The 58,525-nt window shown below is 50.7% G+C and overlaps 1 protein-coding gene across 1 annotated transcript; it reads right to left on the bottom strand.

Moving 5' to 3' along the window:
- Positions 1–16,848: 16,848 nt before the first annotated feature.
- LOC148453825 (dystrobrevin beta-like) lies at positions 16,849–47,817 on the bottom strand. The gene is made up of 6 exons (XM_088461642.1): positions 47,707–47,817; positions 23,985–24,135; positions 23,601–23,690; positions 18,118–18,171; positions 17,244–17,279; positions 16,849–17,157 (listed from the first exon to the last, which is right to left on the bottom strand). Exons 2-5 carry the CDS (start codon positions 24,079–24,081, stop codon positions 17,275–17,277), a joined length of 246 nt encoding a protein of 81 aa, XP_088317768.1. The 5' UTR covers positions 24,082–24,135; positions 47,707–47,817; the 3' UTR covers positions 16,849–17,157; positions 17,244–17,274.
- Positions 47,818–58,525: the final 10,708 nt, after the last annotated feature.

The following is a 58,525-nucleotide window of genomic DNA, read 5'->3' as shown; positions in this document are numbered from 1 at the left end:
GCCCAGAAGCTATTCTTAGAGCAGGGCTACATCTATCTCCTGTGTGTAATGCTGGAGCCGAGGAACCAGCTGCCGCCACATTACACAGCCGCCTTACCTCCCGCTGATGCCATGAGAAATGCCTTTACAATTAAATCACTGACGATGTTTGTGGAACTAATGGTTGCAAGGGCATTTTCATGGTTGGAGCAACCACATTTTTATATGTTGCCCTTATAGCGTAGCAATTGTATCTGGTCAGTAGCCCCTCCTCCAGCGCTGCTTGTCAGAAAGCAGCAGCTGCTGCACTTCCACCCAGTTCAGGATAAAAGTGATGAATTCCAACCCTACAGCACAGTGAAGCGCAGAGCTCGTCTTCCTGTAACGCGGGATGTCCTGGGGCGGAGGATAGAGCTGTAAGGTAACAAGGTGTTGTAGTGGTGGTAGGTACAACTGGCTACAGATACTGTCATGTATGATTGGCCTAGAGTGGAGGACACTGCTGTAAGGAAACATGGGGGTCCTGGTGGGATGTAGTTGAAATACCAACGGCCGGGAAGCCGTCTATCGAAATCCCAACTTGGGACTAAAGATAGGCGTCGAAATCCCGAGAACTGTCTAGATCCTGATGCCGGAACCTTGACAGCTTCCCGATTGAGGGTTAGGCATCCCCGGGGGTACTTAGGGTTAGGCTGCAAGGAGGGGGGGTTAGGCACCACCGGGGGGAGAGTTAGTGTTAAGCACCCCCCAGGGAGGTTAGGGTTAGGCATCACCAAGGGAGGGTTGGGGGGGAGAGGGGTAGGGTTATTATACTGTTATGCCCCTGTCGAGATCTCTCATGATTGGGCATCCGGCGTCGGTATTTCACCCGACGGCTATTTAGCTGCTGGGATATCATACCCAACCCGTCCTGGCATAGGTGCTTCAGATACTGTAATACGGGATATCCTGAGGTAGAGGCTACTGCCTTCAGGTAACATGGGATATCTTGGGATAAAGGCGCAGATACTGTAATGTGGGATGTCCTGGGGTGGAGGATACTGGCTTCAGTTAATGTGGGATGTCCTGGGGTGGAGGATACTGGCTTCAGTTAATGTGGGATGTCCTGGGGTGGAGGATACTGGCTTCAGTTAATGTGGGATGTCCTGGGGTAGAGGCTACTGGCTTCCGGTAAAAAGGAATATCGCGGGGTAGAGGTTATTCACTTTAGGTAATGTGGCATAGGCTACTGGCTTCAAGTAACATGGGATGTCGTGGGGCAGAGGCTACAGCTTTTAAGTAATGAGCGTTGTTTCGAGGTAGAGTTTCCTGGCTTCAGGTAACATGTACTGTCCTGGGGTGAAGCCTACTGGTTCCAAGTAATATGTAATAGTCAAGGAAAGGAATACTACAATAGCTCTGTTGGATAAATTGTGCACTGGACTTACATTGCTCAAGTTCATGAGATTGCCGTCTCTCTATTGAGCCCTCGGAACTCTGCACCAGCCGTGCACCCACCCAGCACCGAGCCCCCCGGGAACAGGTGGTTGCTATACAGCCGGATTATCACAGACCCTCAGGCAGCCACTGAACCGTGACATTGAGACGGAATTCCTGCTAGCCGCCTTGATTAGGCTGACGTTCCCGCTGACAGGCGGTAGAGCGCCCATCACACACACACACAGAGAGTTTGCACCCTTGTTGCTGGATGGTGAAGTGCTGCACCCCGCCCAGGACCATCTGGGGTGAGTGTGTGTGTATTACAGATATTGTGCCATAACGGGTACGGCTGGTTACATAGTTAATCATTTTTATCTTGGACGAACTGTCTTACCTACACATTCTGGAGGACATACCAGTTCTCAGCTCACTTGAGACGTCCAGTGTTTTTGGACTACATCCATACTACCACGGGTATCAGGACAGTTAGCATTGCTATACCTGTGTATGGTACACATTTACCACTGCTCTAAAATCCCGGCATAAGGATTAAATCATCTCTAATCATCCGTGCACTGTCCCACTTTATAGAGAGCTATATATCCTGCACTGACATTGTGAGTCAATACGTTTTATTCAAGAACACTGCATACCACGTTTGTGTTATTAATTGTATTATGTCTATTGTTTTTATTAAATTGTTTTCATAGTATCTATTGTTCTTTTTCAAACAAGCGCTTCAACATTATTTGTATTTATATGTAATTCCCTGGGATAGAGGCTACTGGCTCCAGGTAATGGGTGGGGGGTTATTTGGTACATGGTAGGACACAGAGACAACCCCTTGTACAGTTAGGTCAGAACTTGTGTCCATTGCTGGGAAGTGAGTGGCAGAGTACATCGCTATATTACTATATAATTACTAGGGGTGAGCGGGTTCGGATTTCTGAAATCCGAACCCCCCCGAGCCCCCCCGATCCGAGTCCGATCCGAGTCAGGCTCGACTTTTCCCGCCTGACTCGGATCTGAAATCGAGGCAAAACGTCATCATCCCGCCTTCCGAGTCTCGCGGGTTTTGGATCCTATATAAGGTACCCGCGTCGGCGCCATTTTCTCACTCGGCTGTGGACAGTGAAGAGGGAGGGTGGGAGTTAGGGCTGTGTAGTGTAGTGTAGTGCTGCTGTTGTCCACTACTTCAAAGTCCATAGGGGCTGGCTGTGTTGTGCTGTGCTGCTGTTGTTAATAGGGGCTGTGTCCACTACTTCAAAGTCCATAGGGGCTGGCTGGACTGTGTTGTGCAGTCAGTTCTCCATAGGGGCTGTGTCCACTCCAAAGTCCTGTGCAGTGTCCCAGTCCTAAAGGAGAGCTGTAGTGTTGTCCAGGGGGTGCTCTGTCCATCAGGGGCGCTCCCCCCAAGTGCTAAAAAAATAATATATTTTCTGTGTTTGTGAATTGTGTGCGCAGTAGCCGCACGTGCATCAACAAAGTAGTGCCAAGCGTGCGCCTGTGTCATAAGTAAAGGGCCGGCTGGCTTGACCGTTAAAGGGTGCTGTAACCCCCGAAAGTACACTCCAGTCCAAACCAAAAAAAAATTATTTTCTGTGTTTGTGAATTGTGTGCGCAGTAGCCGCACGTGCATCAACAAAGTAGTGCCAAGCGTGCGCCTGTGTCATAAGTAAAGGGCCGGCTGGCTTGACCGTTAAGGGTGCTGTAACCCCCGAAAGTACACTCCAGTCCAAACCAAAAAAAAAATTATTTTCTGTGTTTGTGAATTGTGTGCGCAGTAGCCGCACGTGCATCAACAAAGTAGTGCCAAGCGTGCGCCTGTGTCATAAGTAAAGGGCCGGCTGGCTTGACCGTTAAGGGTGCTGTAACCCCCGAAAGTACACTCCAGTCCAAACCAAAAAAAAAATTATTTTCTGTGTTTGTGAATTGTGTGCGCAGTAGCCGCACGTGCATCAACAAAGTAGTGCCAAGCGTGCGCCTGTGTCATAAGTAAAGGGCCGGCTGGCTTGACCGTTAAGGGTGCTGTAACCCCCGAAAGTACACTCCAGTCCAAACCAAAAAAAAAATTATTTTCTGTGTTTGTGAATTGTGTGCGCAGTAGCCGCACGTGCATCAACAAAGTAGTGCCAAGCGTGCACCTGTGTCATAAGTAAAGGGCCGGCTGGCTTGACCGTTAAGGGTGCTGTAACCCCCGAAAGTACACTCCAGTCCAAACCAAAAAAAAAATTATTTTCTGTGTTTGTGAATTGTGTGCGCAGTAGCCGCACGTGCATCAGCAAAGTAGAGCCAAGCGTGCGCCTGTGTCATAAGTAAAGGGCCGGATGGCTTGACCGTTAAAGGGTGCTGTAACCCCCGAAAGTACACTCCAGTCCAAACAAAAAAAAAATTATTTTCTGTGTTTGTGAATTGTGTGCGCAGTAGCCGCACGTGCATCAACAAAGTAGTGCCAAGCGTGCGCCTGTGTCATAAGTAAAGGGCCGGCTGGCTTGACCGTTAAAGGGTGCTGTAACCCCCGAAAGTACACTCCAGTCCAAACCAAAAAAAAATTATTTTCTGTGTTTGTGAATTGTGTGCGCAGTAGCCGCACGTGCATCAACAAAGTAGTGCCAAGCGTGCGCCTGTGTCATAAGTAAAGGGCCGGCTGGCTTGACCGTTAAGGGTGCTGTAACCCCCGAAAGTACACTCCAGTCCAAACCAAAAAAAAAATTATTTTCTGTGTTTGTGAATTGTGTGCGCAGTAGCCGCACGTGCATCAACAAAGTAGTGCCAAGCGTGCGCCTGTGTCATAAGTAAAGGGCCGGCTGGCTTGACCGTTAAGGGTGCTGTAACCCCCGAAAGTACACTCCAGTCCAAACCAAAAAAAAAATTATTTTCTGTGTTTGTGAATTGTGTGCGCAGTAGCCGCACGTGCATCAACAAAGTAGTGCCAAGCGTGCGCCTGTGTCATAAGTAAAGGGCCGGCTGGCTTGACCGTTAAGGGTGCTGTAACCCCCGAAAGTACACTCCAGTCCAAACCAAAAAAAAAATTATTTTCTGTGTTTGTGAATTGTGTGCGCAGTAGCCGCACGTGCATCAACAAAGTAGTGCCAAGCGTGCACCTGTGTCATAAGTAAAGGGCCGGCTGGCTTGACCGTTAAGGGTGCTGTAACCCCCGAAAGTACACTCCAGTCCAAACCAAAAAAAAAATTATTTTCTGTGTTTGTGAATTGTGTGCGCAGTAGCCGCACGTGCATCAGCAAAGTAGAGCCAAGCGTGCGCCTGTGTCATAAGTAAAGGGCCGGATGGCTTGACCGTTAAAGGGTGCTGTAACCCCCGAAAGTACACTCCAGTCCAAACAAAAAAAAAATTATTTTCTGTGTTTGTGAATTGTGTGCGCAGTAGCCGCACGTGCATCAACAAAGTAGTGCCAAGCGTGCGCCTGTGTCATAAGTAAAGGGCCGGCTGGCTTGACCGTTAAGGGTGCTGTAACCCCCGAAAGTACACTCCAGTCCAAACCAAAAAAAAATTATTTTCTGTGTTTGTGAATTGTGTGCGCAGTAGCCGCACGTGCATGAACAAAGTAGTGCCAAGAGTGCGCCTGTGTCATAAGTAAAGGGCCGGCTGGCTTGACCGTTAAAGGGTGCTGTAACCCACAAAGTACACTCCAGTCCAAACCAAAAAAAAAATTATTTTCTGTGTTTGTGAATTGTGTGCGCAGTAGCCGCACGTGCATCAACAAAGTAGTGCCAAGCGTGCGCCTGTGTCATAAGTAAAGGGCCGGCTGGCTTGACCGTTAAAGGGTGCTGTAACCCCCAAAGTACACTCCAGTCCAAACCAAAAAAAATATTATTTTCTGTGTTTGTGAATTGTGTGCGCAGTAGCCGCACGTGCATCAACAAAGTAGTGCCAAGCGTGCGCCTGTGTCATAAGTAAAGGGCCGGCTGGCTTGACCGTTAAAGGGTGCTGTAACCCCCAAAGTACACTCCAGTCCAAACCAAAAAAAATATTATTTTCTGTGTTTGTGAATTGTGTGCGCAGTAGCCGCACGTGCATCAACAAAGTAGTGCCAAGCGTGCGCCTGTGTCATAAGTAAAGGGCCGGCTGGCTTGACCGTTAAAGGGTGCTGTAACCCCCAAAGTACACTCCAGTCCAAACCAAAAAAAAAATTATTTTCTGTGTTTGTGAATTGTGTGCGCAGTAGCCGCACGTGCATCAACAAAGTAGTGCCAAGCGTGCGCCTGTGTCATAAGTAAAGGGCCGGCTGGCTTGACCGTTAAAGGGTGCTGTAACCCCCAAAGTACACTCCAGTCCAAACCAAAAAAAATATTATTTTCTGTGTTTGTGAATTGTGTGCGCAGTAGCCGCACGTGCATCAACAAAGTAGTGCCAAGCGTGCGCCTGTGTCATAAGTAAAGGGCCGGCTGGCTTGACCGTTAAAGGGTGCTGTAACCCCCGAAAGTACACTCCAGTCCAAACCAAAAAAAAATTATTTTCTGTGTTTGTTGATTGTGTGCGCAGTAGCCGCACGTGCATCAACAAAGTAGTGCCAAGCGTGCGCCTGTGTCATAAGTAAAGGGCCGGCTGGCTTGACCGTTAAAGGGTGCTGTAACCCCCAAAGTACACTCCAGTCCAAACCAAAAAAAATATTATTTTCTGTGTTTGTGAATTGTGTGCGCAGTAGCCGCACGTGCATCAACAAAGTAGTGCCAAGCGTGCGCCTGTGTCATAAGTAAAGGGCCGGCTGGCTTGACCGTTAAAGGGTGCTGTAACCCCCGAAAGTACACTCCAGTCCAAACCAAAAAAAAATTATTTTCTGTGTTTGTGAATTGTGTGCGCAGTAGCCGCACGTGCATCAACAAAGTAGTGCCAAGCGTGCGCCTGTGTCATAAGTAAAGGGCCGGATGGCTTGACCGTTAAAGGGTGCTGTAACCCCCGAAAGTACACTCCAGTCCAAACCAAAAAAAAATTATTTTCTGTGTTTGTGAATTGTGTGCGCAGTAGCCGCACGTGCATCAACAAAGTAGTGCCAAGCGTGCGCCTGTGTCATAAGTAAAGGGCCGGCTGGCTTGACCGTTAAAGGGTGCTGTAACCCCCGAAAGTACACTCCAGTCCAAACCAAAAAAAAATTATTTTCTGTGTTTGTGAATTGTGTGCGCAGTAGCCGCACGTGCATCAACAAAGTAGTGCCAAGCGTGCGCCTGTGTCATAAGTAAAGGGCCGGATGGCTTGACCGTTAAAGGGTGCTGTAACCCCCGAAAGTACACTCCAGTCCAAACCAAAAAAAAATTATTTTCTGTGTTTGTGAATTGTGTGCGCAGTAGCCGCACGTGCATCAACAAAGTAGTGCCAAGCGTGCGCCTGTGTCATAAGTAAAGGGCCGGCTGGCTTGACCGTTAAGGGTGCTGTAACCCCCGAAAGTACACTCCAGTCCAAACCAAAAAAAAATTATTTTCTGTGTTTGTGAATTGTGTGCGCAGTAGCCGCACGTGCATCAACAAAGTAGTGCCAAGAGTGCGCCTGTGTCATAAGTAAAGGGCCGGCTGGCTTGACCGTTAAAGGGTGCTGTAACCCACAAAGTACACTCCAGTCCAAACCAAAAAAAAAATTATTTTCTGTGTTTAGCCGCACGTATATATCAAATCGATATAACATAAATGGAGGACCAAACTTTCTCCGATAAAAATAAAATAGAGAAAGATCAAGAACCACTTCCTCCTAGTGCTGAAGCTGCTGCCACTAGTCATGACATAGACGATAACATGCCATCAACGTCGTCTGCCAAGGCCGATGCCCAATGTCATAGTAGAGGGCACATACAATCCCAAATGGCAAAGTTCAGGAAAATGACCTTGAAAAAGACATTTAAATCAGCTGAAGAGAAACGTAAACTTGCCAATATGCCATTTACGACACGGAGTGGCAAGGAACGGCTAAGGTCGATCCCTAGTATGTTCATGACTAGTGGTTCAGCTTCACATGACGATGGAAGCCCTCCTCCCACTAAAAAAATCAAAAGAGTTAAGCTGGCAAAAGCACAGCGAAGAACTGTGCTTTCTAAGAAGATATCACAAATCCCCAAGGAGAGTCCAAGTGTGGTGGTGGTTGCGATGCCTGACCTTCCCAGCACTGGACGTGAAGAGGTGGCTCTTTCCACCATTTGCACGCCCCCTGCAAGTGCTGAAAGGAGCACCCACAGTCCACTTGCTGATATGCAAATTGAAGATGTCACTGTTGAAGTACAACAGGATGAGGATACTGGTGTAGCTGGCGCTGAGGAAGTTGGCGAGGAGGATTCTGATGGTGATGTGGTTTGTTTAAATCAGGCTCCGGGGGAGACAGTTGTTGTCCGTGGGATGAAAAAGCCCATCACGGTCATGCCTGGGCAGAAGACCAAACATTCCACCTCTTTGGTCTGGCAATATTTCTATCCAAATCCGGACAACAACTGTCTTGCCATATGTACCATATGTAAAGGTGAAATAAGTAGGGGTAGGGACGTCAACCACCTAGGAACATCCTCCCTTATACGGCACCTGCAGCGCGTTCATAAAAAGTTACTGTCAAGTTCAGAAACTTTGGCTAAGACCGTAAGCAGTCCAGGGACACCTAAATCCCGTTGTCCTGTTGTATCCAAGCGCCTGCAAACCACACCGTCAACTCCCTCCTCGTCAATTTCCTCCTTAGTCAGGATCGGAAGTAGTCCTGCAGGCCATGTCACTGGCATGACTGACTCTCCTATCCGGGATTCCTCTGGAGGATCCTGCATTGCTACGCCTACTGCTGCCGCTGCTGCTGGGAGTCGTTCATCATCCCAGAGAGGAAGTAGGAACACCACTACTTTTACTAAACAATTGACCCTCCAACAGTCCTTAGCGAGGAGGATGAAGTACGACAGCAGTCATCCTGAAGCAAAACGTATAACTGAGGCCTTGACTGCTATGTTGGTGTTAGACGTGCGTCCGGTATCCGCCATTAGTGCAGTGGGATTTAGACAATTGATGGAGGTAGTGTGTCCCAGGTTCCAAATCCCGTCTAGATTCCACTTCACTAGGCAGGCGATACCGAGACTGTACAGAAACGTCAGAAAAAGTGTCCTCAGTGTCCTGAAAAATGCCGTTGTACACAATGTCCACTTAACCACGGACATGTGGACAAGTGGAACAGGGCAGACTAAGGACTATATGACTGTGACAGCCCACTGGGTAGATGTATCACCTTACGCAGCAACAGCAGCAGCGTCACCAGTAGCAGCATCTCAGAAACGCCAGCTCGTTACAAGGCAGGCTACGCTGTGTATCACCGGTTTCAGTAAGAGGCACACCGCCGACAACCTCTTAGAGAAACTGAGGGAAATCATCGCCCAGTGGCTTACCCCACTTAGACTCTCCTGGGGATTTGTGATATCTGACAACGCCACCAATATTGTGCGGGCATTACATCTGGGCAAATTCCAGCACGTCCCATGTTTTGCTCACACAATAAACTTGGTGGTGCAGAATTTTCTGAAAAGCGACAGGGGCGTGCAGGAGACGCTTAGGGTGGCCCGAAAAATTTCTGGCCACTTTCGCCATTCAGCGACTGCGTGCCGAAGACTGGAGCGCCAGCAAACACTCTTGAACCTGCCCCGCCATCACCTGAAGCAAGAGGTTGTGACGCGGTGGAACTCAACCCTCTATATGCTTCAGAGGATGGAGGAGCAGCAAAAGGCCATACAAGCCTATACATCCACCTATGACATAGGCAAAGGAGGGGGTATGCACCTGACTCAAGCGCAGTGGAGAATGATTTCCGTGTTGTGCAAGGTTCTCCAGCCCTTCGAACTTGCCACACGTGGTCAGTTCAGACACAGCCAGCTTGAGTCAGGTCATTCCCCTCATCAGGCTTTTGCAGAAGCAGCTGGAGAAAGTGAAGGAGGAGCTAAGACGGAGCGATTCCGCTCGGCATGTGGGACTTGTGGATGAAGCCCTTCATTCGCTTTGCCAGGATTCCAGGGTGGTCAATCTGTTGAAATCAGACCACTACATTTTGGCCACCGTGCTTGATCCTAGGTTTAAAGCCTATGTGGTGTCTCTCTTTCCGGCCGACACAAGCCTGCAGAGGTGCAAAGACCTGCTGGTGAACACACTGTCAGCTGAAGCGGAACGTGACACGTCAACGGCTCCTTCTTCATTTTCTCCCGCAACTGGGGCTGCCAGGAAAAAACTTAGGTATCCTAAGCAACCCGCTGGCGGTGATGCAGGGCAGGCAGGACCAAGTTTGGACATCTGGTCCGGACTGAAGGACCTGGCAACAATTTCTGACATGTCTACTGTCACTGCATATGATACTGTCACCATTGACAGAATGGTGGAGGATTACATCGGTGACAGCATCCAAGTAGGCATGTCAGACAGTCCATACCTGTACTGGCAGGAAAAAGAGGCAATTTGGAGGCCCCTGTACAAGCTGGCTCTATTTTACCTGAGTTGCCCCCCCTCCAGTGTGTACTCCGAAAGAGTGTTTAGTGCAGCCGGGAACCTTGTCAGCGAAAGGCGTAGGAGGTTGCTTCCACAGAATGTGGAGAAGATGATGTTCATCAAAATGAATTATCAGCTCTTCCAGGCAGACCAGCCTCCAGAAGGTACAGAGGGACCTGTGGTGGTGGATTCAAGTGGGGACGAGTTAATACTTTGTGAGGATGAGGATGTACACACTGAAGAGGGTGAGGAATCGGTGGATGAGGAGGATGACATCTTGCCTCCGTAGAGCCAGTTTGTGCAGGGACACATTAATTGCCAGCTTGTTTTGTGGGGGCCCAAACGAACCAATCATTTCAGCCACAGTTGTGTGGCAGACCCTGGCGCTGAAATGATTGATTTGTTAAAGTGTGCATGTCCTGTTTATACAACATAAGGGTGGGTGGGAGGGCCCAAGGACAATTCCATCTTGCACTTCTTTTTTTTCTTTGCATTATGTACAGTTTGGGGCCTAGTTTTTCTAACTGCCATCCTGTCTGCCACTGCAGTGTCACTCCTAGATGGGTCACGTGTTTGTGCCGCCCACTCGTGTCGCTTAGCATAGTCATCCAGCTACCTCGGTGCAACCTTTTGGACATGAAAACACTATTGTGAGGTGTGAGGTGTTCAGAATAGACTGGAAATGAGTGGAAATTAAGGTTATTGAGGTTAATAATAGCATAGGAGCAGAGAAACCAACAAATTCTGTGATTTTAGCTGTTTTTATGCTTTTTAAAAAAAAAATACAGATCCAAAACACAAAACCCAGAACCCAAAACACGGAAGGGTGGTTTTGGCAAAACCAATCCAGATCCAAAACACGAAGAAAGATCCAGATCCAAAACCAAAACACGAAAAGTGGCCGGTGCACACCCCTAATAATTACAGTGTTTTTCTCCCACAATGTAAGATGCAGCAAAAGACCTCTGGTGTCCCCGAGTGGCAATGTCCTAAAGATGATAAATGGCTCATGGTCATCTCCACCTCTCCCACAGCTGGGATTTTCCCATTCTATATCACGTAGATACGTCTATTGCATCATCATGCCTTAGTAATCTAATAATTGTGATTAATTGCTGTATTTGTATTCTTCACCTGGATTGGGACATTGGTCAGGACTCCTGAGATACGTGGAAGACATATGGACACAGATACATATTCTGGACGTGGATCGTTGTGGTATTCCTGCATGAGCTTGGAGGACACACGCATGTTATGTTCCTGGTCTCTTAGTAGTGAGATGAAGCTTACCTGGCTGGGAATGATCTTCTGAGGGCCTGGACACAAAGCTGTGACTACAGAGCAGATGACAGGTTTACCTGTTAGCCATGGTAGAGTGGACCCCGGTCTACCAGCAATTCTGCTAGATACCATTCATACCTGCTCATTATTTGATGAAACCTCTACAATGTACGTACAGTATGTACTATAGCCAACCCTTCCAGACCCTATGGTTGAATATGTTTCCATTATTACAACACAGAATATATATTCTCTAGAAGATACCTTGTCCTGGCAGGGCAATAGATACCTTATCCTCGGGCTCTGTATACAGTATATTTACTCTCAGGGAGATTGTACTACAGCTCACCTGGCAAATGTTCTTTTCTGACCTCAAGGAGATGTCCCAGTGACTAACACATGCCACCAAGACCACTCGTCACCCCCAGGGAACCTGAAGAATGATGACAAATCTACAGGTGGCAAAGAAAGAAGAAGGAAAGCAGAGTGGCTTTGTCACAATGAAAGTCATTTATTCAGTTATGTGGCAGATGACATGGCTTAAAAGGTTCAAGGTTTGCTTCCAAGTTCCAACATATGAAGGACTTTTAGTTTACAAGAGATGAACAAATGAACTGCGCAGTGTCTCACACATCCCCCATCTACAATATTACTCACAGAGAGGTTGGCCCGGGCTGCAGGCGCACCTTCTGTATGTGCACCAGGATTATTTCACGCAATATGACCGAAATCTCTGAAATGCACACCTTACATGTCACTATCACAAGCTGCCAGATAACTGAGGGGTGGAAGATCACCCCCAGTGTAATAATAATTATATATGTCTGGCTTTGCTGGAAGGGATAATAATATAATTCCTTTTATTTATTTACAAGCATTCCTGCTTGGGTAGGGGCGAATAGAAGTGCCTGATAGCTGCGGGCATGTCTGGCCACAGTCCCCTCCCCTGCTGCCCTGAGCAGCTCCATGCCACAGTCCCCTCCCCTGCTGCCCTGAGCAGCTCCATGCCACAGACCCTTCCCCTGCTGCTCTCAGCAGCTCCATGCCACAGTCCCCTCCCCTGCTGCCCTGAGCAGCTCCATGCCACAGACCCTTCCCCTGCTGCTCTCACAGGCTCCATGCCACAGTCCCCTCCCCTGCTGCCCTGAGCAGCTCCATGCCACAGTACCCTTCTCTGCTGCCCTGAGCAGCTCCATGCCACAGTCCCCTCCCCTGCTGCCCTGAGCAGCTCCATGCCACAATCCCCTCCCCTGCTGCCCTGAGCAGCTCCATGCCACAGTCCCCTCCCCTGCTGCCCATAGCAGCTCCATGCCACAATCCCCTCCACTGCTGCCCTGAGCAGCTCCATGCCACAATCCCCTCCCCTGCTGCCCTGAGCAGCTCCATGCCACAGTCTCCTCCCCTGCTGCCCTGAGCAGCTCCATGCCCCTCCACTGTGGATCACAGGTGACATTTCATTCATACTAGTAACCACTTAGTAAATGCAATCCCATTATCATCCCATACAAACCAATGACCAGCACCCATATCACCAGCTAGTTCTCCCAACCCCACCACAGGCCCATACACGTCAGTATCCAGTATACCATATCAAAAGCCAGTTCTCCCAATCTCAACCTCATCCCATACAAGTCAGTGACCAGCATACCATATCACCAGCTAGTTTTCCCAATGCCATTATCATCCCATACAAGTCAGAGTCCAGCATACCATGTCACCAGCTAGTTTTCCCAATGCCATTACCATCCCATACAGGAAAGTGACCAGCATACCATATCACCGGTTAGTTCTCCCAATGCCATTATCATCCCATACAAGCCAGTGACCAGCATACCATATCACCAGCTAGTTTTCCCAATGCCATTATCATCCCATACAGGAAAGTGACCAGCATACCATATCACTGGTTAGTTCTTCCAATGCCATTATCATCCCATACAAGTCAGTGACCAGCATACCATATCACCAGCTAGTTTTCCCAATGCCATTATCATCCCATACAAGTCAGTGACCAGCATACCAAATCACCAGCTAGTTTTCCCAATGCCATTATCATCCCATACAAGTCTGTGACCAGCATACCATATCACCAGCTAGTTTTTTCCCAATGCCATTATCCCATACAGGAAAGTGACCAGCATACCATATCACCGGTTAGTTCTCCCAATGCCATTATCATCCCATACAAGACAGTGACGAGCTTGCCATACCACCAGCTAGTTTTCCTAATGTCACTATCAACCCATACAGGAAAGTGACCAGCATACCATATCACCGGTTAGCTCTTCTAATGCCATTATCACCCCATACAAGTCAGTGACCAGCATACCATACCACCAGCTAGTTTTCACAATCTCAACCTCATCCCATACAAGCCAATCACCAGCTAGTTTTCCCATTGCCATTATCATCCCATACAAGTCTGTGACCAACACACCATATCACTGGCTAGTTCTGCCAATCCCACCATACACATCAATGACCAGCACACCAGGTAGATCTCTCAATCAAAGTATCCCATACATGACAGTGACCAGCACACCATATCACTGGCTAGTTCTCCCATTCACATTATCATTCCATACCAACCAGTCACCAGCATACCATATCACCGGTTACTTCTCCCAATGCCATTATCACCCCATACAAGACAGTAACCAGCATACCATATCACCGGTTAGTTCTCCCAATGCCATTATCCCCCCATACAGGAAAAAGACCAGCATACCATATCACCAGCTAGTTTTCCCAATGCCATTATCATCCCATACAAGTCAGTGACCAGCATACCATATCACCAGCTAGTGTTCCCAATGCTATTATCATCCCATACAAGTCTGTGACCAGCATACCATATCACCGGCTAGTTTTCCCAATGCCATTACCATCCCATACAAGTCTGTGACCAGCATACAATATCACCAGCTAGTTTTCCCAATGCCATTATCATCCCATACAAGTCTGACCAGCATACCATATCACTGGTTAGTTTTCCCAAAGCCATTATTCCCCCATACAAGCCAGTGACCAGCATACCATATCACCAGCTAGTTCTCCCATTCCCACCATAAGAGCCAGTGACCAGCACACCATAACACCAGCTAGTTCTGCCAATCGCACCATCAAGCCAGTGACCTGCACACCATATCAATGCTAGTTCTCACAATCCCATTATCATCCCATACAAACCAGTTACCACCACACCGACTTGTTTTCCCAATCCATTGGCAGTAAAAATGGAGCATATGACAATCAAAGTGCAGGACATCCATTGATTTTTAGTATTGGTGGCACTGCCTGATGGTTTGATGCAGATAGAACTGAAGTAACTGACAATAGGGTGTATGTTTCTTTTATGTAATAAAGTTTCCATTGCAGGTCTTAAGTGGATGCGTCATGATATGTGGAAAACCAGTGCTGTTTGCATACTAAGATATCGGCAATGTGTGCCGCCTCATAGATACATTTCAGCTGCCTCTTTCACGTTGGATGAATCGGCCGGATTTTTTTTTTCCCGGAGATCTCTGTATTCCCAAACCAACGCGTTTCGCAATCAGAAATGGCTTCATGATTAAGTCATTGCCGAGAACGAAAGGTGTTGCATGTGATGGAGTTATTGAAGACGGTAGAATCTTTCTGAATGAAATCCGGTCTTGGATTGGAACTACCTAGTGAAACGCCATCAGGAGGCAGGAGCCGCAGACCACTTGTTAAAGGCTTGTCATATGTGTATTATACTTTAAATATATTTACACATTTTTAAACTTTCAGTATAGAGAATTTCTTTCCAAACATGCTTCATCATTTGTTCCCCCTTGTTTTCTTCTTTACAGATATAGCATTGAGGAAAGGTCCTAAATGGGAGTTACAATTACAGTGTGAATAGAACACTATGATATGGACCTACTGCTGCAAATACTACAGGTGATCACCTTGTGCAATTAGCTATATTATATGAATATATATGGTATATTATTGCATATGTTTGCCCATAACCTAAGATATCCTATGGGTAGTATACGAAATGCGTCACAGTGTCTTTAGGTAACGCTTTAGTTACATAGCCTGTTGGGAGGAGGTCAGATATTTTGGCATGGGCACTGCAGGCAGGGGCGTAACTCCCATATGCACAGATAGAGCCTGGCCCTATGTGTGTATGGGAATTTCTGGCCAGTAATTTAGTACATTGGGCTGTGGGGCCCACAAATGTAAACCTCTGTCCCTGCCCCCGGGGAACCTGTAAGCCTCACAAGTGCTCTATAAAGCAGGGTAAAGGTCATTATATGGTGAGTGCTGGGCATCGGTCTTATCATGACAGCCAGACTATATCATTACTATACACATCACACAGTCACTTGGGACCATGTCAGATTCCTGGACTGTAACTCTGATGGGATGTAGACTCTTGTCTCAAACACTTCTGTTGTTTGTGATTTGTACAACTCATTATTCCAAGGGGGAATCCAATTAATTGCAGGGTTTACCCTGTGGCTAATTACCCGCACCTTGCAGGGAAATGCTATTCAATTTTGCACACATCGAACCTGAGGATCGGAGAGGGGGAACTGTGTAGGAAGGGGGCGTTCTCCCGTAGCAAACGTTCAGTAAAAGCGCGCCGCCAAAATGCACCCATGCAAACCACAATGTAGGAGCCTGTACGCCATTAAAAGGCGTATCTACCGCACCTGCCGTGACACAAGGAGAGCAGGAGCATAAGCCGCTCTGCATGTGGGTGGTATACGCTGGCGTTTCCGGGCAGGAGCATAAGCCGCTCTGCATGTGGGTGGTATACGCTGGCGTTTCCGGGCAGGAGCATAAGCCGCTCTGCATGTGGCTGGTATACGCTGGTGTTTCCGGGCAGGAGCATAAGCCGCTCTGCATGTGGGTGGTATACGCTGGTGTTTCCGGGCAGGAGCATAAGCCGCTCTGCATGTGGGTGGTATACGCTGGCGTTTCCGGGCAGGAGCATAAGCCGCTCTGCATGTGGGTGGTATACGCTGGTGTTTCCGGGCAGGAGCATAAGCCGCTCTGCATGTGGGTGGTATACGCTGGCGTTTCCGGGCAGGAGCATAAGCCGCTCTGCATGTGGGTGGTATACGCTGGCGTTTCCGGGCAGGAGCATAACCCGCTCTGCATGTGGGTGGTATACGCTGGTGTTTCCCTGCACTTTTTTTATTTGGGGTAATTTATGCTCAGTTTCTTCCCAGCTCTGCATCAGCCTCGCAGAGCTCATAGACCAGACAATTCCGTCTTATAGAGACAGACGGGTATCTGCTACGTGTCACATGACTGCTGCTGCCTGATGACATCATACATGTCACATGACTGCTACTCCCAGAAGACATCATTCTACTTGACTGTTACTGTCTGAAGGCATCTTGAAACATGAATACTACTGCCTAATGACATCATACAGGGATACAGAAACCATGTAGACAGTGACAATGTCGACACCAGAAGATCGATAGTCATGATGTCAACGTCATTAAACATGACTGCTACTGCCTGATGTCATCATATAACGTCACATGACAGCTACTACCTGCAGACCTTGTGAAACATGGCTACTACCGCCTGATGACATCATGAACACATGTGACATAAGACTGCCATTGTCTGGTGAGAAGACGGAAACATGTTATATGCCTTCCAGGGTGCACACACACACACGTCCCGTCACGGTCATGGACCGGCGTAAGACGCAGCACACAGAGACTTGACAGACAGACACATTTATTAATTTGTAAACTTCGGACCATGAAATGTACCGCCTTCCTGCGTCGCTCAGTACATACAGCGCATGTCCGTGTCAGTGCGATCACAGTGTCCCAGGCCTCTGTACCCATGACAAGCACACTCACACTCACTCCTTCCAGCTTCTGCAAGACATGATGGAACATGGCCCGGTAACACGCATGTTGTATGTTACATGGAGAACCGAGCATGCACTAACAAGGTCCCCCTCGCTGCTCGTCTCTCTGCTGGCTGTGGCTGGTCAGATGCTGCGTTTGGATGGATATAGGAGGAATCGCTGAGCCTGTGGGGAAGAGCAGGGTGTTACACTCACGTCTGGGGCAGCGTCACGGACAGGACATGTGGGCGGCCCACGGAACAGACACTTACTTGGATCACCTTGTTCTTCCGTGCAGGACATTTATCCTGGAAGGCAGAGGATGATATAAGGTCAAACACCCCTCACTAATGACACAGGAAGAATATTGCCGGCAACTAATGAGCGATCCTGGAAGCGAGGAGTACTGCGCCATTTGGCGTTTTCGCATGTATTGCAGTGGGCATGCCCAGGGAAGAGGCATATGCGTTTGCACCCATTTGGATGGGTGGAGTACACTGCGGGTGCGGTCACAGAACGGGGACCACGTGCGCAGTGGGAAACAATAGCATAGACACATTATGTGAGTGTGGTCAGGTACAAATGATGATGATGACGGGTGCCAGCACTAATGTACCACTTGTGATTGGCTATTTGCTGACACGGATTGGGGCTCGGGCACACACTGAGCTTTTTTGCTGCATTATAAGGGGTTTGGTGTTAGGAGTTCAATTCGCGGTGTTTGTTGTACATAAAACAAAACCGTTTACAACATGGGCACGGGTGTGCAGGAGACGTGTGCCTGGCGTACACGAGACCCAGATCCGCAGGAGCTCTGCACGTGGGACGCAATGCGCTGCCTTCCTCTGCCTTTATTCTTACAGTGGTTTGTGCCCAGTTTACGTGCGGGTTATAGCATGGCCTTTTATTATAGATTTGCTACAGCACAAAGATACTGGGAATTACATACAGAACTGGGAATCTGTCATATACTGAGAACTAAACTCTGTATAAAATAACTAAAAAGTGAGAAACCCCATTTATCTGTGCTGCTTTCCTACCGAGGGAATGGACAGACCATGAAGTATGTGAGTCTGACCACCCGGACGCAGGAACCAATGCCATCATTTTCCAAAGGTCCTTCAGGGCCGTAAGTATGTAACTCACCTCTGTCCTTCCCGTTCTGTATCTTCTCCTCTTCCTCATCTGCACCATCGTCTGCTGTGAAAGAGAGAGAGAGAGATCAACACCTCATTCATCCACCCCCCCACCCCATTCCAAGGGCACCATCATCTACTGTGAGACAGAGAGAGATCAGCACCTCATTCATCCACCCCCCCACCCCATTCCAAGGGCACCATCATCTACTGTGAGAGAGAGATCAGCACCTCATTCATCCTCCCCCCCACCCCATTCCAAGGGCACCATCATCTACTGTGAGAGAGATCAGCACCTCATTCATCCCCCCCACCCCATTCCAAGGGCACCATCATCTACTGTGAGAGAGAGAGAGAGAGATCAGCACCTCATTCATCCACCCCCCCCACCCCATTCCAAGGGCACCATCATCTTCTGTGAGAGAGAGAGAGAGAGATCATCCTCATTCATCCACCCCCACCCCATTCCAAGGGCTCCATCATCTACTGTGAGAGAGAGAGAGAGAGATCAGCACCTCATTCATCCACCCCCCCCACCCCATTCCAAGGGCACCATCATCTACTGTGAGAGAGAGAGAGATCAGCACCTCATTCATCCACCCCCCTACCCCATTCCAAGGGCAACATCATCTACTGTGAGAGAGAGAGATCAGCATCTCATTTATCCACCCCCCACCCCATTCCAAGGGCAACATCATCTACTGTGAGAGAGAGAGAGAGATCAGCACCTCATTCATCCACCCCCCCACCCCATTCCAAGGGCACCATCATCTTCTGTGAGAGAGAGAGAGATCATCCTCATTCATCCACCCCCACCCCATTCCAAGGGCACCATCATCTACTGTGAGAGAGAGAGAGAGATCAGCACCTCATTCATCCACCCCCCCCACCCCATTCCAAGGGCACCATCATCTACTGTGAGAGAGAGAGAGATCAGCACCTCATTCATCCACCCCCCTACCCCATTCCAAGGGCAACATCATCTACTGTGAGAGAGAGAGATCAGCATCTCATTTATCCACCCCCCACCCCATTCCAAGGGCAACATCATCTACTGTGAGAGAGAGAGAGAGATCAGCACCTCATTCATCCACCCCCCCACCCCATTCCAAGGGCACCATCATCTACTGTGAGAGAGAGAGAGATCAGCACCTCATTCATCCACCCCCCACTCCATTCCAAGGGCACCATCATCTACTGTGAGAGAGAGAGATTAGCGCCTCATTCATCCACCCCCCACCCCATTCCAAGGGCACCATCATCTACTGTGAGAGAGAGAGAGAGAGGGATCAGCACCTCATTCATCCACCCCCCCACCCCATTCCAAGGGCACCATCATCTACTGTGAGAGAGAGAGAGAGAGAGAGAGAGAGAGAGAGAGAGAGAGGATCAGCACCTCATTCATCCACCCCCCCTCCCCATTCCAAGGGCACCATCATCTACTGGGAGAGAGAGAGATCAGCACCTCATTCATCCACCCCCCCCTCCCCATTCCAAGGGCACCATCATCTACTGGGAGAGAGAGAGAGCAGCACCTCATTCATCCACCCCCCCACCCCATTCCAAGGGCACCATCATCTACTGTGAGAGAGAGATCAGCACCTCATTTATCCACCCCCCCCACCCCATTCCAATGGCACCATCATCTACTGTGAGAGAGAGAGATCAGTACCTCATTCATCCACCCCCCACCACATTCCAAGGGCACCATCATCTACTGTGAGAGAGAGAGAGATCAGCACCTCATTCATCCACCCCCCCACCCCATTCCAAAGGCACCATCATCTACTGTGAGAGAGAGAGAGATCAGCACCTCATTCATCCACCCCCCCACCCCATTCCAAGGGGACCATCATCTACTGTGAGAGAGAGAGAGAGAGAGATCAGCACCTCATTCATCCACCCCCCACCCCATTCCAAGGGCACCATCATCTGCTGTGAGAGGGAGAAGATAGCATTCATCTACCGAGCAGCACCTTGTTGGATAACACCCCCCCCCCATATAATATTGGTCAGCTGTGAGACATATGATTGAATTCATTCCGTCACCCATTGATCAGCATCTCATTAACTAACAACCTCCACACACTTCATGGTCAACTGTGATGGAGCAGGATAGGGTTCTTTCCTTAACACACTAATCAGTACCTTGTTCATTTATTCAACCTCCTGTCTTCCAGTCTCAATCACGAGCTCTGAGAGAGGGGGAAAAGGGTCCCATCCGTCACATAAAAATTAACGGCATTCATACACACCCCCTCCCCATCCCCTTTACTCCATCATCATCTGCGAGAGAGCTAGTTCAGTTCATTCACCCATAATCTCCACTCTATTTCTCCTTTGTCAATTGGAGAGAGTGGGATAGAATTCATTCCTTCACACACAGTATATATTCTCTTGTTTATTCATCCACTGTGTAGCCGTGATAATGGGATATATGGTTAATTCCTTCACATCCTCAGCACTTCATTCAGTCCCCTTGACTTCATTATCAACTACGAGAGATAGTAGACCTCATTCCTTCACCCACGGATCAGCACATTATTCATTCACACACGCACGCGCACACACGCACGCCCGCGCACGGCTCCATTGTGAGTCATGACAGAGAGATAATAGAGTTAATTCATATGCACACTTCTCAGCACCTCACTCACCCCCCTCCCATGGCTCAATCATCAACTGGGTACTGCATCACAATGAAGATGAAAATCCTGGCAATTGTAAGTATTGTAAAGCAGACCCTAACCCCTCCCCCCGCCTAACCCTAATCATCCCATCCAGCACCCTAACCTTCCCTGCACGCAGCCTAGCCCTAATCCTAATACTTACTGTTTGAAGTTGTCGGCATTTTGACTCATCGGGATCCCGCAGCCGGTGAGTCATCCTGTGCGAGAGGATTCTATTACACACTAATCAGATCATCATTCATTCACCCCCTCCCCTATCTGTCAGACTGTACACAATACACACCCCCTCCCCTGTCTGCCATACTGTACACAATACACATCCCCTCCCCTATCTGCCATACTGTACACAATACACACCCCCTCCCCTGTCTGCCATACTGTACACAATACATAAAACCAGTGTTTTGATACTAATAACTGCCCTCTCCTGGCTGTCCTCCTACCTCTCTGACCGCTCCTTCTGTCTCCTCTCATGACTCCTCTCCCCCTCCACTTTCACTAACAGTAGGTGCTCCCCAAGGTTCTGTTCTTGGACCTCTACTATTCTCTCTCTATACGTCCTCTATAGGTGAACTCATCAGCACTTTTGGCCTCCAATATAATCTCTATGCTGATGACACTCAGATCTACCTCTCCTCCCCTGACCTCTCCCCCTCTCCTCACCCGTATCTCCAGCTGTCTCTCTGCTATCTCTTCCTGGATGTCCCAGCGCTTTCTTACACTGAACATGTCTAAGACAGAGCTGATTATCTTCCCACCCTCTCGTATAATCTCACTTCCCACTATTTCTTTATCAATTGATGGCACAACTATCTCCTCCAGCCCCAAAGTGCGCTGTCTTGGGAGTTATCCTGGACTCATCCCTCACCTTCATACCTAATATCCAGAACCTCTCACAGTCCTGCCGTTTCCATCTCAAAAATATTTCCAAGAACAGATCCTCTCTCACCCTCGAGGCAACTAAGACCCTCATACACTCACTGGTCATCTCCAGATTGGACTACTGTAACCTCCTCCTATCTGGCCTCCCCAACTCCCATCTCTCTCCTCTCCAGTCTGTCCTCAATGCTGCTGCTCGACTCATCTTCCTCCCCTCTTCTACAAGCCCTCCACTGGCTCCCAATTCAAGGTTCTTACACTCACTTACAAAGCCCTCACCCAATATTCTCCCGTCTACCCACATCGCTCCACAAATGCATGCCGCCTCTCCTGCCAAATGATTACTTCCTCGTACACTCCCGCCTCCCTACCTTTGGAACTATTCCCCTCTCCCTATCAGACTCTCCACTTATCTACAAATCTTTAAATGGGCTCTCAAGACCCACTACTTCATCAAAGCCTTCCAGCTCTCCTCCTAACCCAACACGCCTTCCTCGCTGTCTAACCCATCTGTGTCACCCCTGTCTGTCTGCCCCTCCTCTTTAGAATGTAAGTTCTCATGAGCAGGGCCCTCTTCCCTCATGTGCTTGGTTGCTAACGTCCTGCTGCTTATTTAAGTGTTATGATCATTAATGTAGCAATGTTTATAAACCATGTCCTTGTCCTGCATTGTTTTGTACTGTTAATAACCGTTTCTTGTGTACTCGTTTGTTTACGTACTTCGTAAAGTGCGGCGGAACCCTTGTGACCCATTCTATTATTATTATTATTATCCTATATTTAATAGGATAATAATAACGGAATGGGTCATATGCCAACAGAAGCCCGACAGTTCAGGACCCCGATGCAGACAGGTAAGTCCCCTATACCTACCCTCTCCCCCCCTAACCCTCCCTTTGTCATGCCTAACCCTAACCTACCCGGGGGGGGGTGCCTAACCCTAACTTCCTCCCAGGGGGGTGCCTAACCTTAACCCCTTCCTCCCCGAACCCTAACACTCCCGGGGGGTGCCTAACACTACTTTCCCCCCGGGGGTGCCTAAACTAAAGCCCTGGCTGTAGTCACACAGCATTAATCCTGGAGGGCCGGTTGTGTAAAGTGCTGCAGGTATAATGTGGAACGCGTGAGGTCCAGGAGGAGCTGCAAACATTTTCCTCCTTATATAAAGCACATATTTCTTACAGAACGCTGAGACAAGGCTTATGAGGACACAGAGTGACTTGTCTAATGCACAAGAAGCAAAAATAGTAACCTTGGAAAGTCTCAGGGGGTCATTCAGACCCGGTTGCAAGCACCGATGTGCTCGCAACCGGGTCGATGGGTGGCCCTGCGCACGCACAGCGGCCGCACTGCGCGTGCGCAAGCCTCGGAGCGACAGAGAAACTCTGTCGCTCCGGAGCTCGCTACAAAAGGGGCGGCTGTCGATGTTGATCGACAACTCGCCCCTTTTTGTAGGCGGGCCGAGGGGGGGGTGGTGGTTTCCAAAACGGAGGCGTTCCTTAAGGAACGCCTACTGTTTCGTGGGCGGCCGATCAGAGCAGAAAGCTCTCTGGGGCTTGCGAGTACCCAGACCCAACCTTAGGGTCTGGTCGCTAGCTAAGCTGTGGGTGGTAACCCACAGCTTAGCTTGCGACCAGGAGGCCACACCATAAAGCTAGAAGCGGCCGCCCTCATTCAGAGAGAGTGATCGCTTCTTGCGACCACCTCTGAATGAGGTCCTCAGGCTCAGTATCAGAGCTCTCAGTCACTGTGCAACAAGGAGCTCACGCACACCAACATTATGAATGCAGGACACCAGTCTGTATCAGAGGAGCCTGAGGCACAAGACAGCCAGACGTATTCTGCATGTCCCAGCACTGACGGCGTCTCACCCACTGCTGGTGTACAGGGATTAATACCTGAGGCCAGCAGGCCGGGCACCTACCTGAATGCAGCTCCTTCACCAGAGAAGACATGGTGTTAGTAATGGAATCTGCAGCCACCGGTAAATCACTACGGAGATTCCTCCTGGTACCTGAAAGCCAGTCAAAACATAAAACGTCATCCACCACCAGGAATCAGTGCCTCATGCCTCGGACACAGCACCGATCTCACGTGTAAGCACTACAACTGGTTATGAAATGTGTTATAGACACAAGAGAGCTGCCTGGAATCGTTTGTTGGTCCCGGCTGAAGCCGAGTGGTGTACGGTGTCCGTGCTGGACCCACATACAGCTAAGGAGGAGCGGGGACCACAATCATGTTCCGTTACATTGACTCTGATAGTAATGTCACCTCTATACTAGTCACGCAACCGGCAAACACTTACCGTGTGCAAATGCCTCCTGTACATCTCCTAGTCCGGCTATGGAGTCCTGAGGAACATGGGTAGGTGTGGAGCTGGCAGACGTGGAGCGGACTGGCATGGAGCGATTGGCACCATGGCTTGGTGAGGAATGAGGAGACCCCGCTACTTGTGCCTAGAGAAAGAGAACAGACATCCAGGGTGTGATTACGATGTATACAGCGCAAGGGTTTTCCACTGTGCTTTATAACTGGGAGCAAAAGTAGTGAAGAGCCAGAGTGGGGAATAGCAGGCAGAGAGGACAGGAGGCCTCGCACACAGGATTACCCTCTATACATGTGTGATAATATGTAGTACTGCCAGCAGGGCGTCTTTAGTATTTTACTGTCCGTTGAATGGCAGAGGTTAACATCAGTTATTCCTAAATTGCCTGCTGCACACTGACATATCTCTGTGAAAGTACAGCCCGCATCCTAAACCACGGCCGGCAGATTAGGATTTAAAAAAATAATTGAAAATAATAACCGGTGATAGGAGGCACAGTCAGCGTGGCCGGACATGTATTACACATCACACTGACACCTGTTGTTCCTCTGGTGCCTCCTGTCTGTGTTCAGTGTATACAGCATATAGATCCAGCAATGGTTTCATGTGCCGCTACATCAGAACCTCCCTGAGGCAGAGGCACCGGTAAACTATATCCCAAAGTGCTGTGAGGCACCAAACAAGGAGGATGGCCCCTTTATCTCTAACCCCACCCACAGCTCACAGAAATCGAGGCACACAACACCTCGGGCCTCAGTACTAAGTGACGGTGCCTCACACTGCGTACAGACACATCTACATGTTAGCCGAGGAGGGCTATAGGCCCAGAAGCAAGTAGCGGGATTGGTAGTGAGCTCGGCTTATGGAGAGAGTCTATATTATACAGCATTCCTGTTCCATTAAAGTGCAGGGCCTCCTTTATTACATGTATATATAAATTAATGAAGCGCTGGAAGTCAGAGTAACAAATTTAATATGGTAATAAAAAAACAAGAGATATGGTAAGAACTTACCTTTGTTATCTCTGTTTCTACGAAGTCCATAGGGTCCACAGGGTTGACCTTGGGGTATAGCTGGATCTGGATCCATGGGCACCACGCAGTTAAAGCTTTAGCTGCTCCCAGGATGCACTTGGGTCCGTCCTCCTCTATACCCCGCCCCCGGCCACAGCACCTCAGTTGGTAAGCAGCCAAGGCCGAAGGAGGAGACTAAACAGAGAGAAGGAAGACTGGAACACACAAGAAACCATACTCACAGAAATGGGAGACGGAAAACCGGTGACCAGCCACACAGCCCATTTGAAGCCAGGTGCGTCAGGGCGGGCGCCCTGTGGACCCTATGGACTTCGTAGAAACAGAGATAACAAAGGTAAGTTCTTACCATATCTCTTGTTTTCTACTTCAGGGTCCATAGGGGGTCCACAGGGTTGACCTTGGGGATGTCCCAAAGCAGTACAACTAAGGGCGGGGACGCTCCTGTACTGAAAGGAGTACCCGGCGCCCAAAGGATGCATCCTGAGAGGCGAAGGTGTCAAACGCATAGAACCTCAAAAACGTTTGAATTGAAGACCAAGTGGCCGCCTTACACAGCTGAACAGCAGAAGCGCCACGTCTAGCAGCCCAAGAGGGACCCACAGAACGAGTGGAATGAGCCTTAACAGAGGCTGGCACAGGTAAGCCCTCCTGTGCATAAGCCTCACAAATAACGGAACGAAGCCAACGGGCTAACGTTTGTTTGTTGGCAGGCCAACCCCTCTTGTGAAAACCAAAGAGGATAAACAAGGAATCAGACTTCCTAACCGAAGCTGTCTGGTCTACATAAATTCTAAGCGCACGGACCACATCTAAGGAAGTCTCACCAGCTGAAAGATCAGGGGACTGAAAAGCTGGCACAACAAGTTCCTGATTAATGTGGAACTTCGAGACCACTTTGGGCAAAAACTCTGGACGAGTGCGGAGCACCGCTCTGTCCTGGTGAAAAATCAGGAAAGGAGGGCGACAGGAAAGCGCCCCCAATTCAGACACCCTCCTGGCCGAAGCAATTGCCAGGAGAAAAACCGTCTTAAATGTCAGCCACTTGAGCTCCACCGCCTCAAGAGGCTCAAACGGAGGACCCTGCAGGACCCGTAGCACCACCGCCAAGTCCCAAGGAGCCACAAAGGGAGGCTGGATCCTGAGAACACCTTGGAAAAAGGTGTGAACGTCTGGTAGTATTGCAATCCGCCGTTGAAACCACACGGACAAGGCGGACACATGAACCTTCAGAGATGCAAGGCGTAAGCCGAGATCCAATCCTGACTGAAGAAATTCCAAGATCCTAGAAACTCGGAACACCTGAGGATCATAATGTCTGGACTCACACCACTGAAAGTAAGTGTGCCACACTCTGTGATAAATCCGTGCTGAAGCAGGCTTGCGTGCCCTGAGCATGGTACCAATAACCGAACTGGAGAAGCCCCGAGACCTCAAGACGGCTGTCTCAAGAGCCACGCCGTCAAAGACAGCCGACCCAGATCCGGGTAAAGGCAGGGCCCCTGAGACAACAGGTCCCGACGCTGAGGAAGAAGGTACGGAGCGTCGATGGAGCGGCTCCTGAGATCGGAGTACCAAGGACGTCTGGGCCACGCCGGAGCTACCAGCACGAGCATGCCGCCGTCCTGCTTGAATTTCCGCAGAACCCGAGGAAGCAGGGATATCAGAGGAAACAGATACGCCTGGTGAAACGTCCATTTCACCGACAGCGCGTCCACCAGACTTGCGCCTGCGTCTCTTGTCCTTGACCCGTAAACGGGCAACTTGTGATTGTGACGGGAGGCCATCAAGTCCAGCTCCGGCAGTCCCCACCTGTCCACGAGTAGCTGAAACACCTCTGGGTGAAGCGATCATTCCCCGGGATGCACGTCGTGACGGCTGAGGAAGTCCGCCTCCCAAATGAGGACTCCGGGGATGAAGACCGCCGAGATCGCTGGAATGTGACCCTCCGCCCAAGTCAGGATACGAGACACCTCCGACATCGCTGCCTGACTGCGAGTTCCGCCTTGGTGGTTGATATACGCCACCGTGGTGGCGTTGTCGGACTGCACCTGTACCGCCCTTCCGTGAAGAGCGGGGCCGGACGACTGCTGGGCCCTGTATACTGCCCGCAGTTCCAGGATGTTGATGGGGAGAAGTGCTTCTTCCGCTGACCAACGACCCTGAAGCGACCAAGAGCCGGTCACTGCCCCCCAACCCCGGAAACTGGCATCCGTCGTGAGCAGGACCCAGTCCGGGATCCAAAATGGGCGCCCCTCGACCAGATGAGCTGTCTGAAGCCACCAAGCCAAAGATTGCCGAACGTCCGGAGACAACACCAGCACCTGAGAGCGGATCCGGTGAGGTAACCCGTTCCATTCTGACAGAATCAGCCCCTGCAGGGGCCGGGAATGGAACTGGGCAAATTCCACCATGTCGAATGTCGACACCATGGACCCCAGAACTCTCATAGCCGAATGGACCGACAGGCGGCAACGGCTCAGGCAACTGCGTATCCGCAGCTGTAGGGAGGCGACCTTCTCCGGAGTCAGGAAGATCCTTTGCTGACGCGAATCCAGCAGGGCTCCCAAATGAACCATCCGCTGTGATGGAATCAGGGAGGACTTTTTCCAATTTACCAACCACCCGTGTGCTTGCAGGCAAGCGATCGTCAGATGGAGATGTTGAAGCAGTACCTCCGGGGAGCTCGCCAGCAACAGGAGGTCGTCCAGATACGGCAGCAGCCGTACATTCTGGTTCCGAAGATGTGCGGCCATGACCGCCATAATCTTCGTGAACACCCTCGGTGCCGTGGAGAGACCAAAGGGTAGCGCCCGGAACTGATAGTGGTGTTGAAGGATAGCGAACCTCAGATACCGCTGGTGTGAAGATGCTATCGGAACATGGAGGTAGGCGTCCTGGATGTCCAGGGACACCATGTAATCCCCCGGTTCCATCGCCAGAATGATGGAACGTAACGTTTCCATCCTGAACTTGGGAACTCTGAGGAATTTGTTCAGAGACTTCAAGTTGAGGATAGGGCGATGAGAACCATTGGGTTTCTGCACCAGAAACAGAGACGAATAATACCCCGTCCCTCGTTGTGATAGAGGAACGGGAACAATGACCCCTGCTTTCAGCAAGGACTCTATAGCCTCCTGAACCTGTAACGCCTTGGTCTTGTCCTGAGAAGGACTTGTGCAGAAAAACTGGTGGGGTGGTCTGTGCCGAAAAGACAGGGCGTACCCCTGGGAGACCACTTCTCGAACCCAGGCATCCGTGGTGGTATTGTGCCAGCACTGGGCAAATAGAAGAAGTCGGCCTCCCACTCTGAGGTTCCCCAGAGGGAGGCCCGTCCCATCAGGCCGCAGGTTTATCTTCCTGCTTGGAAGAAGGGCGCCGAGCACTCCAGGCTTGCTTCTTGGGTTTAGAGGCAGTCTTACTCGCAGACTGTCTCGGGAAGGACTGACCTTTCGCCTTACCCTGAACCCGAAAGGAACGAAAAGCCGAACTCCGAACCTTAGCAGGCAGTGCCGCCGAAGGGAGGAAGGCCGACTTGGCTTTAGCCAGGGTGTCCACTATTTTGTCCAAGTCCGGACCAAATAGTAATTCCCCATTGAAAGGTAAGGCCTCCAGACCTTTCTTTGAATCAGAGTCCGCTCTCCAGGACTGCAACCATAAGGATCGGCGGGCAGACACCGCTGCAGCCGATACCCGCGAGGTCAGCAGACTAGCATCTAAAGAAGCTTCTCCAATGTAAGAAGCAGCGTCCCTCATTTGTCCCAACAACGCCCGCTGGACATCCGGAGCGTCGTCCGGGAAGGTATCTTCCAATGCATTGGCCCACCCCTCAATGGCCTTGGCCACCCAGGAGATGGCCATGGACGGTCGGGCCACCGCCCCGGAGAGGGAGTAAATAGACTTTAAGCAAGTCTCAACTTTCCTGTCCGTGGGATCCTTCAGCGAGGATATCGACGTAATGGTAAGGTGGCGCCCCGAGTTAAACGGGTGACATGGGAATCCACCGCCGGTGGAGTTTCCCATTTTTTACAATGTGCCTCAGGGAAGGAGTAATTAGAAGCCAACCGCTTCTGAGGAAGGAATCTCTTACTGGGCGCCTGCCAAGCTACAGCCATATGATCCGTCAACTGATCCGACAGGGGAAACACCGCAGAAGCCACCTTAGTTTTTTTGAAACTAGGAAACTTCGACTTAGCAACCGGTGCCTCATCCTCTATAAGAAGAATAGCTCGCACCGCCCTAACTAGTGCTCGCACATTAATGGACGACTTGGTATCCATTTCCTGGACCGAGGCGTCAGAGTCAGTGTCATCAGGGACCTCCCCATCATCTGAGGAACCCTCTGAGTCCGATACCTGAGCAGCCCGTGTCATGAGTGGGCGTTTTGAAATCCTAGAAGGCATGTCAGTCTGCAACATTGACTGAAAAGCCGAGGAAGCGGCCGCCAAATTTTGCACGGAGTTGGAGAGCACATCCACCCATGGTGGAGGAGTCGCCATAGGGGCCTGAAAAGGTACCACAGGCTGCTGCGGCACAGGGGAAGCCTGTATATACATAGGCAACCCCGCATAGGGACCTACTGATTGAGACCCAGGAGGACTCCGCAATAACTGCGGGACACCCGGGGAATGGGGGATGGTCGGCTGGAGCAACGCCCTAGTAGGGAGAGCAGTCGGGACCGACAGACGGTCCGCAATAGACACCAGCACTTGAGAAAACATCGCCCACGGTGGTTCCTGCGCCAGAGAAGGTCTGGATGGGCCAGGAGCCACCTGGCATCGACTACACAGGCCATCCTGTGACAAATCCTCCCTATCTACTCCTGCAGAACAGCGTACGCAGGAGGCCAACACCGGAGCCACTGAGTGCTCAACCTCCTCGTCTGACATGACAGAATATATTATATAGTCAAAAAATATATCTGGCAACAGGGCAGAAGAAAACGCACTCACCGGTGTGCTAAACAACAGCCCACAATACGGCACTGTGTAGCACACAACTGTATGTGACGGACCTCACAAATACGTGATTTATATAGGTGAGGTCTGCAGAAACGCCCTTCCCCCGCACACCTGTAGGGCTTGTAGGAGAAGTAAAGGGATAGGTATAAGCTGACAGTAAGCGGAAAATAAGCACAGACAGGCAGCACTAGCAAAAGTCACATACCATGCAGGAAGATATACTCACTGCACCTTTCCACTACAATCAACCTGCCCAGGTTCAGTGTCTGGGAGGGCTATAGTGCTGTGTACGCTGTCCTTAATCAGGGGAGAGGTACACAGGGGGACCGGTCCGCGTGCTCCCTGAAGATCTGCGCTGCCACTTGTAGAAAATGGCCCCCAGAGACCTCAGAGGAGTGGCCGTGTAACTGCAGCTCAGCGACGCCAGACTCCGTGCTGAAAGGCGCGCTGAGCTGAGGGGAGGAGCCGCTGACAGGGAAGGCTTCCTCCCCTGGCTAGCATATTAACCCCAGGGCTTGCCGGCATCCCGCTTGCCATATATCCCTGGTGGTCTAGTGGTCCCACGGGTTATTCCTCCTCAGAGGGGGAGCCCGCCGCCACCGCTAGCGGCCCCCGGTCTGTCCCCTAGGACCGGGGGCAAAGGACTGCATGTGCAGGCAATCGGCGACTCGCGGCTTACCTTGTCCCCGGCAGCAGTCCAGGGAGGGACCCAGAGTCCGGCTAGTACGGACTCTGGCCTCCCGCCGCGATCCCCAGTGCAGTACTGGTGTCGCGGCGCCAGCGGGGAAGGAGAGCGGCAGCGTGGGCGTCTGCATAGACAGCCCGTCGCTGCCACACTAGAGCCTCTGTTTTAAAATAAAAATCTAACAGGCTTTTTTTTTTTTTTAAATAAAAATAGAAAGCTTTTGGGGGCTGCTCCTGCAGCCCCCCTGCGCAGGTGACCCGACTCCGGCCGGGCACCAACTCAAACTGAGGTGCTGTGGCCGGGGGCGGGGTATAGAGGAGGACGGACCCAAGCCCTGGAGTGATTTTGGCTCTATCAGACTAGTGATGTCAGTGGGGCCGGCTTCTGACGGTAGGCGTTCCCTTGGGAACGCCTCCGTCTGGCAGGCACGCCCCGGCAGGCCCACCAAAGGGGGCGTGCTGTCAATCAACATCGACAGCACGCCCCCTTTGATCAGACACAACGAGCGAAGGAAAATCCTTTGCTCGTCGCGTCTGGCGCATGCGCACGACGGAGCTCCCTCCGTCGTGCGCATGCGCAGTGCACACCATCGACCCACTTGCGAGCGGACAGCCGCTTGCGAGTGGGTCTGAATGAGGCCCAATGTCCCAGTCTGGCTGTATACTGATAAAAATCGGATCTGTTTAACAGATGAGGCTGCGACCATCTCTGCCCGTCGCCTGATATGAGGCTGCGACCATCGCTGCCTGTCGCCTGATATGAGGCTGAGACCATCGCTGCCTGTCGCCTGATACGAGGCTGAGACCATCGCTGCCTGTCGCCTGATACGAGGCTGCGACCATCGCTGCCTGTCGCCTGATACGAGGCTGCGACCATCGCTGCCTGTCGCCTAATATGAGGCTGAGACCATCGCTGCCTGTCGCCTGATATGAGGCTGCGACCATCGCTGCCTGTCGCCTGATACGAGGCTGAGACCGTCACTACCTGTTGCCTGATACGAGGCTGAGACTATCACTACCTGTTGTCTGATACGAGGCTGAGACCATAGCTGCCTGTCGCCTGATACGAGGCGGAGACCATCGCTGCCTGTCGCCTGATATGAGGTTACTGACCCATGTGTGATGAGTGTGTGGGAATGTGTGAGAATACTCCTCTCCCTGATATAAGGACAGATAGAAGGACTGGTTGGAGACACTCCTCTCCATGATATAAGGACAGATAGAAGGACTGGTTGGAGAACACTCCTCTCTCTGATATAAGGACAGATAGAAGTACTGGTTGGAGAACACTCCTCTCCATGATATAAGGACAGATAGAAGGACTGGTTGGGGAACACTCCTCTCCATGATATAAGGACAGATAGAAGGACTGGTTGGGGAACACTCCTCTCCATGATATGACAGATAGAAGGACTGGTTGGGGAACACTCCTCTCCATGATATAAGGACAGATAGAAGGACTGGTTGGAGAATACTCCTCTGCCTGGTATAAGGACAGATAGAAGGACTGGTTGGAGAACACTCCTCTCAATGATATAAGGACAAATAGAAGGACTGGTTGGAGAACACTCTCTCCCTGATATAAGAACAGATAGAAGGACTGGTTGGAGAACACTCCTCTCCATGATATAAGGACAGATAGAAGGACTGGTTGGAGAATACTCCTCTCACTGATACAAGAACTGGTTGGAGGACACTCCTCTCCTTGATATAGGGACTGGTTGGAGGACACTCCTCTCCCTGACAGAAGGAATGGTTGGAGGACACTCCTCTCCCTGATAGAAGGACTGGTTGGAGGACACTCCTCTCCCTGATAAAATGACTGGTTGGAGGACACTCCTCTCCCTGATAGAAGGACTGGTTGGAGGACACTCCTCTCCCTGATAGAAGGGCTGTTTGGAGGACACTCCTCTCCCTGATAGAAGGGCTGGTTGGAGGACACTCCTCTCCCTGATAGAAGGGCTGGTTGGAGGACGCTCCTTTCCCTGATGTAAGACTGGTTGGAGGACGCTTCTCTCCCTAATATAAAGACTGGTTGGAGGACACTCCTCTCCCTGATATAAGGACTGGTTGGAGGACGCGCCTCTCCCTGATATAAGGACTGGTTGGAGGACGCGCCTCTCCCTGATATAAGGACTGGTTGGAGGACGCGCCTCTCCCTGATATAAGGACTGGTTGGAGGTCACTCCTCTCCCTGATATAAGGACTGGTTGGACACACCTCTCCCTGATATAAGGACTGGTTGGAGGACACTCCTCTCCCTGATATAAGGACTGGTTGGACACTCCTCTCCCTGATATAAGCACTGGTTGGAGGACACTCATCTCCCTGATATTAGGACTGGTTGGACACACCTCTCCCTGATATAAGGGCTGGTTGGAGGACGCTCCTCTCCCTGATATAAGGACGTAGGGAAAGGAATGACCTAAGAAAGACCCGCTATGTGCTGTAAGGAGAGACTGGCTGGACAACGGTCACGATTGTGGTGATGGCACGCATGAAGAAAACAAAACGTATTTTAAGTGCATTATTTAAAAGCTAAAAATGATTGGACATGAATCATTCAGAGGAATATATAAAGCAAAAATGAACAGCATTTGTCTTATTAAAATGATTTGTCATGTTCCTGCCAGATTGCATCTCGCATTACACAGCTACAGAGATTGAGTTCATTTACATCAATGTCTAACTAACATTACAATGAAATAAGTGATAGCAGTGAAAGGGCGCCACCTGGTGAGCAGAATACAGCAATACACACCACACACAGGTCTGGCATGCAGCTTCCCACCTTATTACCTTTCACTTTTTATTTATGATCAGTTTCACCCCAGAAGCCAGAGCTGCTCTTCCAATGTAAGGTGACAATGAGAGTGACATGATAAAAGGCTATGTGACGTGGTTGTGCCAGTGTAACCCCATGCACACAATCTGATCATTAGCTGCACCCTCAGTGCCTCCTGCAGAGCCAGCACTTCCCAGGAGCGTCTGGCAGGACATGAAAGAAGTTGTTCCTTGAAGTTTGAGGTGTCTGGTTTCATGGAAAGAGACAGAGTTCATTCATTAAACAGCGTCCAGGTGTGGCATCTTCTCAGGCACAGGGTAACGAGCTATGCCAACACGGGTAACTCGCGTGAAACAAAAATACCTCAAGTCTTTATTAAACTTGGATACTAGGGGGTCTATTTACTAAACAGTGCTAGGAGACAGAGTGAAAAGTGATAAGAAAGTGATAAGGTGCCAGCCAATCAGCTCCCAACTGTCATCTCACAGGCTGTGTTTGAAAAATGACAGTTGGGAGCTGATTGGCTGGTACCTTATCACTTTCTGATCACTTTTCACTCTGTCTGCTTAGTAAATAGACCCCTAGGTCTGTCTTCTAGATCAGATACTGAATGAAACCTCTCCTATAGTTCCACCTATCCGATCGTGCAGAGCAGATTCCTGGGGCCTGGTTTAGTGCAGACTGTAGAGATGCCTGGTCTGTGTACAAGCATGCATGGGTGTAGCCAGGCCAAAAGCAGCCATGTACGGTAATATGAAGGTCAGCAAACTCAGGCAGTAAAAAACAAGGGGCCTGATTCAGATCCACTCGTAAGCGGCAGCTTGTTCGCTCCGAGCGATGTTTGCCAAACTGCACATGCGTACAGATCGTTATACGCATGCGCGACCCAGTTAGTGCGGCCGAAATTCATGTGCTCGCAAAATAGCGAATGCCTGATAATTTGAGTGACAGGTTGAGGCGTATGTGGGTGGTAACAGGGGAAGGTGCTTGAAATGGGGAGTGGAGATCCGATAGCAGGCGTGCTTAAAGGTCAAAACGGGCGTTTTATGGGTGTGCATATTTAAAACAGCAGCGTCATTGACCACTAATGACTGTAGCTGTATACGGTCTATACTTCCCTTTAATAGTGTCTCTATCACACGCCCCTCCCTAATGACTGTACCTGTATACGGTCTATACTTCCCTTTATCAGTGTCTCTACCACACGCCCCTCCCTAATGACTGTAGCGTTATACGGTCTATACTTCCCTTTATCAGTGTCTCTATCACACGCCCCGCCCTAATGACTGTAGCTGTATACGGTCTCTATACTTCCCTTTATCAGTGTCTCTATCACACGCCCCTCCCTAATGACTGTAGCTGTATACGGTCTATACTTCCCTTTATCAGTGTCTCTATCACATGCCCCTCCCTAATGACTGTAGCTGTATACGGTCTATACTTCCCTTTATCAGTGTCTCTATCACACGCCCCTCCCTAATCCAATCATAACAACACGGCACAGATCCATCCAATCATAACACGGCACAGATCCATCCATTCATAACACGGCACAGATCCATCCAATCATAACAACACAGCACAGATCCATCCAATCATAACACGGCACAGATCCATCCAATCATAACAACACGGCACAGATCCATCCAATCATAACACGGCACAGATCCATCCAATCAAAACAACACGGCACAGATCCATCCAATCATAACAACACGGCACAGATCCATCCAATCATAACACGGCACAGATCCATCCAATCATAACAACATGGCATAGATCCATCCAATCATAACAACACGGCACAGATCCATCCATTCATAACACAGCACAGATCCATCCAATAACAACAACACGGCACAGATCCATCCAATCATAACACGGCACAGATCCATCCAATCATAACACGGCACAGATCCATCCAATCATAACAACACAGCACAGATCCATCCAATCATAACAACACGACACAGATCCATCCAATCATAACAACACGGCACAGATCCATCCAATCATAACAACACAACACAGATCCATCCAATCATAATACGGCACAGATCCATCCAATCATAACACGGCACAGATCCGTCCAATCATAACAACACGGCACAGATCCATCCAATCATAACAACACGGCACAGATCCATCCAAACATAACACGGCACAGATCCATCCAATCATAACAACACGGCACAGATCCATCCAATCATAACAACACGGCACAGATCCATCCAATCACAACAACACGGCACAGATCCATCCAATCATAACACGGCACAGATCCATCCATTCATAACACGGCACAGATCCATCCAATCATAACAACACAGCACAGATCCATCCAATCATAACACGGAACAGATCCATCCAATCATAACAACACGGCACAGATCCATCCAATCATAACATGGCACAGATCCATCCAATCAAAACAACACGGCACAGATCCATCCAATCATAACAACACGGCACAGATCCATCCAATCATAACATGGCACAGATCCATCCAATCAAAACAACATGGCACAGATCCATCCAATCATAACAACACGGCACAGATCCATCCATTCATAACAGAGCACAGATCCATCCAATAACAACAACACGGCACAGATCCATCCAATCATAACACGGCACAGATCCATCCAATCATAACATGGCACAGATCCATCCAATCATAACAACACGGCACAGATCCATCCAATCATAACAACACGGCACAGATCCATCCAATCATAACAACACGGCACAGATCCATCCAATCATAACACGGCACAGATCCATCCAATCATAACACGGCACAGAACCATCCAATCATAACAACACGACACAGATCCATCCAATCATAACAACACGGCACAGATCCATCCAATCATAACACGGCACAGATCCATCCATTCATAACACGGCACAGATCCATCCAATCATAACAACACGGCACAGATCCATCCAATCATAACAACACGGCACAGATCCATCCAATCATATCAACACGGCACAGATCCATCCAATCATATCAACACGGCACAGATCCATCCAATCATAACAACACGGCACAGATCCATCCAATCATAACAACACGGCACAGATCCATCCAATCATAACAACACGGCACAGATCCATCCAATCATAACATGGCACAGATCCATCCAATCAAAACAACACGGCACAGATCCATCCAATCATAACAACACGGCACAGATCCATCCATTCATAACAGAGCACAGATCCATCCAATAACAACAACACGGCACAGATCCATCCAATCATAACACGGCACAGATCCATCCAATCATAACATGGCACAGATCCATCCAATCATAACAACACGGCACAGATCCATCCAATCATAACAACACGGCACAGATCCATCCAATCATAACAACACGGCACAGATCCATCCAATCATAACACGGCACAGATCCATCCAATCATAACACGGCACAGAACCATCCAATCATAACAACACGACACAGATCCATCCAATCATAACAACACGGCACAGATCCATCCAATCATAACACGGCACAGATCCATCCATTCATAACACGGCACAGATCCATCCAATCATAAAAACACGGCACAGATCCATCCAATCATAACAACACGGCACAGATCCATCCAATCATATCAACACGGCACAGATCCATCCAATCATAACAACACGGCACAGATCCATCCAATCATAACAACACGGCACAGATCCATCCAATCATAACAACACGGCACAGATCCATCCAATCATAACAACACGGCACAGATCCATCCAATCATAACAACATGGCACAGATCCATCCAATCATAACACGGCACAGATCCATCCAATCATAACAACACGGCTCAGATCCATCCAATCATAACAACACGGCACAGATCCATCCAATCATAACAACACGGCACAGATCCATCCAATCATAACAACACGGCTCAGATCCATCTAATCATAACAACACGGCACAGATCCATCCAATCATAACAACACGGCACAGATCCATCCAATCATAACAACACGGCACAGATCCATCCAATCATAACAACACAGCACAGATCCATTCAATCATAACAACACGGCACAGATCCATCCAATCATAACACGGCACAGATCCATCCAATCATAACACGGCACAGATCCATCCAATCATAACACAGCACAGATCCATCCAATCATAACACGGCACAGATCCATCCAATCATAACACAGCACAGATCCATCCAATCATAACACAGCACAGATCCATCCAATCATAACAACACGGCACAGATCCATCCAATCATAACAACACAACACAGATCCATCCAATCATAATACGGCACAGATCCATCCAATCATAACACGGCACAGATCCGTCCAATCATAACAACACGGCACAGATCCATCCAATCATAACAACACGGCACAGATCCATCCAATCATAACAACACGGCACAGATCCATCCAATCATAACACGGCACAGATCCATCCAATCATAACAACACGGCACAGATCCATCCAATCATAACAACACGGCACAGATCCATCCAATCACAACAACACGGCACAGATCCATCCAATCATAACACGGCACAGATCCATCCATTCATAACACGGCACAGATCCATCCAATCATAACAACACAGCACAGATCCATCCAATCATAACACGGAACAGATCCATCCAATCATAACAACACGGCACAGATCCATCCAATCATAACATGGCACAGATCCATCCAATCAAAACAACACGGCACAGATCCATCCAATCATAACAACACGGCACAGATCCATCCAATCATAACATGGCACAGATCCATCCAATCAAAACAACATGGCACAGATCCATCCAATCATAACAACACGGCACAGATCCATCCATTCATAACAGAGCACAGATCCATCCAATAACAACAACACGGCACAGATCCATCCAATCATAACACGGCACAGATCCATCCAATCATAACATGGCACAGATCCATCCAATCATAACAACACGGCACAGATCCATCCAATCATAACAACACGGCACAGATCCATCCAATCATAACAACACGGCACAGATCCATCCAATCATAACAACACGGCACAGATCCATCCAATCATAACACGGCACAGATCCATCCATTCATAACACGGCACAGATCCATCCAATCATAACAACACGGCACAGATCCATCCAATCATAACAACACGGCACAGATCCATCCAATCATATCAACACGGCACAGATCCATCCAATCATATCAACACGGCACAGATCCATCCAATCATAACAACACGGCACAGATCCATCCAATCATAACACGGCACAGATCCATCCAATCATAACAACACGGCACAGATCCATCCAATCATAACAACATGGTACAGATCCATCCAATCATAACAACATGGCACAGATCCATCCAATCATAACACGGCACAGATCCATCCAATCATAACAACACGGCTCAGATCCATCCAATCATAACAACACGGCACAGATCCATCCAATCATAACAACACGGCACAGATCCATCCAATCATAACAACACGGCTCAGATCCATCCAATCATAACAACACGGCACAGATCCATCCAATCATAAAAACACGGCACAGATCCATCCAATCATAACACGGCACAGATCCATCCAATCATAACAACACAGCACAGATCCATCCAATCATAACAACACGGCACAGATCCATTCAATCATAACAACACGGCACAGATCCATCCAATCATAACACGGCACAGATCCATCCAATCATAACACGGCACAGATCCATCCAATCATAACACGGCACAGATCCATCCAATCATAACACGGCACAGATCCATCCAATCATAACACAGCACAGATCCATCCAATCATAACATAGCACAGATCCAGCCAATCATAACAACACGGCACAGATCCATCCAATCATAACACGGCACAGATCCATCCAATCATGACACGGCACAGATCCATCCAATCATAACACGGCACAGATCCATCCAATCATAACACGGCATAGATCCATCCAATCATAACACAGCACAGATCCATCCAATCATAACACAGCACAGATCCAGCCAATCATAACAACACGGCACAGATCCATCCAATCATAACACGGCATAGATCCATCCAATCATAACAACACAGCAGTATATAGATAGCTACAGTATGTATATATGCAACTTATATCACCGAAAATAAATATATACAGATGTGTCCTTTTAAACCGTGGCTTCAGCTGCACTAAATAGCCCCTCTCTGTACGCCCGAACCGTGCGACTAGGACACGCCGAGCACTTTTCTTTTTTTGCGCAAAATTTGCAAGTTATTCACATAAACAACCGGTAGCGACATAACTGCATTGCTAGCGTACACTAATCAATGGGGTGTGCGACGTTTGTACATCTGTGTGACTGAGGGCACGATTCATAGGCGGACGCAACCTGAACACAATACCGATGTTGGCAGGGTTGAGCGATTATTTGCTACTGCGCAAAAAAAAATACTGAAAACCCCTATGGCGCCTGTATACCACTGAGTGTACGCTGTTACACACGGGATCACTGGCTTTAGGAACAGAAAGTTAAAACCATGCGTGTTCCTGGGCGATGACCCTGAAATATGCGCAAAAATAAAGTCTGTCTCATGGGCGTGTTGTGGGAGTGTCTGTGAGCGCGGCAGAGCCACGGACGCCATGTTTATACAGAGTTGAGAAGGAGACACCGCGCCTGTCATTGGCTGGTGCAAGGGCGGCTGGCTCTCTCCATGGTGCGCCGATTGTGGATTGTTCAGAACAGGCGGAGTTGCTCCGTCCACAGGCAGAGAAAGTTGGCGTCTCAGGGCCGCACTCTCCGGATAGCGCTAATGCACAAGGGGAAGGCTGAAACGAGCGTTTTCATATTACCACTTCCCGGAGCCTGAATCTGTATAAGAAGTGCTACGACGCAGCGGACGCGACGTTACCTCACGCCAAATTCCACAGCGCTCCCTCTGTGACTGTACCTGTGTAAATACAATTCCTGAGCGGTTAGTGTCGCCGCTTAGCGTCTCTGGTACGCGGTGAGCGGTATTTCGCTGCGTCTGCGACGCAACCAAGATTCAAAACGACATGTAATATACAATACGCTCCTCGCCTCAATCTGCCAGCATCCCACGGGGGCTGCGGTATCGGAGATATCCGCTGTGGTCCCACTTTCATACATGGGGGTGATACTAAATATTTGCGGTTAACCCCCCCCCCACTAATAAGCCACTAATAATTAATGGTAAGTAGGCCCCATAGTAACATTACCCAATGTGTATACAATGTAATATCATACTGAGGCCCTGATGCAGGGATGGACGCTAATGCGCAATGCCGCTGTGGTTTCGTACGCAGCGCAGCTGCAAAAACATGCTAATGGTTCCAAAGATCACCCGGGCGTAATGACGTCCTCCGCTGCCTTCTCACATGCGTACGACGTCGCTTACCTGCGTAAATATCGCAACACTGACGCACATCGAGCGCCCAACTTGCCCTTGCGGCCGGTCTGACCAGCTGACTCGCCTCCTGACACGCAGAGGGCTCTCATGCTACGCAGGAAATCGCAAGGGCTAATTTATGCGTGCCCATGTACCGGCGTCCTAACCGTCAGACGCGCCTGCGTCTTCCTGACCACCTCCCGTTACCACCCCGAAACTACCTGTCACTCACACTGTAAGTGGATCCTCTGTGCATCCGTAATCGCGGTGCGATCGCTGCGCAGGCGCCGTGTGATTTATACGGACGTGCAGTGGCAAATAATCGCTTGATCTGCGCCGTAATCACCATTATGTCCATCTCTGAATCAGGCCCTGAAACACCGTATGCAAATGATAGAAGTGTTATTAATGAATGCAAATATCAGCCAAGTACTGTGATTGGATGGGCGCTACGTTATATAATAGCAGCCACATTAATGATCTATATACAGCAGGAGGGACAGAAGTGGCTGCCGATCGCCAGAGTCGTCATCAGTATGTTACACCCACCAGAGAAACGCCTGCTGTCACCCACGTGGCTCCCCTGAGGTCTGTACGAGGGGGATGAGGCCCTTACTGTACGCCGCCAAGGCTCGCACGTTTCCCTCTTTCTCTAAGCGTTAGATGCATCTGAGTCCGTTTATGGGGCCTGAGATTTACGCTATGATGTTTTTGCAAATGGAGCGATTTATTGCCATTGCGCATACATCTGAGTCACGGTACAAGACCGTAGTCACACGCGGCGAGTCTGCATTCGCAGTGTGGGTGACATACACACTGGACGATGTGTACCCAGCGCGATGTCGCTAGTGACGGTACCCGATGCCGGCAGTGATGAAACGACGGTGGGGGCCATGCTGCATAGTGACATACACACTGGACGATGTGTACCCAGTGCGATGTCGCTAGTGACGGTACCCGATGCCGGCAGCGATGGAACAATGGCGGGGGCCATGCTGCATAGTGACATTGGAGCTCATTCAGACCTGATCACAAATTGCGGCCGTTCGCTGGCAAAAGGGGCTGGATATTTAAATGAAGCGCTCGCATTGCGTCGTGTATGGGCACCCTTTATGTCTTTGCGAGCTATGGCAAAGTGCGCTCGCAAGTGTATAAAGACGCCCCCTTGCCACTCGCAGTACACGTCATCTCCAGGAACTGTAGGATTAATCGGGAACATGGAGAGCCATCGGAGCTGCTCGCAGCCCTTGAGGTTGTCTTTCCCCACCGCAAGCACAGCGATCAGTGCGGCCTGACATACAGGCAGGTGACGTGTACCATGACGCTACTTTGCTAATTATGCACGCCCTTTACACGGCGTTTTGACGGCCTGACACGCCTGCGTTTGCACATCCACTCCCCCGTTCACATGCACCTTCTCCTGTTACCACCCATCACTCAAAGCAGCGACCTGATAGTGGCTTACGAGCAACCAAAATTACATCGCAAAGACTGGCTTGCGCACGCGCACTGGGAATTATACGCATGCTCAGACGGAGGAAAATCGCTCAGATCGAGCGCAACTTAGCGACAGGGTATGAATCAGGTCCATAGTGCATACATACTGGACGATGGCAGCAGCGATGGAACGACGGCGGGGGCCATGCTGCATAGTGACGATATGAACGATTTGTCATTACAATGCATCAGTATCGGCCAAATCGTTCATAAAATCATCTAGTGTGTACCCAGCTGTACTCGGGGAGTTGGCGTTTGCCTGATCTGCGTCCGATGCTGCGTTTGCGCGTATAGTTGCGAACAGCTGCGAGGGCTCTTGTGGGCGTCTCAATACAAGTCCCGACCGCTGTTGCATTAGCATATATTAACAGCTGCGGCAGCATTAGTGCACATCTCTGAATTAGGCCCATGTTACAGAAATGCATATTAAATCCCCACGCACACCTCCATCTGCACACCGCCCTCTGTGCACCTCCATCTGCACACCGCCCTCTGAACACCGCACTCTGCACACCTCCCTCTGCACACCGCCCTCTGCACACCTCCCTCTGCACACCGCCCTCTGCACACCTCCCTCTGTACACCGCACACCTCCATCTGCACACCGCCCTCCGCACACCGCCCTCTGCACATCTCCCTCTGCACACCGCCCTCTGCACACCGCCCTCTGCACACCTCCATCTGCACACCTCCATCTGTACACCGCACACCTCCATCTGCACACCGCCCTCTGCACACCTCCCTCTGCACACCGCCCTCTGCACACCGCCCTCTGCACATCTCCCTCTGCACACCGCCCTCTGCACACCGCCCTCTGCACACCTCCATCTGCACACCTCCATCTGTACACCGCACACCTCCATCTGCACACCGCCACCTGCACACCTCCCTCTGCACACCGCCCTCTGCACACCGCCCTCTGCACATCTCCATCTGCACACCGCCCTCTGCACACCTCCCTCTGCACACCGCCTCTGCACACCGCCCTCTGCACACCTCCCTCTGCACACCTCCCTCTGCACACCGCCTCTGCACACCGCCCTCTGCACACCGCCCTCTGCACACCTCCATCTGCACACCGCCCTCTGCACACTGCACGCCGCCCTCTGCACACCGCCCTCTGCACACCTCCCTCTGCACACCGCCCTCTGCACACCTCCATCTGCACACCTCCATCTGTACACCGTACACCTCCATCTGCACACCGCCCTCTGCACACCTCCCTCTGCACACCTCCCTCTGCACACTGCCCTATGCACACCTCCATCTGCACACCTACATCTGCACACCACCATCTGTACACCGCCCTCTGCACACCGCCCTCTGCACACTGCCCTCTTCACACCTCCATCTGCACACCGCCCTCTGCACACCGCCCTCTGCACACCTCCATCTGCACACCACCCTCTGCACACCGCCATCTCTACGCCCTCTGCACGCGTCCATCTGCACACCTCCCTCTGCACACCTCCATCTGTACACCGCACACCTCCATCTGCACACCGCCCTCTGCACACCGTCCTCTGCACACCGCCCTCTGCACACCGCCTTCTGCACACCGCCCTCTGCACACCGCCCTCTGCACACCTCCATCTGTACACCGCACACCTCCATCTGCACACCGCCCTCTGCACACCGCCATCTGCACACCTCCCTCTGCACACCGCCCTCTGCACACCGCCCTCTGCAAACCGCCATCTGTACGCCCTCTGCACGCGTCCATCTGCACACCTCCCTCTGCACACAGCCCTCTGCACACCGCCCTCTGCACACCACCCTCTGCACATCTCCCTCTGCACACCGTCCTCTGCACACCTCCCTCTGCACACCGCCCTCTGCACACCACCCTCTGCACATCTCCCTCTGCACACCGCCCTCTGCACACCGCCCTCTGCACACCGCCCTCTGCACACCTCACTCTGCACACCGCCCTCTGCACACCTCCCTCTGCACACCTCCCTCTGCACACCGCACTCTGCACACCGCACTCTGCACACCGCACTCTGCACACCTCCATCTTCATACCTCCATCTGCACACCGCCTCTGCACACCGCCCTCTGCACACCGCCCTCTGCACACCATCCTCTGCACACCGCCCTCTGCACACCGCCCTCTGCACACCTACATCTGCACACCTCCCTCTGCACACCGCACTCTGCACACCGCACTCTGCACACCTCCATCTTCATACCTCCATCTGCACACCGCCTCTGCACACCGCCCTCTGCACATCTCCCTCTGCACACCGTCCTCTGCACACCTACATCAGCACACCGCCCTCTGCACGCCTCCCTCTGCACGCCTCCCTCTGTACGCCGCCCTCTGCACGCCGCCCTCTGCACACCTACCTCTGCACACCTACCTCTGCACACCGCCCTCTGCACACCGCCCTCTGCCATCTGCACACCGCCCTCTGCACACCTCCATCTGCACACCGCCCACTGCACACCACCCTCTGCACACCACCCTCTGCACACCACCCTCTGCACACCGCCCTCTGTACATCTCCCTCTGTACACCGCACACCTCCCTCTGCACACCGCCCTCTGCACACCGCCATCTGCACACCATCTGTACACCGCACACCTCCCTCTGCACACCTCCCTCTGCACACCGCCCTCTGCACACATCCATCTGCACACCGCCCTCTGCACACTGCCCTCTGCACACTGCCCTCTGCACACCTCCATCTGCACAACTCCCTCTGCACACAGCCCTCTGCACGCTTCCCTCTTCACGCCGCCCTCTGCACACCGCCCACTGCACACCTCCATCTGCACACCGCCCTCTGCACACCGCCCTCTACACACCTCCCTCTGCACACCTCCATCTGTACACCGCACACCGCCCTCTGCACACCTCCCTCTGCACACCGCCCTCTGCACACCTCCCTCTGCACACCGCCCTCTGCCCTCCGCCCTCTGCACACCGCACGCCGCCCTCTGCACACCTCCATCTGTACACCGCACACCTCCATCTGCACACCGCCCTCTGCACACCGCCATCTGCACACCTCCCTCTGCACACCGCCCTCTGCACACCGCCCTCTGCACACCGCCATCTGTACGCCCTCTGCACGCGTCCATCTGCACACAGCCCTCTGCACACCGCCCTCTGCACACCACCCTCTGCACACCACCCTCTGCACATCGCCCTCTGCACACCGCCCTCTGCACACCGCCATCTGTACGCCCTCTGCACGCGTCCATCTGCACACAGCCCTCTGCACACCGCCCTCTGCACACCACCCTCTGCACACCACCCTCTGCACATCTCCCTCTGCACACCGCCCTCTGCACACCGCCCTCTGCACACCACCCTCTGCACATCTACCTCTGCACACCGCCCTCTGCACACCTCCCTCTGCACACCGCCCTCTGCACACCGCCCTCTGCACACCGCCCTCTGCACACCTCCCTCTGCACACCTCCCTCTGCACACCTCCCTCTGCACACCTCCCTCTGCACACCGCACTCTGCACACCTCCATCTTCATACCTCCATCTGCACACCTCCATCTGCACACCGCCTCTGCACACCGCCCTCTGCACACCTCCCTCTGCACACCTCCCTCTGCACACCACCCTCTGCACATCTCCCTCTGCACACCTCCCTCTGCACACCGCCCTCTGCACACCACCCTCTGCACATCTCCCTCTGCACACCGCCCTCTGCACACCTCCCTCTGCACACCGCCCTCTGCACACCTCCCTCTGCACACCTCCCTCTGCACACCGCACTCTGCACACCTCCATCTGCACACCGCCCACTGCACACCACCCTCTGCACACCACCCTCTGCACACCGCCCTCTGTACATCTCCGTCTGTACACCGCACACCTCCCTCTGCACACCGCCCTCTGCACACCGCCATCTGCACACCATCTGTACACCGCACACCTCCCTCTGCACACCGCCCTCTGCAAACCGCCCTCTGCACACATCCATCTGCACACCGCCCTCTGCACACTGCCCTCTGCACACTGCCCTCTGCACACCTCCATCTGCACAACTCCCTCTGCACACAGCCCTCTGCACGCCTCCCTCTGCACGCCGCCCTCTGCACACCACCCTCTGCACATCTCCCTCTGCACACCGCCCTCTGCACACCTCCCTCTGCACACCGCCCTCTGCACACCTCACTCTGCACACCGCCCTCTGCACACCTCCATCTTCATACCTCCATCTGCACACCGCCTCTGCACACCGCCCTCTGCACACCTCCCTCTGCACACCGCCCTCTGCACACCTCCCTCTGCACACCGCCCTCTGCACACCTCCCTCTGCACACTGCCCTCTGCACACCTACATCTGCACACCTCCCTCTGCACACCTCCATCTTCATACCTCCATCTGCACACCGCCTCTGCACACCGCCCTCTGCACACCTCCCTCTGCACACCGCCCTCTGCACACCTCCCTCTGCACACCGCCCTCTGCACACCTCCCTCTGCACACTGCCCTCTGCACACCTACATCTGCACACCTCCCTCTGCACACCGCCCTCTGCACACCGCACTCTGCACACCTCCATCTTCATACCTCCCTCTGCACACCGCCCTCTGCACACCTCCCTCTGCACACCGCCCTCTGCACACCTCCCTCTGCACACTGCCCTCTGCACACCTACATCTGCACACCTCCCTCTGCACACCTCCATCTTCATACCTCCATCTGCACACCGCCTCTGCACACCGCCCTCTGCACATCTCCCTCTGCACACCGCCCTCGGCACACCTCCCTCTGCACACCGCCCTCTGCACACCTCCCTCTGCACACTGCCCTCTGCACACCTCCCTCTGCACACCGCACTCTGCACACCTCCATCTTCATACCTCCATCTGCACACCGCCCTCTGCACACCTCCCTCTGCACACCGCACTCTGCACACCTCCATCTTCATACCTCCATCTGCACACCGCCCTCTGCACACCTCCCTCTGCACACCTCCTTCTGCACACCGCCCTCTGCAAGTGCTGTTATGTTACTTGCTGTGCTGACATTTTTATTTGCATGTTTTTAATTTAACATATCTAAGCACAAGATGTTTTGTGTGTGTATATATATATATAGATATATATATATATATATACACATATACATACACATATACATAACATACATACAACAAACAAAAGCCTCTGGTGCTTAGCTATATTAAATTAAGAGCATGCAAATGTAAGTGTCAGCACAGCAAGTAATATAACAGCACTTACCCACATGTAGGTGTATGATTATATTATATATATATACACACACACACTGTATATAATACATAAATTAGGCACTCCCTCCCTACAACAGAGCCCAAACTTACCTGGACACTCGGCCATCTCCGTGACTCTGGGAGCCCCCTCAGCGCAGAGTGATGTGCGGTACCGCCTGTCACTGGTGGATGCACCGGCAGCTGCCAGAGAGGAGGAGGAGAGTCTCGGTGGCAGTTAATACATGGAGCCGGTCGCAAGCCAATCACAGCAACTCGCGGAACGGCAGCCAGCCAATCAGCAGCAGCCGCTGCTGATTGGCTGGCTGCTGTTCCACGAGCTGTGATTGGCTCGCGGAACTGCAGCCAATCAGCAGCGGCTGCTGCTGATTGGCTGACTGCCGTTCCGCGAGTTGCTGTGATTGGCTTGCGGACGGCTCCATGTATTAAATACCAGCCAGTGACTTTTCTCCTTTGGCTGCCCCCGATGCCTTCCAGCAGTGATGTGCGGTACCGCCCATCACTGCATTCCACAACGTCACCCTTCCGCTCCCCGGGCCCCCTCTCTCTGCGGGCCCGGGACTGGAGTCCCCGCAGCCCCCCCCCCCCCTGATGGCGGCCCTGTCCACAGCTGTGCCACACACACCAATCCCATAATGACAGACGTGGGTCTGGACAGTGTATGTGATGAGTGAGCCCCCATCACTCACAGACCCCCCTCTGCCAGCCTGGTCCATAAATCCTCATCACTGGCATCATGGTACAATACTATCACTACATGATTCCATCATCAGTCCCCACAATGAGGAACAGGGGGTTACAGCTACAATTCCGCTGGCTCAGAGCTGTAATCTCAGTAATAATGGAAATGTGAGGAGAATGTAGATGACTGATAGAGGGAAAGTAATGAGAAAGGCAGAGGAGGCGCAGAAACAGGACTGGCTGAGGGGAAATGGAAGCGTGCGTTCCCAGGCATCTACGCCAGCTTTATACATGAGAGAGGGTCGGGCCCTGTACCTGGCTTTATTGATACACTGACCATAGAACCGGAAGAATATTCATCCCAAGTAACAATAAACCCCTGGAAAGTACATTCCTCACATTCTCTCTTTTGCTGTCTGTATAAAGTACAAAGTCCCGCCCGGATGGCGGCGCTGACCCCGTTTCATGCTACAATACTTTCCTGTGTTCTTCATAACAGACAAGTTTAGATCTAACAAGTAAACTGAGAAGAACATCAGTAAGACACAGACCCAGGTTATCACTGAGCTTTATATACCCCAAGGAATGAGCATTACTGCCGCTTGTATATTTTATGTGGGCCCCAAAGCGCCATTTTTTCACTATTATCATTTTTATTCACACATGGGTCATTGTCAGTCACCTGCTGGTGAAATGGGAGCACTGGGAGGAGCACTAGGAAGAGCACTGGGAGGAGCACTAGGAAGAGCACTAGGAAGCACTGGGATGAGCTCTGGGAGGAGCACTAGGAAGAGCACTGGGAGGAGCAGTGGAAGGAGCACTAGGAAGAGCACTAGGAAGAGCACCGGGAGGAGCAGTGGAAGGAGCACTAGGAAGAGCACTGGGAGGAGCACTAGGAAGAGCACTGGGAGGAGCACAGGGAGGAGCAGTGGAAGGAGCACTAGGAAGAGCACTGGGAGGAGCACTAGGAAGAGCACTGGGAGGAGCAGTGGAAGGAGCACTGGGAGGAGCACTAGGAAGAGCACTGGGAGGAGCAGTGGAAGGAGCACTAGGAAGAGCACTGGGAGGAGCACTAGGAAGAGCACTGGGAGGAGCAGTGGAAGGAGAACTAGGAAGAGCACTGGGAGGAGCACTAGGAAGAGCACTGGGAGGAGCACTAGTAAGAGCACTGGGAGGAGCAGTGGAAGGAGCACTAGGAAGAGCACTGGGAGGAGCACTAGGAAGACCACTGGGAGGAGCACTAGGAAGAGCACTGGGAGGAGCACTAGGAAGCAGTGGGAGGAGCACTAGGAAGAGCAGTGGGAGGAGCACTAGGAAGCAGTGGGAGGAGCACTAGGAGGAGCGCTGAGCAAAAAAGTTCCCGTTTTTTATTGTTATACCAGTGCCAATATACCTATGACTACCAGAGCACACTGGTGCTTGTAGAACTATAAGCATCAGCATGCCCACGCGTCCAGGGCCTGCAGAATCCTGTTGCACCACATAGGAAAATATAAATTAACAGTACAATAAAAAGTCCTTTTAGTCGCCATTCTCCAATGTATTAGTTTCCTAAGTCCCAATTTATGTACAGTACTTCTTTCCTCATCTTCTCCAGGTAAAGCCATGGTCACACATGAGAAGCCATGTCAGATAACCAACCCACAGCGGCATCGCTCTGATTACCCACAGCGGCATCGCCCTGATTACCCACAGCGGCATCGCCCTGATTACCCACAGCGGCATCGTTCTGATTACCCACAGCGGCATCGCCCGGATTACCCACAGCGGCATCGTTCTGATTACCCACAGCGGCATCGTTCTGATTACCCACAGCGGCATTGCCCTGATTACCCACAGCGGCATCATTCTGATTACCCACAGCGGCATCGTTCTTATTACCAACAGCGGCATCGTTCTGATTACCCACAGTGGCATCGCTCTGATTACCCACTGCGGCATTGCCCTCATTACCCACAGCGGCGTCGCTCTGATTACCCACAGCAACATCGCCCTGATTAATGAGAGCGCCGCTCTGATTGTCGCACACAACCCACGTGAGGGGTCTCAAGGCCTGATTCACTACGGAGCGCAATTCTGCTTATATGCAGTTGCTAATATCAGCGGGAATATGTAAATGTTTCCATTCGCAATGTGATCGCAGCCTGACATAAGGATATGAACTATAAGAACTATAAGCATCAGCATGCCCACGCGTCCAGGGCCTGCTGAATCCTGTTGCACCACATAGGAAAATATAAATTAACAGTACAATAAAAAGTCCTTTTAGCCGCCATTCTCCAATGTATTAGTTTCCTAAGTCCCAATTTATGTACAGTACTTCTTTCCTCATCTTCTCCAGGTAAAGCCATGGTCACACATGAGAAGCCATGTCAGATAACCAACCCACAGCGGCATCGCCCGGATTACCCACAGCGGCATCGCCCTGATCACCCACAGCGGCATCGCCCTGATCACCCACAGCGGCATCGTTCTGATTACCCACAGCGGTATCGCCCTGATTACCCACAGCGGCATCGCCCTGATTACCCACAGCGGCATCGTTCTGATTACCCACAGCGGCATCGCTCTGATTACCCACAGCGGCATCGCCCGGATTACCCACAGCGGCATCGTTCTGATTACCCACAGCGGCATCATTCTGATTACCCACAGCGGCATCGCCCGGATTACCCACAGCGGCATCGTTCTGATTACCCACAGCGGCATCATTCTGATTACCCACAGCGGCATCGCCCGGATTACCCACAGCGGCATCGTTCTGATTACCCACAGCGGCATCGTTCTGATTACCCACAGTGGCATCGTTCTGATTACCCACTGCGGCATTGCCCTGATTACCCACAGTGGCATCGCCCTGATTAATGAGAGCGCCGCTCTGATTGTCGCACACAACCCACTTGAGGGGTCTCAAGGCCTGATTTACTACGGAGCGCAATTCTGCGTATATGCAGTTGCTAATATCAGCGGGGATATGTAAATGTTTCCATTCGCAATGTGATCGCAGCCTGACATAAGGACGCTCACTTCCCCATTCTCACATCAGTATACATGGGTAACATAGCGTAATAATCACTAACATCAGACCCATACCAGGGGCAATGCAGGATTCTTACATGATGGTTTCCACACACACACAAATATATACTGTGTATGTATATATATATATATATATATATAAAATACATACACACACATATATATATATATATATTAGGGGTGTGCACCGGCCACTTTTCGTGTTTTGTGTTTTGGTTTTGGATCTGGATCTTTCTTCGTGTTTTGGATCTGGATTGGTTTTGCCAAAACCACCCTTCCGTGTTTTGCGTTCTGGGTTTTGTGTTTTGGATCTGTATTTTTTTTTTAAAAAGCATAAAAACAGCTAAAATCACAGAATTTGTTGGTTTCTCTGCTCCTATGCTATTATTAACCTCAATAACCTTAATTTCCACTCATTTCCAGTCTATTCTGAACACCTCACACCTCACAATAGTGTTTTCATGTCCAAAAGGTTGCACCGAGGTAGCTGGATGACTATGCTAAGCGACACGAGTGGGCGGCACAAACACGTGACCCATCTAGGAGTGACACTGCAGTGGCAGACAGGATGGCAGTTAGAAAAACTAGGCCCCAAACTGTACATAATGCAAAGAAAAAAAAGAAGTGCAAGATGGAATTGTCCTTGGGCCCTCCCACCCACCCTTATGTTGTATAAACAGGACATGCACACTTTAACAAATCAATCATTTCAGCGCCAGGGTCTGCCACACAACTGTGGCTGAAATGATTGGTTCGTTTGGGCCCCCACAAAACAAGCTGGCAATTAATGTGTCCCTGCACAAACTGGCTCTACGGAGGCAAGATGTCATCCTCATCCTCCTCATCCACCGATTCCTCACCCTCTTCAGTGTGTACATCCTCATCCTCACAAAGTATTAACTCGTCCCCACTTGAATCCACCACCACAGGTCCCTCTGTACCTTCTGGAGGCTGGTCTCCCTGGAAGAGCTGATAATTCATTTTGATGAACATCATCTTCTCCACATTCTGTGGAAGCAACCTCCTACGCCTTTTGCTGACAAGGTTCCCGGCTGCACTAAACACTCTTTCGGAGTACACACTGGAGGGGGGGCAACTCAGGTAAAATAGAGCCAGCTTGTACAGGGGCCTCCAAATTGCCTCTTTTTCCTGCCAGTACAGGTATGGACTGTCTGACATGCCTACTTGGATGCTGTCACCGATGTAATCCTCCACCATTCTGTCAATGGTGACAGTATCATATGCAGTGACAGTAGACATGTCAGAAATTGTTGCCAGGTCCTTCAGTCCGGACCAGATGTCCAAACTTGGTCCTGCCTGCCCTGCATCACCGCCAGCGGGTTGCTTAGGATACCTAAGTTTTTTCCTGGCAGCCCCAGTTGCGGGAGAAAATGAAGAAGGAGCCGTTGACGTGTCACGTTCCGCTTCAGCTGACAGTGTGTTCACCAGCAGGTCTTTGCACCTCTGCAGGCTTGTGTCGGCCGGAAAGAGAGACACCACATAGGCTTTAAACCTAGGATCAAGCACGGTGGCCAAAATGTAGTGGTCTGATTTCAACAGATTGACCACCCTGGAATCCTGGCAAAGCGAATGAAGGGCTTCATCCACAAGTCCCACATGCCGAGCGGAATCGCTCCGTCTTAGCTCCTCCTTCACTTTCTCCAGCTGCTTCTGCAAAAGCCTGATGAGGGGAATGACCTGACTCAAGCTGGCTGTGTCTGAACTGACTTCACGTGTGGCAAGTTCGAAGGGCTGGAGAACCTTGCACAACACGGAAATCATTCTCCACTGCGCTTGAGTCAGGTGCATACCCCCTCCTTTGCCTATGTCATAGGTGGATGTATAGGCTTGTATGGCCTTTTGCTGCTCCTCCATCCTCTGAAGCATATAGAGGGTTGAGTTCCACCGCGTCACAACCTCTTGCTTCAGGTGATGGCGGGGCAGGTTCAAGAGTGTTTGCTGGCGCTCCAGTCTTCAGCACGCAGTCGCTGAATGGCGAAAGTGGCCAAAAATTTTTCGGGCCACCCAAAGCGTCTCCTGCACGCCCCTGTCGCTTTTCAGAAAATTCTGCACCACCAAGTTTATTGTGTGAGCAAAACATGGGACGTGCTGGAATTTGCCCAGATGTAATGCCCGCACAATATTGGTGGCGTTGTCAGATATCACAAATCCCCAGGAGAGTCTAAGTGGGGTAAGCCACTGGGCGATGATTTCCCTCAGTTTCTCTAAGAGGTTGTCGGCGGTGTGCCTCTTACTGAAACCGGTGATACACAGCGTAGCCTGCCTTGTAACGAGCTGGCGTTTCTGAGATGCTGCTACTGGTGACGCTGCTGCTGTTGCTGCGTAAGGTGATACATCTACCCAGTGGGCTGTCACAGTCATATAGTCCTTAGTCTGCCCTGTTCCACTTGTCCACATGTCCGTGGTTAAGTGGACATTGTGTACAACGGCATTTTTCAGGACACTGAGGACACTTTTTCTGACGTTTCTGTACAGTCTCGGTATCGCCTGCCTAGTGAAGTGGAATCTAGACGGGATTTGGAACCGGGGACACACTACCTCCATCAATTGTCTAAATCCCACTGCACTAATGGCGGATACCGGACGCACGTCTAACACCAACATAGCAGTCAAGGCCTCAGTTATACGTTTTGCTTCAGGATGACTGCTGTCGTACTTCATCCTCCTCGCTAAGGACTGTTGGAGGGTCAATTGTTTAGTAAAAGTAGTGGTGTTCCTACTTCCTCTCTGGGTTGATGAACGACTCCCAGCAGCAGCAACAGCAGCAGCGGCAGCAGTAGGCGTAGCAATGCAGGATCCTCCAGAGGAATCCCGGATAGGAGAGTCAGTCATGCCAGTGACATGGTCTGCAGGACTACTTCCGATCCTGACTAAGGAGGAAATTGACGAGGAGGGAGTTGACGGTGTGGTTTGCAGGTGCTTGGATACAACAGGACAACGGGATTTAGGTGTCCCTGGACTGCTTACGGTCTTAGCCAAAGTTTCTGAACTTGACAGTAACTTTTTATGAACGCGCTGCAGGTGCCGTATAAGGGAGGATGTTCCTAGGTGGTTGACGTCCCTACCCCTACTTATTTCACCTTTACATATGGTACATATGGCAAGACAGTTGTTGTCCGGATTTGGATAGAAATATTGCCAGACCAAAGAGGTGGAATGTTTGGTCTTCTGCCCAGGCATGACCGTGATGGGCTTTTTCATCCCACGGACAACAACTGTCTCCCCCGGAGCCTGATTTAAACAAACCACATCACCATCAGAATCCTCCTCGCCAACTTCCTCCTCAGCGCCAGCTACACCAGTATCCTCATCCTGTTGTACTTCAACAGTGACATCTTCAATTTGCATATCAGCAAGTGGACTGTGGGTGCTCCTTTCAGCACTTGCAGGGGGCATGCAAATGGTGGAAAGAGCCACCTCTTCCCGTCCAGTGCTGGGAAGGTCAGGCATCGCAACCACCACCACACTTGGACTCTCCTTGGGGATTTGTGATATCTTCTTAGAAAGCACAGTTCTTCGCTGTGCTTTTGCCAGCTTAACTCTTTTGATTTTTTTAGTGGGAGGAGGGCTTCCATCGTCATGTGAAGCTGAACCACTAGTCATGAACATACTAGGGATCGACCTTAGCCGTTCCTTGCCACTCCGTGTCGTAAATGGCATATTGGCAAGTTTACGTTTCTCTTCAGCTGATTTAAATGTCTTTTTCAAGGTCATTTTCCTGAACTTTGCCATTTGGGATTGTATGTGCCCTCTACTATGACATTGGGCATCGGCCTTGGCAGACGACGTTGATGGCATGTTATCGTCTATGTCATGACTAGTGGCAGCAGCTTCAGCACTAGGAGGAAGTGGTTCTTGATCTTTCTCTATTTTATTTTTATCGGAGAAAGTTTGGTCCTCCATTTATGTTATATCGATTTGATATATACGTGCGGCTAAACACAGAAAATAATTTTTTTTTTGGTTTGGACTGGAGTGTACTTTGTGGGTTACAGCACCCTTTAACGGTCAAGCCAGCCGGCCCTTTACTTATGACACAGGCGCACGCTTGGCACTACTTTGTTGATGCACGTGCGGCTACTGCGCACACAATTCACAAACACAGAAAATAATTTTTTTTTGGTTTGGACTGGAGTGTACTTTCGGGGGTTACAGCACCCTTTAACGGTCAAACCAGCCGGCCCTTTACTTATGACACAGGCGCACGCTTGGCACTACTATGTTGATGCACGTGCGGCTACTGCGCACACAATTCACAAACACAGAAAATAATTTTTTTTTGGTTTGGACTGGAGTGTACTTTCGGGGGTTACAGCACCCTTTAACGGTCAAGCCAGCCGGCCCTTTACTTATGACACAGGCGCACGCTTGGCACTACTTTGTTGATGCACGTGCGGCTACTGCGCACACAATTCACAAACACAGAAAATATTTTTTTTTTTGGTTTGGACTGGAGTGTACTTTGGGGGTTACAGCACCCTTTAACGGTCAAGCCAGCCGGCCCTTTACTTATGACACAGGCGCACGCTTGGCACTACTTTGTTGATGCACGTGCGGCTACTGCGCACACAATTCACAAACACAGAAAATAATTTTTTTTTTGGTTTGGACTGGAGTGTACTTTCGGGGGTTACAGCACCCTTAACGGTCAAGCCAGCCGGCCCTTTACTTATGACATAGGCGCACGCTTGGCACTACTTTGTTGATGCACGTGCGGCTACTGCGCACACAATTCACAAACACAGAAAATAATTTTTTTTTTGGTTTGGACTGGAGTGTACTTTGGGGGTTACAGCACCCTTTAACGGTCAAGCCAGCCGGCCCTTTACTTATGACACAGGCGCACGCTTGGCACTACTTTGTTGATGCACGTGCGGCTACTGCGCACACAATTCACAAACACAGAAAATAATTTTTTTTTTGGTTTGGACTGGAGTGTACTTTGGGGGTTACAGCACCCTTTAACGGTCAAGCCAGCCGGCCCTTTACTTATGACACAGGCGCACGCTTGGCACTACTTTGTTGATGCACGTGCGGCTACTGCGCACACAATTCACAAACACAGAAAATAATTTTTTTTTTGGTTTGGACTGGAGTGTACTTTCGGGGGTTACAGCACCCTTAACGGTCAAGCCAGCCGGCCCTTTACTTATGACACAGGCGCACGCTTGGCACTACTTTGTTGATGCACGTGCGGCTACTGCGCACACAATTCACAAACACAGAAAATAATTTTTTTTTTGGTTTGGACTGGAGTGTACTTTCGGGGGTTACAGCACCCTTAACGGTCAAGCCAGCCGGCCCTTTACTTATGACACAGGCGCACGCTTGGCACTACTTTGTTGATGCACGTGCGGCTACTGCGCACACAATTCACAAACACAGAAAATAATTTTTTTTTTGGTTTGGACTGGAGTGTACTTTCGGGGGTTACAGCACCCTTAACGGTCAAGCCAGCCGGCCCTTTACTTATGACACAGGCGCACGCTTGGCACTACTTTGTTGATGCACGTGCGGCTACTGCGCACACAATTCACAAACACAGAAAATAATTTTTTTTTGGTTTGGACTGGAGTGTACTTTCGGGGGTTACAGCACCCTTTAACGGTCAAGCCAGCCGGCCCTTTACTTATGACACAGGCGCACGCTTGGCACTACTTTGTTGATGCACGTGCGGCTACTGCACACACAATTCACAAACACAGAAAATATATTATTTTTTTAGCACTTGGGGGGAGCACCCCCTGGACAACACTACAGCACCTCTTTAGGACTGGGACACTGCACAGGACTTTGGAGTGGACACAGCCCCTATGGAGAACTGACTGCACAACACAGTCCAGCCAGCCCCTATGGACTTTGAAGTAGTGGACACAGCCCCTATTAACAACAGCAGCACAGCACAACACAGCCAGCCCCTATGGACTTTGAAGTAGTGGACAACAGCAGCACTACACTACACTACACTACACAGCCCTAACTCCCACCCTCCCTCTTCACTGTCCACAGCCGAGTGAGAAAATGGCGCCGACGTGGGTACCTTATATAGGATCCAAAACCCGCGAGACTCGGAAGGCGGGATGATGACGTTTTGCCTCGATTTCAGATCCGAGTCAGGCGGGAAAAGTCGAGCCTGATTCGGATCGGACTCGGATCGGGGGGGCTCGGGGGGGTTTGGATTTCAGAAATCCGAACCCGCTCACCCCTAATATATATACACACACACATATATATATATATATATATATACACACACACACGTCACACATACCTCACACACACACACACACACATATATAAATATATACTGTATAATACATACACATACAAGTCACACATACCTTACACACACACACCTACTGTATGTCACACATACCTTACACACACACACCTACTGTATGTCACACATACATTACACACACACATACATGTCACACATACCTTACACACACACACACCTACTGTATGTCACACATACATTACACACACACACCTACTGTATGTCACACATACATTACACACACACATACATGTCACACATACCTTACACACACACACACCTACTGTATGTCACACACATACATTACACACACACCTACTGTATGTCACACTTACCTTGCAGCAGCTGCGGGTTGTAGACCTGATAAGGATGGGACCTAGAAGGCTGGCACATGTCATTAGACCTCTCCCCCTAGCGACAAAATGCTGCGATTCGCGAGTCAATTGGGAGGGTGCGGAGCCAAATGGTGCAATTCTAATGGAATCACGTCATATTGCCTCCGCCTCCTCCCAATTGACTCGCAAATCGCGGCATTTTTCCGCAAGGAGCAGGGCTTAAGAAGATGGTGCCTGCTCTCCAGTCTGTCAGGGAGGGTTTCTGGGTACTCAGAAACCCCCCCTGCGTGCGCGAGAGTATACGCACACTTGCACAAGCCCTGACCTTACTCAAGACTTGCTGACAGCCACGCACGCTATGAAGCCTCGAGCTGTGGAAGGCATCGCAAGTGGATAATTTATGCACGCCCATGCAATGGCATGCGAACGCACTGGCACGCCTGCGTTCAGCTGACCACCCGTTACCACCCCCGAACGGCACTTCCTGTCAATCACGTTGCCATGGGTCTGAGTACACACTGCAATCTCATTCCTGATCGCAGTGGCTAGTCCGCGC

The sequence above is a fragment of the Taudactylus pleione genome, unplaced genomic scaffold (assembly GCF_031769625.1).
Source record: "Taudactylus pleione unplaced genomic scaffold, aTauple2 ptg001085l, whole genome shotgun sequence".
Lineage (NCBI taxonomy): Eukaryota > Metazoa > Chordata > Amphibia > Anura > Myobatrachidae > Taudactylus > Taudactylus pleione.
Note: the sequence above shows the minus strand (reverse complement) of the source record. Positions and strands in the feature narration are given on the sequence as shown.

Coding starts and splice junctions, on each gene's coding strand:
- LOC148453825 (XM_088461642.1), bottom strand. CDS start 24,081: ATGCCAGTCCGCTCCACGTCTGCCAGCTCCACACCTACCCATGTTCCT. Junction 23,691..23,984: donor ACAGGAGGCATTTGCACACG/GTAAGTGTTTGC, acceptor ACTGGCTTTCAG/GTACCAGGAGGAATCTCCGT. Junction 18,172..23,600: donor GGTGAAGGAGCTGCATTCAG/GTAGGTGCCCGG, acceptor TCTCTTTCACAG/CAGACGATGGTGCAGATGAG.